The sequence below is a fragment of the Rhipicephalus microplus genome, chromosome X, assembly GCF_043290135.1.
Source record: "Rhipicephalus microplus isolate Deutch F79 chromosome X, USDA_Rmic, whole genome shotgun sequence".
Taxonomy (NCBI): Eukaryota; Metazoa; Arthropoda; class Arachnida; order Ixodida; family Ixodidae; genus Rhipicephalus; species Rhipicephalus microplus.
In genome coordinates this window covers 58,222,927-58,295,015 of record NC_134710.1, presented here as the reverse complement: position 1 = coordinate 58,295,015, position 72,089 = coordinate 58,222,927, and the positions used below count along the sequence as shown (strand labels likewise).

General features: G+C 45.0%; 2 protein-coding genes across 2 annotated transcripts; both read right to left on the bottom strand.

Moving 5' to 3' along the window:
• Window positions 1-15,114: 15,114 nt before the first annotated feature.
• LOC142775411 (uncharacterized) lies at window positions 15,115-35,145 on the bottom strand. Its single transcript, XM_075876810.1, has 2 exons — window positions 34,960-35,145; window positions 15,115-32,478 (listed from the first exon to the last, which is right to left on the bottom strand). The coding sequence occupies exon 2, from the start codon at window positions 15,992-15,994 to the stop codon at window positions 15,215-15,217; it is 780 nt and encodes a 259-aa protein (XP_075732925.1). The 5' UTR covers window positions 15,995-32,478; window positions 34,960-35,145; the 3' UTR covers window positions 15,115-15,214.
• A 33,287-nt stretch (window positions 35,146-68,432) lies between these two features.
• On the bottom strand, window positions 68,433-70,027 carry LOC142776857 (dual specificity tyrosine-phosphorylation-regulated kinase 2-like). Its single transcript, XM_075881199.1, has 2 exons — window positions 69,696-70,027; window positions 68,433-69,663 (listed from the first exon to the last, which is right to left on the bottom strand). Exons 1-2 carry the CDS (start codon window positions 69,968-69,970, stop codon window positions 68,445-68,447), a joined length of 1,494 nt encoding a protein of 497 aa, XP_075737314.1. The 5' UTR covers window positions 69,971-70,027; the 3' UTR covers window positions 68,433-68,444.
• Between the last annotated feature and the right edge of the window lie 2,062 nt (window positions 70,028-72,089).

Below are 72,089 nucleotides of genomic sequence, written 5' to 3'. Positions count from 1 at the left end.
AAACCTCACTGACGAAGAACTTTTGGACGGTTGGAAAGATGAGAATGTCATACATGTGCAGCGCGTTAAAATTAGGCGGAATAATGCAGAACTCCCCACAAAACACATCGTACTGACGTTTGAAGCAAACACACTCCCAGAAACAGTCGCTACAGGCTACCTCATGCTCCGTGTTCGACCATATATACCAAACCCGAGACGTTGTTTCAAGCGCCAACGATTTGGTCATGCTTCCCAAAGCTGTCGAGGGCAGCTCATGGGCGCAAGGTGCGCCACCACAGGGCACTCTGCTGATGACTGTAAGTCTGAGGCTGAAGCCCATTGCGCGAACTGTGATGGTGACAATTCCGCTTATTCTCGCTCATGCCCAGCCTGGAAGAGAGTAAAAGAAATCCCCACAATTAAATTCTAAGAAAATGTCAGTTTCAGAGAAGCTCGACAGCGCGCAACGCACGCTTTTCTACAGAAGTAATTTGCCGAAGTGGTATAAGGGGGGTCAGCACCACTACGGTTTTTGGCGAAACCCCGGACGACGCCTGGCGTACCGAGGCAACCGTCAGCAGACCCCACTGAAGAAGCAGCTCTGGCTGCTCCGCCCTCTTTGAGCATGGCCTTACCAAACGCCCCTGTGAACCCTGGCAGCAGCCAGGACAGTACACAAACTAAAGAGGTCCCCTTGACCTCTGGTTCGGTGGGGTCGAAGGCTTTGTCCGCCAAGACAAAGCCTACCCCATGTACACGACTGCCTGGCGCCTCTCCAGGCGCGATGGGCACCACTGATCCACCGGCGCAGACTGCGCCGAAGGAGCGGCGAGAGCCCCTTGACCACTCCAAGAAAGAAAAAAAAACACCAATTACAGGGCCCCCTACAGGCTCTGTAAAGTAAGTCGCTCCCAATCCGTATACACAGCACTACTTTAAACCCAATATGAAAACACGCATTATACAATGGAACGTCAGAGGACTGTTTAGAAACCTCGACGATGTCCAACAACATTTACACAAACGCCCACCAAAAGTGCTGTGTGTACAAGAAACACACTTGAAACCAAAACACGCGAATTTCCTTAGAGACCACATCATCTTGCGCAAAGATCGAGATGGTGCAATTACATCATCAGGTGGCGTTGCTGTTATATTAGACAAATGCATAGTGTGTCAAGATTTGCAGATACAAACGGCCCTCGAAGCAGTGGCCATTCGTGCTGTTGTCTTAGGGAAACTTGTTACCATTTGCTCAGCGTACATTTCTCCTCATTACCAGCTGCAGAAACGAGAATTTCAGTCTTTTATGGATCAACTACCTGAACCATATATAGTCCTTGGCGATTTTAATGCCCACAGCCCTTTGTGAGGTGACTCGAGGAGTGATGCGCGAGGCCACTTGATTGAGAACTTTATTCTTTCCACAGATGGATGCATTTTAAATAAGAAAGAACCAACATTTTCTGCCTGGTGAAGAAAACGTATTCGTGCATTGATCTTAGCATGGTTTCTCCTACCCTTTTAGCTGATTTTAATTGGGATGTTATTAAAAACCCCTATGGTAATGATCACTTTCCCTTATTACTGAAGACGGCAAAATAAAATGAATTTCTACCTCAGGCTCCAACTTGGAAGGTAGACAGAGCTGATTGGGAGAAATACCAGAGCTTAGTACTGTATCGTGGGCCGAGATTTCCTCTCTAGGAATCGACTATGCCGCTATGTATTTCACCGCTTTTATTATTGACACTGCTTCAAAATGTATCACCCAGACAAGTTGTGGTCCCTGCACACGTCGTGTCCCGTAGTGGAACGTCGACTGCAGGAATGCTCGCAAAAAGCAGAATAAAGCGTGGGGTCTGTTGCGTGACTATCCAACTGCAGAGAATCTGATCAATTTCAAACAAGTAAAGTCCCAAGGGCGAAGGGCACACCGACAGACTTGGACGGACAGCTGGCAGAAGTTTTTGTCAGGCAATAATTTCTATACAGATGAAGTTAAGGTCTAGAACAGAGTGAATAGGACAAGGGGCCGACAGACAAACTCACTCCCTTTAGTAGACACAGAGGGTTACAACCTTGAGGATCAAGCAGACTGCCTGGGAGCATACTTTGAACAGGTGTCCAGCTCATCGCATTATTCTGATACATTCAAACGATACAAAGAGAGAGTAGAAAGGCAAAAACTTGAGCGTAAATGTGGAAAAAATGAGCCATACAACAGACCATTCCGCTTGGCTGAGTTGCAGGAAGCGCTAAACTGCTGCAGCAAATCAGCCCCAGGCTCTGATCATGTTAAATCAGATGCTGAAACACTTACCTCAAGAAACACATAAAACTCTCCTCTGTCTGTATAACTCTATATGGGCTTCTGTCGAGATTCACTCTGCGTAGAAATAGGCCATATATACCTATTCTTAAACAGGGCAAGGATCCATCTTTCGAATCGAGTTACAGACATATTGCTCTGACTAGCTGCCCCTGCAAATTATTTGAAAAAATGATAAACTATCAATTATTACATTTCCTGGCATCAAACGAACTCCTCGACCATTATCAGTGCGGATTTCGAGAGGGTCGGTCCACCACAGATTATCTCATCCGCATAGAGGTGCAAATACGTGAAGCTTTCATTCATAAGCAGTTTTTACTATCTCTTTTCCTTGACATGGACAAGGCATACGATACAACGTGGCGTTTTGGAATATTCAGAGACCTCTCACATTTAGGTATACGAGGTAATATGGTTAGTGTATTCGAAAATTATCTGTTCAATCGTACATTTCGTGTGAGTGGGCAATGCGTTGACACGACCGTTCGTGCAAGAAACGGGAGTACCCCAGAGCGATGTCCTCAGTTGTACTCTCTTTGTAGTCAAAATGAACTCCCTGCGATCGTGCATCCCGCGTAACATCTTTTGTTCAGCATACGCTGATGATCTACAGATAGGTTTTGAATCCTGTAATCTCTCGGCATGCGAGCGACAGGTTCATCTCTGTGTTAACAAGGTCTGTAAATGGGCAGATGAGAACGGTTTCAGTCGGAATCCACTAAAGAGCTCCTGTGTTCTGTTCTCTAGGAAGGGAGGCTTTTACCCGAATCCCCATATAGAGTTGCAGGGTGAGCGCGTAGCTGTCAAGAGTGAACAAAAATTTTTAGGCTTAATTCTAGACACGAAGCTCACATTTATACCACACATTAGGTACATTAGGGAGAAATGCATGAAAACAATGAACATCCTAAAGGTGCTGTCCCGCACAAGTTGAGGCAGCGACAGAAAATGTCTGATGAGCCTTTAAAAAATCCTTATCCGCACGCGTCTAGACTATGGGGCGATAGTGTACCAGTCCGCAACACCAACGGCATTGAAAATGCTGGACACTGTCCACCATCTAGGCATTCGCCTTTCTATATACGGGAGCTTTTCGTACAAGCCCCGTGGAAAGCCTTCACGCAGACTCAGATGAATGGTCGCTACATATACAAAGATTGTACCTGTCTTTTACATATTTTTAGAAGATAACCGCAAGGACCGACCATCCTACATACCCTGCTTTAAACAACACATCTAGCTCCCAGCTCTTTCAAAACCGACTCACATTGAAACATCCCTTCTCGCTGCGTGTTCGAGCATTAGCTGTGGACACAGGCGTCCCATTGCTTGAACACCGCGCAATGGCACCTACTACATGCGCCCCGCCATGGCAATGACATGTTATAAATTGTGACACATCTTGCATGATTGTGACGAAGCATGCCCCACCCCTACACATTCAGATGTACTTCTGCGAATTGGCACACAAATATACCTATCCTGAACTGATGCATCAAAGACTCGCGCGGGCGTGTCGTACAAAGTGGTGGGCCCATCTTTTTTGAATGTCAGTATTCTCCACCCTCACACAAGCATTTTTACAGCTGAAGCTTACGCAATACTGGTGGCAGCAAAGCGCATTAAAGAATGAGAAATAAGTAACGCAGTCATATACACGGATTCATAAAGCGTTGTAAAAACTTTAAAAACCTTCAGAAAGTACAAAAATCCTGTCATTATTTCGCTATACTCTCTCCTCTGTGCCATTTACGCATCGAAACCGCATGTAGTAGTACGCTGGGTGCCAGGACACCGTGAATTTGAGGGAAACGTACAAGCGGATAAGCTCTGAATATCAGTCCATGCGAACACTCCGCAGTCATCTGTAGCTGTCCCCGTAATGGAGTTGAAACCCTTTTTGAGAAAAAAGCTGAGGGATTACTGGCAGCGTACATGGGACGGACAAGTACATAACAAATTACATTTAATCAAGCCTTACCTTGGTGACTGCCCACCAACATCACAAACACGCCGTACAGAAGTAGCACTCTGTCAGTTACGTGCCAGACACACATATAGTACACACTCACACCTTCTGACCGGTGGTGATCCACCAATGTGTGGGAAATGTGGCGAACCATTTGAGTGTCCTACATATTCTGATTCAGTGCAGTGAAATAGATCCTATTCGAAAAAAGCATTTTCCAACATCCTACCGAGAGCAAAATGCCTCTTCACCCAGCGATGTTCATCCGTAGAGATCCTCTTTTCAAACATCATTCATTATTCGCATTTTAAAAGATGTTCGCAACTTCTACGTGATCTACCCAGGTAATCTGTCGAACAACCGATCACAAGAGGTTGTTGCTGCCGTACATACATTACAAAGTCCATGTCTCGCGGCCCTTGGAGACAAGGACGCCGGAGAGACATTCGTGCTCTATAATCTCTTCATAGCTTTATCATCAGAACCATTGACCACTAGTTTTCCCTCTACACATTTCATGTCACTCTCATAGCTTTATTCCCTATATGTTTACCTGCCTTTAGAGTGAGGAATATTAGGCCCTTTTACAGCCACTCGTCATATCTATAGCCCAAATCTTTTGTCGCATGTACTGGCACTCTTTGGCCATAACGTCGCCCTTGCGCCAAGAAACACTATATATCAAGGATATGAGCTGATGGAAAGGGTGTTACTTGACTAGACGAAAGAGATGCCGACATGTCTCCACATTTGTAACTACTATAAAGTTGGGTTCTCTTGCCTCTGCCAGTGTCAGAGAACTTGATGTTGCCTGTGGAACCCCCAGACATATGCGTAAGCTTCGTGCTTGTAACAGCTGAAGTCGGTGTAGCGACGTCTGAAAGATGTTGTGGAGAACTGGCGCAGAGTGGGCAATTTTCTGTCGGATTAGTGCACAATGGACGTGGAGTAGAGACGCTGATATAGCGCCCCATTTTGTTCCCGTGATGCGACGTATAACATTTATGGTGCAGTTCACTTGGTTTTCTAGATCAGCAGTATGCTGACTCCATCTGAGTTGGCTATATAAGGTAACGCCAAGGAAGCGATGCTTTCATGCGATTTCGATTTTCCGGCCATCCACAAAAAGCTTCAACTTTTTCACTCTTTCTCTCGTGAATGGCAGAACTACAGATTTGGCGTGAGAAATCTGCATGCCTCGCTCTTTGAGGTAATCACTTATTGCGTCTAGTCCTTGTTGAAGCCGATGTTCGATCACTTCCAGTGATTTGTGAGACGTCCTTAGGCATATGTCGATTGCATACAGGGATGTGTTCAAGGCTTCCGGCAGTACTTCTGGAAGACCGGCCATTGCAGCATTGAAAAGAAGCGGACTTAGAACGCTTCCTTGGGGTACACCTCTGCTCATGTTAAAGCGATCGCTGTCTCCGTTAGTAGTTGAAATATATATTTGTCTGATACATAGGAAGTTGGCGATCCATTGAAGGATACGACCCTGAACCCCTAGTGAGGTAAGCCCGTGCAGTACAGAAATGTGGCTCACAGAGTCGAACGCCTCCTTAATATCTATGAACGCCATGTTTCCACAGCTCGTTTCATGATCTACAAATGTAACAAGGTCGACAAATGTAACAAGGTGTAACAAGTGAGGCTGACTGGTCGCTCAAGAGAAAGCGGTGATTTACCGGGCTTCAGTAGTGGGAGGATTCTTGCGACCTTCCAACACATTGGAACGTACGCCTTCGTCCACATGTCGTTATATATCCGTAGAAGAACTGGCATGCCGTTGGGTCCTAGATTTTTCAGAACACTGTACGATACGTTGTCGGGACCGGTTGCCGTTCTTACGCGGGTTAGTGATAGAGCAGTACGCAACTGTAAGAGAGAATACGTGTTATCCAGTTGAGCATATGATAAAGCGTATGCATCTTGGATTTGCTGCTCTACAGAACTAGCCAGTGCAGTAGTGTTGTAAACCAATTGCCCAGTTCCACTCAGCATTGTGCAAAACTTATGAGAAACATCACATTCGGATAATCCAAAAGATATGGTCAATGCTCTGAATTGGTTTCGCTGGGATACTGGATGACTTAGAGCAGTGATTGTTTGCCAGATTTTCGGAAGTGGAGTAATGGGGCCAATGAATTGCAGAAATCAAGCCCTTTTTTCCGACCTTACTTTTGCATGTGTCGGTTAGATTGTATTTTTATTTATTTGTTTATTTCTTTATCTATTGATACTGTTAGTTAAAGGCTGTTACAGGGGGGAGGGGGTAAAAATACACTTCACTTGTTGACACAAGCACTACAAAATGAAATCGAGAAAGACAACACAACGGGCAGTTTGGACAGAGGACTGATCCAACAGGTAAGTTAATTAAGGTTTATACAGTAGTGACCCACAATTGGCATGGTAGCATAACGTCATACAACACACTTGACGAAGGCTATACCATATACATCACAAACTTCAGCGTCGTAGGAACTTTTTTTACTAACGTCACGTACAGGTATAAAAAAGTATACAAAAAAGAGTACATCTCCGGGTACAAGAGATGAGGTAACAACGCCTAGATATGGTTACCTAGAGGAGTAATATGCCATTACCGTCTTTTCAAATTCTTCTGTAGAATTAATTTGAGTTATGATATAGGGTAGTGCGTTCCATTCTTCAATCTTTTTTGGGAAGAGGGAATATTTAAAGGTGTTAACCTTTGTAGGCATAGGCACAAACTGGTCCTAATGGCTAGATCTAACAACCTGTGAAATACGTGACGTTCTGTTTTCTATGAATCTGTAGGGGTCTAAGTTAAAGCAGTTGTGTTTCATTAAGTATATGAATTTTAATCTAGCCACTTTTCGTCGCAATGAACGCTCAGGCAATTTTAGTTGAGTCAGCATTTCGGTCGCTGAGTCTATGTACCTGTATTTCGACATAATAAACCTTGCTGCACGCCTCTGTATTTTTTCAAGTTTCTTTACTTCGTTTTTTATATGTGGATCCCATATTATGCTTCATTATTCTAGTGCGGGACGTATCAAAGTCAGGTATGCTGTTAGTTTGACATCTCTGGAAGCAAATTTCAACTTACGTCTAAGTGACGAGAGTTTAACCTGAGCGGCATTACATAAGTTAGTAATACGCTTTTTCCAAGATAAGTCATCTGATATCGTAATGCCTAAATACTTAAAGTGCCTAACTTGTGTCAATGGCTTTCCGTATAATATGTAATTAAAAACTGACACATTTTATGTTTTCCTAGTTGTGCGTGCGTATACCGTTTTCTCTTGGTTTATATTCATTTTCCGTCGTGTGCACCAATCAGCAATGGATTTCAGTGATGAGGCTAACTCAAGGTGATCTTCATGAGATGATAGTTTAGAATATATTAGGAAACCGTCTGCCGACGAACAGACGAACAGTATTTTGCTACTAAGGCCACTTGTAATATCGTTTAAATAACATAGGAATAAAACAGGTCCTAATACTGATCCCTGGGTGTGGGAGGCCTGACTCTTCTTGTAATCTTCTAGCCTCCCAGTATGGCGATATCGACGTTCTGCTTGTCTTCTGATTGCTCGTAGTCGCTCCTATATACTCTGCATCTACACTGGAGCGGCCTGCTGGGACAGCTGTAAACCTTGTCGCACAGGAGTAACTCCTTTTAATGCAGGACATTAATGTATCCAGTTCCTTTGCCCCACTGCGGTGGTCTAGTGGCTAAGGTACTCGGCTGCTGACCCGCAGGTCGCGGGTTCGAATCCCGGCTGCGGCGGCTGCATTTCCGATGGAGGCGGAAATTTTGTAGGCCCGTGTGCTCAGATTTGGGTGCACGTTAAAGAACCCCAGGTGGTCGAAATTTCCGGAGCCCTCCACTACGGCGTCTCTCATAATCATATGGTGGTTTTGGGACGTTAAACCCCACATATCAATCAATCCAGTTCCTTAACTCCCATCAAGTCACGTCCAGTATGTTCACCAAATGGTTTTCAGTCAGTTAACTTTGAAATTTGGCCGCCATCACCGCACGCAATTTCGGATTTTTTGCGTGCGGTCCGCGAACGCAAACGCCGACTCGCGTTACGACGCATGCGCAGTGGCAGCGACCACACCGCAAGGGCTTGCGGTGCGCTATTCTAAAGCTCCCTAATATGGCACCCGCTATGCTGGCAACGCCCGCAGCGCCAGAAAATCTTATTCTAAAACTCCCTATTCACAGACAAATAACACCTGCGTCGAGAATTTTATCGTGCCTCTTGGTGCCCATCCGACTTCCCTTTCATTCGTCCAACGTTTTTTTTTTATTAATGACGTTTTTTTACTATTGTCGTAAGTTTCTTTTCTTATTATTGCCACACACTTCCGCTTTCTCATCCTCCATTGTCAGTGAACATAAAGGTGGAGGAAGTAAGGATGGACATCAGATTTATAAAATGCAATTCCTTTTTATTAGCAGTGGCGGAGGGACAACACGCCGAAAACGTTGCGTCGGCAGATATAAAGGGAACAGCTTGCTCAGGACATTTTGCTGCATGTTAAAGGACCCTCCCTAGAGGTCGCTACATCTGAAGCTCTTCTTTCGCAATCATCCGCAATCTTGCGCAAAGCTTCCAAAATATGCACAAGGAGGACGACATGCATGTCACCGTCGATAAGGATGGCGGCAGCGATAAATACAATGGTGGCAAAGGTGGCACGACGAATAAGCAAGATAACGACCCGTAATTTCCGACGACACGATGCTACAACGATAACATAATGACACACACCGCAACGTAATGAAATCTATGTTTCGTAGCGAGCTCCAAACTGCTGGCTAAGTGTCACCCATGTCATCCCTTATGACATATTATACATACATTATTTCATGATATTATGAATGTTGCGGTTATCAGCTGCTTAACTGCGTACCAAAACTTGCTGGCACTTTGCCTATCCATCGTAATATAGCTGCACCGCTATTGTGCGTCGGCGTTATCGTTCGAAATCTTATAAAGTCAGTATCGCGTATAGCAATGAGCAAAGCTGGAGACATTTCTATCGCCAAGGGTAGTACGGCGTATGCATGGTCTTCCGTGCCTTTCGGATAAATAAATATTCAACAGGCATGCCAAAACGCTATGACGTGTACGGCATCGTAGTAGGGGGTTTTCGAATAGCGTACCGCAAGCCTTTGCGGTGCGGTAGCAGTTACTGCGCATGTGTCGTGACGCAAACCACCGCTGGCGTTTGTGGTCCGCCCGCAAAAAATCCGAAATGGCGTGCGGCCCGCAAAGCCCTTTTACAGTGGTGGGGGACAAACGCTACTCGAAAACTCAAATGGCACCCATATATAGGCGTATGTCACGGAGCGCCAAGGGAGACGCTTGCCCCCCCCCCCTCCTTCCCCCTAACAAAAGTAAAGGAAGCTGAGCCCCACACCCCTCCCTTTCGACAGTAGGGATGGTCGGCTGACCACTGAGATACGAACTGAGGCAAAACTTTGATTCAGCACAGCAGTCAGTTATTTATGTATAATGCGATTTCCTAGCAACTATTTTCTAAACTTTTGCAGAGAATTTTTTTTTTTTGTCTCGCGACCATGAACACTCTAGGGCTTTCTGCGATGCAGGCCGCTCATGCAACGCTTTCACGCCTTGCGCTCGAACATTGCAGAGGAAGCTACCGCTCAGCAGGGGCTCTAGAACGTTAGACGAATCTGTCATGCCTTTATTGTGGTTTGCCTAACCTGAAATTTACATCACAAACGATGTAGGTTCAGGCGGAAACCAAATAAGCAATGTTGTGTGGGCCAGTCACGTGCTCTTCCCGCCTGAAGATCATTATACTTCTTAGAAAAGGAATTGAATCGCTGCTGCTCTATAACCCAGCTGCCGTGAGTCGACGAGGGCGTAATGAAGTGTGTTTGAGGGGGCCGAGTTGGCAGAGCTCTTACGCTTAAAATTAGCACATGGTTTATTCTTTACTTAGCTTTGTCATCTACTTTATTAGTTCATAAAGTGCAAATATAAAGTAATATACAGTGTGTAGTCATCCTATTTATAATCTTGAAATCCGACTAAGTCTAGAGCTGTAATCTGGCAGGCCTCGAGGAAGCATTTTGAGAACTTTTCTTTTTATGAATTAAATTGGTGGTGTCGAAGCATTGATAACACCGCTAAACTAACAATTCATGTAGATTTTACCATCTTATCATTGTGGAGAAATCAAATACAAACTTTACAACAGTAGCTAATGCGAAGCAAGTTGGTATAATTTGTGTAAAGGAAAACCAGCTAAAATACCGTGCCAAAACTTAGGCGCGTTGTTCCGTCTCACATTGACTTGTGTAGTGTGAAATACTACTCGGATGGCAAAGATGCACACGTAGTGCGTAAACTTTCCACTATTGAGCCCAATAATAACGTGGTCGCATACGCGTTAGCAATTATGTGGTCTACCACATAATTGCGAACGCAAATAAATGATATAATTATTATAACTGTCACCACCATTTATATCAGATGAACTGGAAGGTGCGCAAATGTGACATCATGGAAGCGCCACAGAAAATACGAGCGTAATGACCAATTATGAAACCTGGAAGCACACTGCACAAAGAATCAGCAGAAGCAAGTGTTTCATAATTGTTCCGGTACCCCAATTATGGAAATCCATCGTTGAACTCTTTTGAACGATGTTTTCACAAACGAAACAACTTCTTCTGAACTCCAATACTCTGCTGTACGACGGAGTGAGGTCGTTTCCAATATTTATATATATATATATATATATATATATATATATATATATATATATATATATATATATATATATATATATATATATATATATATATATACATATATATATATATATATATATATATATATATATATATATATATATATATATATATATATATATATATATGGCCGATGGAGTAGAAAAGCTTAGCCCCCCACCCCCTCACGACGCTACGCCCGCACCACTCTCTAGGGTCAGGCAAACACCGGGGAGCGAAATGATACCGTTTTTTTTTCTTATTTTTTTCAGCTCAAGCAACCACATTTCTTACTGTCATCACCGCTAATGAAGCGGCAGCTGCACTGGTGACAGTTATGAGAAAAGTTGGGGGTAGTTTTTCGCGCTCTTTTTTCTTTTCTTTCAGTATATTTATGCAGAGCACCGAAATTAAATAGCTTTTTTCACAATTCGTGAGTATAAAATTAATATTTGTGGCTTATTTGCGGCTGTTGTGACCTGCCATCTGCTGTCGACTAATCTAGACTTGCATGTCAAAGTTTGAGGTGACCAGCACTAGGTAACGCTAGTGTGCAGGAAGTGTGTAGCTGGGTTCGTTTTTGGAGGCATTTCGACAGATAGTCACCAAATTACGACGGAACAGGTGAAAATGATCCGTACAATGACACTGTTGCGAATTCTGTAGTCACCTTCTTTGCGCAAGTTCCCTAAGGAGGAAACCGCGAGCTGTGGCTGCATCTCTTTTGTTGTCTTTTGTACACTTATTCCAGGGCGCACGTTTTTTTATTAATAATTTCATTTATTTGCACTCGGGGTAATGAAAACAGCGGGAAAGCTTACTTTTGTGTTTTTGACTTCAATATTACAAAAAGAGCTGCAGGTTAGGCGGCAAGCCAAAAGCAATAACAAATGCCGTTTAAGACAATGATGCCACTTTGAAACTCTGCCACCACTTGCACATTTGAAAGCTTCATTAAAATCATCTCCCCTAGCTCAAGATAACTCACCCTATAGTTAATGTACGTCGCATTTTTGGGTCGTTTTCCCGTCTTCCTTTTTATTTATGATTTTTTCTGTTTCTCTTTGTCTTTCTTTTATGTTTATGTACTTCTTTTTCAACAGTTGGTGGTTGCTTGTTATTTCCCGCAAATCGCTTTTCCGAACACACGGGTTTATGTCGAACCCTGCATTTTACGGGTTTTTCTGCATCACATTTGACATTGCATTTTATTGCTTTGTACATTGTCTTATAATCGACACTGCACAATCACCCCACCGTGATGGTCTAGTGGCGAAGTACTCATCTGCTGACCCGCATGTCGCGGGATCGAATCCTGGCCGCGCCGGTAAATATATCGCTTAAAATTGCTTTTACACTATGAAGTGATTCCGTTCTATCCCATTGCATACTCCTTACTTTTCTGTGGCACCTTCCACAGTGCCGACATGCACGCTTCGCGGATACGAAAGGTGTGAACGGCAACGCAACAACCTATGTTTGCATGTAACAATTCTCATAATTTGTGGGTAATATTAGCGGCATATAATATGTCATGTAACGTACAGGATAATCATCGTGTCAAATGAAAAGTACAATCAACAGTATTACGATGTGTCATGTGTGTGTTTGCTGCGTGAAACATTGCTTGCACAGACATTGTTTCATTTCTTATAAATATTGATTTCTTATAAAATAGATGTCACGGGGTCGTGACGCGGCCGAAGACAGGAAACTTCGTGTTGGGATTTAACTGTTTATTTGGGCGAACCTGTGCCCGGTAAAGGGAAAGTCTAATTACAGCAGCAGTCTTGCGCAGATAGCAGTCTCGGACTGATACAAAGAGAAGTTTATTAACTTCAAACTCAAAAAAAACTCTTTACATCTCGGACTGATAGCGGCGAGCGCAGCGTCGGCCTTCGATCAACAACTGACAAGCGGCGAAGCGCGTCGGCATTTATACTCTTGCCGTCGAATGTTCTAGCGTTATCGCTGGCGGTGGCGTAGCTTCCAGAACAATCTGTACCGTTCGCACAGTGGGCGTGATCTTATCGAAATGATCTACTACAGTCCGGAACCTTCTAGAAAACTGCAGGCGCGGTTTGCGCTGAGAATCGTGCGGTGTTTTCGGACGATAACAAAAACTTGGGAAATGGAACGTGGCATTGCCCCCCTCTGAAAAAAAGGCATCGTCCCGATGCTTTAACTAAAGATGAAGGTACAATAATAATGCTAGAAAGTACAATGAATAAATTACGATACAACTATAATACAAAAAAAACACTGTTTCAGTTTGTTAACGCGCATGAAACGGCTTGAGGCGCGCGACATGTACGACTTCAGGTCGCGATCGGCGTCGTTGAGAGTTCGTGATGCCGTCGGGGGCAACCTCGTAATCAAGTGGGCCGAGACGTCGAACCACCCTGTACGGTCCGAAGTACCGTCGCAGAAGCTTTTCGCTTAGTCCACGTCGGCGTATCGGCGTCCACACCCAAACACGTTCACCGGGCTGGTATTCCACGAAGCGTCATCGAAGGTTGTAACGGTGGCTGTCGGTCGTCTGTTGATTCTTGATACGGAGACGCGCAAGTTGTCGGGCTTCTTCGGCGCGTTGAAGGTACTCGCTCACATCGAGGTTTTCTTCGTCGGTGACGTTGGGTAACATGGCATCGAGCGTCGTTGCCGGGCTTCTTCCGTAGACCAATTTGTATGGAGATATCTGCGTCGTCTCCTGCACCGCCGTGTTGTATGCGAAGGTCACATACGGAAGAATGGCGTCCCACGTCTTGTGTTCGACATCGACGTACATTGACAGCATGTCGGCGATCGTCTTGTTAAGCCGCTCGGTGAGGCCGTTGGTCTGTGGGTGGTACGCTGTCGTCCGGCGGTGGTTTGTTTGGCTGTATGCCAAGATCGCTTGAGTTAAGTCGGCAGTGAATGCCGTTCCTCTGTCGGTGATAAGGACCTCTGGGGCGCCGTGACGTAGGACGATATTTTCGACGAAGAACTTAGCTACCTCGGATGCACTGCCTTTTGGCAGGGCTTTTGTCTCGGCGTAGCGGGTGAGGTAGTCGGTAGCTACCACGATCCACTTGTTTCCGAAAGTCGACGTCGGGAACGGCCCCAGTAGGTCCATACCAATCTGCTGGAAAGGTCGGCAAGGTGGATCAATTGGCTGCAGAAGTCCCGCTGGCCTTGTCGGCGGTGTCTTCCGTCGCTGACAGTACCGGCATGTCCTCACATAACGAGTGACGTCGGTGGTAAGACGTGGCCAGTAGTACCTTTCTTGTATCCTCGCGAGCGTGCGAGAAACACCGAGGTGCCCTGCCGTCGGATCGTCGTGCAGGGCCTGCAGGAGCTCTGGTCGCAGAGCTGAAGGCACCACAAGGAGGTACTTAGCTCGAAGCGGTGAAAAGTTTTTCTTTTGTAGAAGACCGTTTCGTAGAAAGAACGACGCAAGTGCGCGCTTGAATACCTTCGGGACTTCGGCGGTCCCGCCTTCGAGGTATTCTATTAGGGCCTTAAGTTCCGGGTCGGCCCGCTGTCGTTCAGCGAAGTCGTCGGTAGTTATCGTTCCCAAGAAGTACTCGTCATCCGGGTCGTCGGGTAGCGGTTGGTCGACAGGCGCACGAGAGAGACAGTCGGCGTGATCTTATCGAAATGATCTACTACAGTCCGGAACCTTCTAGAAAACTGCAGGCGCGGTTTGCGCTGAAAATCATGCGGTGTTTTCGGACGATAACAAAAACTTGGGAAATGGAACGTGGAAATGGAACGTATCGCTGGCGGTGGCGTAGCTTCCAGAACAATCTGTACCGTTCGCACAGTGGGCGTGATCTTATCGAAATGATCTACTACAGTCCCACGTTCCATTTCCCAAGTTTTTGTTATCGTCCGAAAACACCGCACGATTCTCAGCGCAAACCGCGCCTGCAGTTTTCTAGAAGGTTCCGGACTGTAGTAGATCATTTCGATAAGATCACGCCCACTGTGCGAACGGTACAGATTGTTCTGGAAGCTACGCCACCGCCAGCGATAACGCTAGAACATTCGTCGGCATTTATACTCTTGCCGTCGAATGTTCTAGCGTTATCGCTGGCGGTGGTGGTGGCACAATGTCGGCAATTGAATCCACTTGAGGCTGGGCCGAAGGCAACAGCTTGCGCAGCTCTTCCCGCACGATCGCTCAGATCGTTTCACGCAGGTCTCCGGAGTTACTGGCTTGAGCAGCAGCGCAGTCTGCAGTCAGGCGACGATTATACTGTCTAGTGCGCATGTCCAGGGTCTTTTCGATAGTGGTCGCTTCTGCTACAAATTCTTGGACGGTTATCGGTGGGTTTCTCATCAGTCCCGCGAAGAGCTCCTGTTTGACCCCTCGCATGAGGAAACGAACTTTTTTTTCCTCAGGCATGTCTGGATCAGCGTGACGGAATAGTCGAGTCATTTCTTCTGTGAAAATGGCGACATTTTCATTTGGTAGCTGAACCCGGGTCTCGAGTAGAGCAGCGGCCCTCTCTTTGTGAGCGACGCTCGCGAACGTTTGCAGAAATGCGCCGCAGAAGACATCCCACGTTCGGAGCGTGGACTCCCGATTCTCTAGCCAGGTCCTTGCGGTGTCTTCCAGGTAGAAGTACACACGACGGAGCTTTTCTTCGTTGTCCCAGTGGTTGAGGGCGGCCACACGGTCGTATGTTTCTAGCCAGGTTTCCGGGTCTTCAAACGGTGAGCCATGGAACGTTGGCGGTTCCCTGGGTTGATGAATGACGATCGCGGGCTGGGACGCTCCGGTTGTCATTGTCGCTTCCGTCGAGGTCATGGTCTTGGTCTTCCGCACCTTGCCTGGTAGAAGGCCGTACTCCGGTGGGAGACCTTGCTGTCGGCGGCTCGTTCGCTGCTCTTGGTTGGCGTCGGTATCTTCTTCGCGACGGGGGCTGGGTTCACGGCTTGACGGGGGCGTCCGGTACATGAACGAAGCAGCACCTCCACCAGATGTCACGGGGTCGTGACGCGGCCGAAGACAGGAAACTTCGTGTTGGGATTTAACTGCTTATTTGGGCGAACCTGTGCCCGGTAAAGGGAAAGTCTAATTACAGCAGCAGTCTTGCGCAGATAGCAGTCTCGGACTGATAGCGGCGAGCGCAGCGTCGGCCTTCGATCAACAACTGACAAGCGGCGAAGCGCGTCGGCATTTATACTCTTGCCGTCGAATGTTCTAGCGTTATCGCTGGCGGTGGCGTAGCTTCCAGAACAATCTGTACCGTTCGCACAGTGGGCGTGATCTTATCGAAATGATCTACTACAGTCCGGAACCTTCTAGAAAACTGCAGGCGCGGTTTGCGCTGAGAATCGTGCGGTGTTTTCGTACGATAACAAAAACTTGGGAAATGGAACGTGGCAATATAACGGCTATTATATATATTGTTCTTAATTTTGTATGATAACATGTCCACTCTTGTTTCTTCATTCTGTGCGTTTCTTGTTGTCGTTATGTCATTAGTTTCAGAAAACACTCAATGAGCCCTTCATGTCACGAGAATGAGGAGGGACGAACATATGAAGCTAATAAAATACATATTAATTTGTCGTATATTTTTCACAGCTTTATGTTTTTTTATTCTTGCGCTGTTTATCACACGGATAAAGAATAAACCTCCTGCACGTTACAGCTGCCCGCACTGCATATCTCATTATGCTGCTTTCGGTTTGACGACCAGGTATTTATTTATCAGCCTAAGTTACATGATGAGTATTTTAGTAGGCCTTTCTAAGGCTGTGATTGGCCTGCACGCTTGCCTGTGTTGCACCTTCGACACTAGACAACAGTTCCGAGTGCCCTTCCCATTAGAGCATAGCAAAAATATGTATCAATATATTGTACACCAGCATACGAGCGAAGTTCGGTGGATGAACCGAATATTCTGTCGAGTGCGTGAGTGCGTGTGTGTGTGTGTGCTTAGATGTTAGCAGAACGTGCGAAGGTTCGGTACAAATGTTAGTCTCGGGCTTGAGTATATCGTAGCACACATCCGAAGAGTCACACTGTAGTATGCTTGAACTTGATTTATCATACCTTGGAACTGTGTCTGGCTTTTACCGTTAAAACGAACCTCTGCCTAGTGAATATTATCGCAGTTATCGACTCCGGCGAGATCTATTCCGGTGGTACAAGTATGACCACCGCTTCGGCATTAGTTCCATCGTCGAGGCAACTGAAAACGCTTGCGGCCGATATTCCTGTTCAAAATCTAACAGAGTAACAAAGCCTTGACAAACACCACGAGACGTTTTTCCGTATGCAGACATTATTCACTGTAAAAGTGCTCAGGAATTTTTGAGACAGTATAGAATCTTTTAGTTTCTAAATCACGTCAGCGAGAAGCCACGATATAAAATTAAGAAAAGGTGGGTAAGTGGTGGGAATGGGCTGTTGGGCGAAACCTTTCGGGTTCACACGGAGCTGTGTGAAACTTTTTACAACTGATTACGGTATTGTTCTTTTTTTATAGAGATGTCCAAAATGGAAAGAAATACGCTTGGATGCATGTATTGAAACGCCAACCATGCGGGGTGAGGTGTCTCATGGAGAGAGGTGACGCTAGACGAAATAGCGAAGTGCATTAGACGTCCGATTTATCGAGAGATAATTTACATCACAGGCATCTATCTATATTGGAACACTTGGAAGCTCTCATCGTAAAAAGTTCGAAAATGTACCGAGAGAAGTGTTGACTCGTGTCTCACGAAAAAAAAATTAAAGAATGCTTCACCGCATGACACGAGCAGTGCAGAAGAAACTGGGTTATGATTTTCCTTGTCTGTATGAATGGAAAAATTTTGTACAACGTTTATTATTTTTATATGGTTCCTGGGTCATTTAAATTCAAAATGTTTCAAAATGTATATTCCAAATTTTGTTTTATAGAATGTTTTGCATATATAAATTTTTTTGCACTTTCTACAAGCTGGAAACCCAAAATTACATATTGTTAACCTTTTTATTTATTCCTGAATACTCTTGTTGCTTCACAAGATATATTTTTTGGAAATAGCATTTCGTTGTCCAAAATTTGGTATGCAGCAATGCGTGCTGGAGTACTTTTCAAACTGACAAAAGTTACCTTCCGGAGACATATGAGAAATAATTATTTTCGCCCTTAAAACAAAAGAGTTAACATGTTCGGTGACGATTTTTTGGCAAACTATCAATTTTTACGAGATATATGAATTATTGTTTTCCCATGGCTTCAATACTGAAATCTTACTTCATTAGATTGCCAATTTATTTATTTATTTATTTAACTATTTATTTGTTTATTTATTAACACTATCAGTCCATATTGGGAAATGTTGCATCACGTCTGGGAGAGGCGGAAAGCACTGGTTTTGCTTGGGTGAGGGCTAGCGCTGGTGTGGCTTGAGTGGAGGCAGTGCTCCTTTCGCACTCCCACGGCCGACGCCCATGGTTCCACTGCTTGTAAAATACTAGCTGCAGTCAGGAAACCAGACGGAAAAGCTCTAGGTTTCTGGCTACAGCTAGCAAATCAATGCTTCGGCAATTTTTGTATGGTCTGACCAGGCACCCTGTCACCAGCAGCCGCCAGGCCATCGAATTGCCGAAGAACAATCATTCGGAACTTGCTGCTCCCGTAAACAGGACAAATAAAGACGTCGCGCAGTGAAAAAAAGAAGACAGATTTAAAGAAAAGAAAAAAAAAGAACGCGAAGTTGGTAAGAAATTTTTACGTCAGCTCTCGGCTTTTTTATATGAGAAAAGGCAATCGAAGAAATCGCTTCCGCACGCTAAATAACGGGAGAAAGCCTTTAAACTAAAAAATAATTCAGGTGGTGGCGGTTTCGGTCTCACTGATCAGACACAGAAAAAAAAACTCAGAACAAAACAATATACGAGTGGTATTTTTTAATATTTAGTACTTTTCGTTTTATAAACTCGCTTTGTGATTCAATCTTATGCCATACACCATTTAAATTACCACACAGGTGCCCTATGACCTGAGTGATGACCCACACCATAAAGAAAGAAATGAGCCTTTACCTGAAATCAAGATTTGGACAGAATCACGTGAAACAAGGTCTCTCATTTAAGTGAACGTCGTTGAACTTGTCACAAGCACTGCGCATTTATGGGAGAAGATCGCCAGTGCTCTAGTAGAGGGTCTGAATGGTAAACCTAATAATTAAATGGGTGAACTTTAACAACAAGGCTGCCCCGCAAAGCCAAATTGTCTTCGAAAGTTCTACCTAGTTGGCGCTGTGTTTTTTTTCCCTTCTCCAGCTCGAACGGTCACCGAAAAGAAGATATGTGCATGCTAATAAATAATAATGCGCGGAGTTTTCCATGCCAAATGCACGATGTGATTTCGAGGCAAGCCGTTGTGAAGGGCTTCGTAATTTTCGACTACCTGGTGTTTTTTTATCGTGCACTGACATCGCACAGTTCACGGGCCTCTAAAGTATATGTTTTGTAAGTAGGATGAACCAAAACACACGTCACTTGGGACATCGGGCGCTATTTCTAATGCTTTCCACATTCTTTTGTCCGCCTATGACACATAGAGTTAGAATTGACACGTACTTTACGAATTTAACACCTAACGCGTACTAGTGATATATATTATTGAAATTCATCAGGAAAATTGCACTATCACGACAGCCGTGTGAACGGTTTCATAGCGAGCGCCCCTTTTCAAGCTGCTCTTAAAGTCCAACAGATGGTGGCACTTTCGCCTGCGCCACCACTTGCTGGATTTTCTTTCGTTCTGTGCTATCCAGATTGATGCGATGTCCTTCCATTCCATTAAAAAAGGGAACTAAATTACTGCTATATGGGCAAATACGCGACTCATTGAATAAGGCGAGAATGCCGACGGGAGTTCTAAATAGCCTACCATGCACCAGCTCATTCATTTCATTTTTTATAATGACATGATACCTTCAAAATTTATGTCATTAAATGAAGATCATGAAGAGCAACTCATTGTTAGAAAGTTGCAATTACCTATTAGTAACACAGTCTCCACCATTCATTTACAAGATGAAATGAAATAAATTATCTGGGATTAGAGTCAAGTTGGCATCGTTGGGTGTCCAATCGTTATCTATATATGCTTCGAAAAATTGAATAATTTGGAGCCCTTGCCCTATTGGTAAAAGGTTGACAAGCGAAGCTTAGTGTGTGCGTGCGTGGTTGATTAACACAGCTATCACTCATACACTTGTCGCCTTCACGATCAATAGAATAGGTTTGAAGAAGTTTCTGAGCAGCTAATGTAATTAACTAAATCACAGCTAACATATATGATCATCGTTCCCAGTTTGTAACACTTATCTTTGTGTATGATTGTGGTGCCGAGAGTCGTCGGGTCTAGCAATTCGAGCTGATGTTTAGTGGTGAGTGATGCAAACACGTCATTATTTTCTTACGAAGTTTCGTACCTTTCGCCTTCTTTTCTAGGCTTGAGAAATAGAAATAATTCGGTCCTTACCTTTTCATTTAACGTTAATAGGCTAACCGTAGATGTCATTACTAGTTCGTACATTTGACTCCAAACTGAGGATCACTGTGGACTTCTATATCTGTTTACCAGAGCTTTAATTAATACTCCCAAATGCCAATGAAATAGGATACAGTCTTAAAGGCAGCGCCTGTGTTAGCAGTTACAAACTTTTCGCCTTTAATTTTCATGCACTCAAACCACCCGCGACGTGTACGCTCAACGTAACAATCACATAGATTTGTCGATTAGTTCGCAAAACAGGTGCGCGAAACTCGTCAGTTGTCAGCAAAAGTCAAGAAGAAGTATACGACCACTCGAAATCAGCAAAATCCCGACATTGCGGACACTTTGAAGCCAACGATGTCGAAATAGAGTGATCGAGACCGGAAGACGTTAGGAGAGAATAATCGAGTGAAAAGGAGGCTGATCCAGAGACTAACCCCCGCATTCACAAACGCCCCTCGACTCGACTTCCACCCTTTACTTGACAGAGTTGAGCACTGCGCCACCGCTCGACTGAAAATGACGCTGCGTTACTCAAGAATCGCAGCAGATTATCGCTGATATGCAGTGACTTGCCGTGCCTAGAGACGGCGCTTTCATCGGCTTTCTCAAGTGAAGGTGAAGTGTTGAGTGAAGGGACGTTCTAGAATACGGGGGTAAGCCGGCCTAAGCTCTCTTAGTCCGAGGTTCGAAGCCACGCCTTCTTACAACGAAAGCTGGTATAAAATCACAACTCGAGTCTCGCACAGCGCCGTACTTGTCCGCCGCTGCCGCCTCCGCCACCAGTGTCCGTAACCACAGAGAACGAAATTAGAAAAAGAACACCTAGCACCAATGACACAGTGGGGCTCGACTCCAGATCCGCTGGGTGACAGCCCAGTATCCTACAACTGAGCCACGCTGGTGCGTGAAACCCGTTGGCAAACTTGCCTTACGCAGGCTTGATATCGGGAAAGCAATCGCGTTAATACGACTTGTAAAGCGTTATAAAACAGCAAAACAACAACCATTCGCCGTACGATGCGAATAGCGTAATGAGTGTGTTGTCCAAAGTTCCAACACATTACAAAAGCTTGTTCTTGTTCCATTATTAACTGTGGCGCATGCCCACTTCAGGCCTAATTCCTCATCGTCGTCACCCACTGCGTAAACCATTGGCACAAAATCCTTTGCAAGTGTTTAGCGGATACCACGCTTCTCAGAAGAATGACGAAAAATAGCACAGCGAACGCTGGCCTACTACCCAAAATTTTTATTATTAATAATGCCGTAGTGGGTATCAAGCAAGTGTCCTTGCAGCAGTTACCCATTGAGTGTTTAGAAAAGGCTCTGCAAGGCCGCTCTTCTAGCTTTCGCTGCGACTGTGCTGCGCCTACTGCGCAGGCCTGGCGTTTTTTTTATATGAACTTTCAAACAGCTTGGAAAAGAAAGCCAGACGAGCTACGAGTCAGGTTACCTTGAGAGCTCATATGCGGTCAGGTGGTATTCTACAATGCTAATCAAGTGCACCAACACCTTCTACTTAGCCCCTTGAAACATGAATCATGATGCTATAATCAGAAACACGTCAAATTAATGTGGCATAATTCTAAGGCACTCATTCATACATAACCTGAAAAAAAAAAGGAATCAGAATCATGCATTTCGAAATAAACAAAGGATTAAGTACATCGTAAGAATAAACAGAAGGAGGTCCCGTAGACACAGACTGAAATGAGACCTCCTGTGCATGATAACATGGTGAATATATATACGAAATGGCAATATGAAGGCTTAATACTGACATTAGGTAATATAGTAAAAAAACAAATCGACGAACAGCCTTAACAAAAATCATTGAAAAAAAGAAGAAAAGGAATGTGGTAAAGTTATTAAGAGTAAGAAGAGTAGGTCGCGAAACATATTGAAAAAATAAAATGAAAACGCAGTGCACTAGATAATAAAACGCAGAGAATAAAAAGTACAATAGGTACATAATTTAGATCATAGAAATGGAATAAAAAGATGCAGGAAGATAAATATAAAAAAAATATCGGAGAAAAAACTAGACCAGTAAAAACCGGAGTTATATGAATAAAAAAAGAAAGTATTTGAGTTCAGAACGAAAGCTATGGACATTTAGTAATTTTAAAGTGGATGGTAGCGTGTTCAAGAAAGCGAGGGCTGAGAAATGTAACGACCGTTTTTCGTAGTTGGTGTGGACGATGGGTAAGATGAAGTTATGTTTGCCAGTGAATCTAGTAGTATTAGGGTTAACAAGATAATTCTTCGGTATTATGAGTGCAGGAATATTGTTCTGTAGTGCCCTATAAACAAAAATGGCGAGATTATATCTATTGAGATTCGACACATTTAGAATATTATGTGGATGTTATGAATATTTTATAATATTATGGGGACTAACTGGCATGAACACAATCGTTAGAAAACGTTATCAGACGAATGACTTGGTTTTAAAGGGCTTGCAGGGACGTAAGGTGGCTATTGTATGTGTTGCCCCATGATTTAATGTTGTAGTTAAGATAAGAATGAACGAAAACATAATAAAGGGATATGATGGTAGAAAAGGAGAAATGCAGCCGAGTTTTGATGAGAACGCGTATATCGTAGGCCATTTTCTTTTTAACGTTAGAGACGTGTAAATGAACTTTAAGGTGGCTTTCAAGTTCGACACCTAAAAGCGTAAAATGGTTAGCTGAAGAGATAGTGTGATAGTTGATTGAAATGTTTTGAGTAAGACTGAATGAATACTGTTGCGAGAAAAAGATGACATAATTGGTCTTATTATGATTAATTTGCAATTATTTTCACAACGCGTACACATTTTCAAAAAATTTTCATTTAGCTTATTTTTAGTGTAGATACGCAGTGATTAGAAATAATTATCATCGGGTTATCAGCATATAAAATACAACTAAATTCAGGCACGTAGGCAAGTATTTAATATAAATTAAGAAGAGTAGGAGACCTAATATAGTCCCGGTGGTACACGTGTGTTAGTAACTGCTTAATTAGAATAAATATTGGCGGTTAAGTTTGTTTGATCCTGTAAATGACTGTGGTTAAGGAGCAAAGGTGGACCGGTTATTCCAAAAGCTTCGAGTTTTCCTAAAATAATTGGGTGATTTTTAATGTAAGATGCTTTGGAGTGGTCTATGAATATGAATGCTCCAAATTCACTTAGATCAATTGCCTTTGTGAGGTAATCGGTAGGTGTTATGAGAGGTAGATTAGTTAAAAAGCCGGAGCGAAAGCCGAACTGATCGGCAGAAACAATATAGATTTTATTTAAGTAACTTTTGATTCGCTTTTCGATTAAATTTTTGAATATTTTGCTCATAAATGGAAGAACGCAAATGGGTCTATAATTTTGTAATAGTGTACTATCACTTTTTTTCGAAAACAGGTATGACGCGACCGCGTTTTAGTTGACGAGCAAAAACACCCAAACTTAAAAACGAGGTTGATCACAGATGAAAGAACGTGAGCAATGTGTTCTGCAATCATTTTATTATGGTGAGCTTTCATATTATCAAGGCCAGCACTCGTGGCGTTAAGAGCCATGATTGTCGAACTAAAAATTTCATCAGTAGTGGTCGGGAAAAGGAAAAGAAGAATGAGGAAGAAGAATCAATGGCAACAATAAAGAAGGCATGTCGAAATGCAATACAGATATCTACAAGATTACTATGTACTATGTTGTCAGCTACAATTCTCGATATGCCACTCTGGTTGCTGCGGCTAAGGTACGTGTTGATAATTTCCGATTTTTTTAGCATTATTACTACACTCCGCAATATTTACATTGTTATAATTCTTTTTCGCACTTCTCAACTGAGGTGAAAGCATCTTAGAAAATTTATTATAACCAGCAAATAACTTGCTATTGAAGGGTTGTTTTTTGTGTTTTATACATGTTTTCTCGAGACCGCGTAGCTTTCAGAAAGCTGTCTGTAAGCCAAGTGTTCTGTGGTGAACCTATCTTTCTTTCTGCATTTTGTGTGTGAGTGTGGGAATCGAAATACGATGAAAGTATTGTTAAAAATTCTGAGAAAGCTTTCTGGGGGTCATTACATGATATAACTTCCGACTAGTCAGTACTAGAGACGGTAATATTGAGCATTTGCTTATCAAGTATAAATCAGTAATAAATAGTGTTTCTTAAATGACGGATCACAGAAGCGCAAGGCAATAAGGTAGTGATCGGTAATATCAGTAATAACAATTCCAGTATCCGGCTGATCAAGTAACTTCAATAAGGCACGATCGAACAAGGGGCCATCATGAAAAGTTGGACATCACGCAGGGAGAGTAATCAAACATTCATACCCATAGCTATAAAAAATACTAGAATAACTGGTAGAATTAGGTGAAGTAGTATCCAAAATGTAATATTGCTATCTTTTTACATTATCACGTTACATTTGGAATGCGCTATTTTATCCACGGCGTAATCAGGAGTACAACGAAATAGGAATAGATGAAGAGGGAGAGCAGTAAACACCACAGAACAATAAGTTCTTGCTGTTCACATTGACAAAGAAAAAGAATCGCATTCAATAAAAACCGATTCACAGTTGGAAATGTTTATTCCAAGGTCATGGCTACGTTTGTACGGAAAGGTATATCAAACAAAAATAGCCGCATCACCGTTAGTACACATCATTCTGTAAGAGTATTCAGAATCATACGAGCTAAAACAATATAGGTCTTTATCGTCATAACCAGGCCATGTTTTGGAGACATATAATAGGAAACACGTTGTTAAGTGTAGGAAAAAGAGTTGTGGAAGTCGTCCAAATGCTCGTGAAGGCTTCTGTCGTTAAAGTAAATGACTGAGTCATAGTCACACAACATGAACTGATTCGGGGCAGATGGTGTCAAATGAGAAGCCATGGTAGATGTAGACAAATTTATGTGTCATGGGAGAAGCTACTAGGTATACTTGTCAGCGATGTGACAAACACGGCTCTTGTTAGTTTTTCTGGCCTTATTCTGACAGTTGTCAGTGCGTAGGTGCTTCGAGTTGTTAGCCTTTTTTGATGTCAGTGCCTTGGAAAGGAGTGCTTTATTCTGAGGGTTCAAATGGTCATAGACAAAAACAGGAAAGTTGCCGTCGGAAATGCCAATGTCATTCAGGCAGAGCCTTGCTTTTCGTGCCTTGCTGATGAAATTAGTTTTCATTGCTCGCGAACAAAATCTCGCGATTATGTTTTTTTTCCTTTTATCTTTAGTAGAGACTCGATGAACAACGTGAAGATCACAGGGGTGACTGTACGTCCAATTTTCTTTGCAACTGTTTCCAATGCGGCGTCGCAAGTCTTCACCCTGAGTGCTGGGGATAACCCTTATCTCGACGTTGTTCATGCGGAAATACTGTTCGAGCTCTGAAACCTTTCGTCACCTGTAGTTTTTTGGTTGTATTTGTATAGAATAAATGCGTTTGTGTGAGTTTCACTAATTAAAGTAATGAGTGCGCAACCAACTGCATAATTATTGGGCTACCACACAGTAAATTTTTTTACACCCTTAAGGGTGTAAACTGGCTTGTCGCCAGAGGAACACCCTATGGGTGTTTTCAGATACACCCTACTTAGAAGGGTGTTGAACACCCTAACATTTTGCTGAACACCCTTCGTGTAGGGTGTTCAGCTAACACCCTTTAAGAGGGTGTTGAAAGGGTGTGCGACCTTCCAGTAACGCGTTATTCAAAGGTCGCAGGTTCGGTTCCTGTCCATGGCAAGTTATCTTTTCACCCACATTTCTTCACATTTACATTACAATTCGGTCTAATAACTTCCCCTATACTTTCCTTGGCAATATTGTCTGTTTGATCTCATTATATATATATATATATATATTAATGAGATCTAACAGACAGTAATGCCAAGGAATGTACAGGGGAAGTTATTAGAACCTATAGAATGTAAATAAGAAAAAAGAATAAAGAAAAGTGGATGAAAAAATGTGTGTGTGTGTGTGTGTGTGCGCGTGTATAAGCAAGCCTACTGAAATGCAACGATATTCCTCAAAGCCTTCTTTGTAAAGCCGACTATAGAAATTTAGACTGCCTTCTATAGTTATACAATTAAATACAAATATTTAGTGTTAAATAGCATAAACATCTGGGGTATATCAATTGGTGGCTCAGTGAGTCGATACAGCAAAGGTGCTTGGTATGCATACGTTTGTGTAGACACACGAACACATTATATTAAAAAAACATTATTACCCGTAACAGTGCACACTTCCCATCCAGGATGCAGACATATACATATTTCAGCAACTTAATTTGCAGTTACACTTGGTATCGCGAAACCATGCGAGTTCAGCCTCACCAAGTTCATTTCAAACTTTCTGATTATACAAAAATAACAGAGCTGCTTTGGCAGACATCGTTTCCACTTATTGATAAATATCTTTTCCCACTTCCTAAAAGTAGACATATATTGGCGTAAGATAAATGTCAAGTACATGTACCACAACACAGGTTTTCTCTCAACTGGAAGCAAACACATTTATTATATTTCATACATACTACAGTTAGAGCATTTTACCGCCAATATTCGAACAGGTAAGGTGAGTGGCTGAAGAAAAATGATTAACAGATCAGCCCGCACCCCATGAAGCTTCACCACATATTAAAATTGCAAGTTTTATTTTTCAGCATCTTTCTAGGTAATAGAGACAGCATCCATTTCTCAAAAACACACTCTTCATAACAAAATCAAAATGAGAGCCGACAGGTGGAAAAGCCTCAGATAGGCTGACCAAAGTTTCGATAGGAGAACCTATCTTCGTCAAAGGTGCCTAGCCTTCTCATCCTTGGCATATTAGTTTCAAGGGGGTTAGTAAAGACGTCATCTCCTGGTGGTGGCATGTGTCCCTGTTCGCAATCGTAGCCTGAAAAAAAAAAAACAATAAAGCAGAGGAGTGCAGTCCTTGCTTCATTTCAAGTTGGGTGGTAGTGATTCAGAATGTTCTCAGAGGGTGGAGAAAAAAAAAGAAAAAAAAGGAAACACCCAAAGTAGGAGCAGTGTGCTGCCAATGGGTGGCCGCTACAGACACGAAAAAAGCAAAGAGCTTGAAAGTTCGAAGCCAGCAGACAGTCCCCGCGTTTGGCCATCACGAAGGGTTGCTGACGATATTGGCCTATGCTGTTCTCGAACATCTATGAATGGGACTCATAAAAAAGAGGTTACAAAAAGGCGCAAGAGAGAAGCAGGTGGCTACTTTTAAATGCCAAGATTTCAAAGGTAAGCGACAGCAGATGTGTTTGGAAGACCACGTGTTTATTGGGGAAGGTCATTGGTTAAAAATATGCTTTCACTATCCCCATAGGTGTCCCGCTCAACAGAATTGCCTCAAGAATTTGGCGGCATGTTGGCAGAGAAATAGGCAAGTTCGGAATGCAAAGGGAATAAGCAACTACAAGAGAAACACAAAAGAAAAGAAAAAATGAAAAAAAAGGCGGATTGGTGGTAGGCGACACGCTAGCGTTAACAAACGAGGAAAGGAAAAAGAGACGCAGAGAAATTTGTGGCTTGGCAATGACTTAATGGTGCACAGTAGGAGTGTTTCTTGAAGCGACAAAAGAGGAAAGAAAGCTGTGGTTGAAAGGTTTTGGAAAATAAAAACTTCGTAGTTGTGTGTATATAGACACATGTATATCTATAATTAATGTTTTAAAAATTTAGAGTGAATATTATTATTACAATATGTAGGTTAGGAGTGATTCCATGTAATACCAGTTGTGTCTATTTTAAGGTTGATTATTTCTAGTCCCTAAATATGGCCGCAATTATGCAATGGCTTTCAGCGATTCCAAATTACCACGTGCACCAATGATTCCTGATGGGTGTAGGGACATAAGTTTGTGTATAAATTATGATTTCATGTATTTATTCTCTCGTGATGACCGGCAATTATTTTGTAGAACATAAAGCTTTGCTTTTTAGAAAGTGTGGTCCTGTTGGTAGAAGTGACCGGCTACTACTTTCGGTTAATTGTGCTTTGTGTCTGCACGGTGGCCGTTCAGTCTTACGTGAATTGGCGGCCCACTTTCGCCTATATATTGTTTTCTACAACTGGCACACTCAGAAAAGTATATTAGGTTGTATAAAAGTGCAGGTGAAGCTCTATGTGACCTTGTGAATGTAGTCAGATGCTGTGCTTTTTATGTTGGTAGCTGGCTGTATATATTTGCAGGGTGAGCACTTGGGCCGGCCACAGGGATCAGACGTCCTAGTCTAAGTTTGCATGAACAAGCATGTCTTTAAGTTAGCGTTGCAAATGCCACGTGCCACGCATTCCTATTCCCGCAAAACTTAAAGCAAACACTAGGACGTCTGGTCCCTGTGGCCGGCCCAGATGCTCCACCAGTAAAAATATATAGCTGGCTAACAACTTAAAAAGCACAGAATTTGACTACATTCACAAGGTCCCATCGATCTTCATCTGCACTTCGAACAACCTAATATACTGTCTTAAGTGCGCCACCTGCAGACAATATATAGGCGAAACTGGGCAGCCAATTCACGTAAGACTGAACGGCCACTGTGCAGACACAAAACACAATTTACCAAAAGCAGTAGCCAGTCACTTCAACCAACAGGGCCACAATTTCGACCAAGCAAAGCTTTATGTTCTACAAATTTCTGCTCACCATGAGAGAGGAAATACATGGAATGATAATTGATACACAAATGTAAGCCCCTACACCGATCACGAATCAATGTAGCACGACGCCATTCGGAATCGCTGAAAGCCATAGCATAATTACGACAGCATTTAGAAATTAGAAAGGTTCAACCTTCAAATAGACATAACCGGTATTACACGGAATTGCTCCTAGATTACAAGTTGCACTATTGATGTTCTCTCAAAAATTTTTTAAATTATAAATATAGATATACATGTGTCTATATACACACAACTACGAAGTTTTTATTTGCCAGAACTTTTCAACTACAGCTTTCTTTCTTCTTTTGTCGCTTCAAAAAAAACTAGTACCGTGCACCATTAAGTCATTGCCAAGCCACAAATTTCTCTGCGTCTTTTTTCCTTTCCTCGTCTGTTAACGCTAGCGTGTCATCTACCTCCAACCCGCCTTTTTAAATTTTTTCCTTTCTTTCTGCGTTTCTCTCGTTAATGCTTATTTCCTTTGCATTCTGAATTTCTCTCTTTCTCTGCCAACATGCCGCCAAATTCTTGAGGCAATTCTGTTGAGCGGGCCACCTACGGGGATAGTGAAAGCATATTTTAACCAATGACTTTCCCTATTAAACACATTCTCTTCCGAACACATCTGGTGTCGCTTACCTTTGAAATCTTAGCATTTAAAGGTAGCCGCCTGCTTCTCTCTCGCGCCTTTTCGTAACCGCTTTCTTACGAGTCCCATTCATAGATGTTCGAGAACAGCATAGGCCTTTATCGTTGGCAACCCTTTGTGATGGCCTAACGCGGGGACCCCGTCTGCTGGCTTCGAACTTTCAAGCTCTTTGCTTTTTTCGCGTCTGTAGCGGCAGCACACCGCTCCTACTTTGCGTGTTTCCTCTTTTTTGCTTCCATTTTTTTCTCTACCCTCCGAGAACATTGTGAATTGCTACCAGTCAACTTGAAATTAGGTGAGGGCTGCACTTGTTTGCTTTCTAGTTTTTTGTTTTTTTTTCCGGGGGCAATTGCCAACAAAGACACGCACCACCACCAGGAGATGACGTCCCTACTAACCCCCTTAAAGCTAACATGCCAAGGATGAGAAGAAAAGGCACTTTTGACGAACATAAGTCCTCCTATCGAAACATCAGCCAGCCTATCCGAGGAACTTCCACTGTTCACCCAGACTATCCCACTCTTCACAACAGTTTTTTCTGATCCTAAGGCAGTTTTCAAGGCATTCGAAACACTATGGGCTGTTTATATAAGCTCTGCACACACAATTTAGCCATCTGATGTACAATGTGCAAAGTATATTAGAGTGACTTGTTGGGCTTTACACTCTTACAGAGTATAAAAGAAGGAAAATTCGTAAGTTCATATCTAACTCAGAATACATGCAACAATCATTACTTCTTGCAAAAGATAAGGAATGTAATAAGCACCAGCACACAATTCGCAGAGCTGCTCAGAAATGCATCTTGATAAAATAGTTAAATATTGCAGTAAATTATGAATGCAAAAAAAACACCAGTGCACTAGTAGAGATGCCTGGTTGGCACCAAACTGCTGTACTTAAGATGCATCATGGAAGCAAGACCACAGCCCACAACTAATATACGCTTCAAGTAACCCTTGACTGCTAAACTGAAGGCCACAAAATCAAACCATGGCTGTGGTGGCTGCAATTTCGATTAAGGAGGAAATGCATGACACCTGTCTGCTTAGACATGGATGCATTTAAAGAACCCCAGGTGGTCAAAATATATGAAACCCTCTACTCCAGTGTCCCTGATAATTATATCGTGGTTTTAACACGTTAACCTCGGTAAATATTATTCTCATCACACTTGACATGAAATAAAGCAAGCAGATATTACTATGTAGTTGAAAAAATTCACCATTCAACCCCCCGATCCAAGGACTCGCGTTACAATATTCTAGTATGCCTTCTATCAGTTATCATTAACAATGTTAAACATGAGTATGTATCACTGTAATATATCCGACATGGTTTGGTATTGGCAAAGTTAGGTACGATGAAGTATGACGGTGGGAAAACACTTGATTGTACTTATGAATTGAACTTCCCAAAGGCAATGAAATAACTACAGTGACAAAAATATATTAAAATAGAATATTCAGTGAAGGTTACACTGAAGATAAAATCATTAATGTGCTACTTTTTATCACAACACAAAAAGTGTTTTTAAATGGCCGATTGCACATAAGGCATCAATTAACATCACATGCAAGTCTGGCGAGCAACACACTCAGTAGATCTTGGAAAAAACAAAATATCCAATAAAGAGCTCAGTAAGCAGCACTGACACATTCTTAAATGCACTGCGTAGTTACATTGAATTTTAGCCTTAAGAACAGAAAAACACCTTGGCAGATTGTGTCCAGGGGGACACAAAGTAATAAAATAATGCTGTCATCTGGCCTATCAACCAAAAATATTGAAATTTTAGTAACGCAAATAAGCAGGTATGTTTGCATTAAAAAGTTGGAGGCAGTCGTGTTTCTACACAGTCCCACTTGGAAAACTTTTTTGATTATGTTTATGCTCCTAGATATCCCGTTTGAAAGTTTAATTTTGCTTTTCATGATTACGCATGCAAGGCAGTGAGGTTCAGCAAAATATCACTCCATAGCGGAACGAGCAGTCGGTTCTTGCTATCGCCAGCGAATAGCAAGAGTAACCATTTTAATGTTTGCCCATGCCTTCCACCGACGGTCAGATTAAATGCATGAAATCAGAGTCTGTGCTAGTGCTCACTGTCCTGTACACATAATAATGCAAGCCGTAACTAAATTTCTAGCAGGATATCTGAGCACAGGCACGCTAGAATTCTTACAAGTGATAATATGCAGAAATGTGACTGGCTCAAATATTTAACACATACATGATCTCCTGCTGTGGTCACTATTAAGTTGATTAATAAAACTTAATGGCACCGCTGACAGCGATAATTATTGTCTCACATTACATCCTCCTGGATACATAGCTATCAGCAGAGGTGGCTTTACATACATAACTTACAGTGCTGACTTCTCTTTTAAGGAAAAACAAAAGGGTTAACATTGAACACCCTGAACCTTTGTGCTCCTTGAATACAGCTACCAGGTGGCTTTCTGCAGCTCGCTTTTCAGAAGAAACAGAAGCCATGCGCCAATGATGTGCACCAGCAGTCAAATTTTCCACGAGCCAGCCTTGATGATGGGCTAGTCCAGACGTCTCCCACACTCTCTTCCTACGACGAGCATGTATAGACTGCGAGAGAAACAAAAAACAATTTACTGATGTGTCTGTTAGCGAAGCAGAATTTGAAACTCAATTTAGAATGATCTGGAACGTTGTGTTTTAAAAGAGTAGGATGTACGAAAACTAGACATGCTACAACAAAAACATCCTCAATGTTTCTGGCGAACATAGCTGCAACCTTACGAAAGAATATGAATTTTTCACATGACAGATGTGTCTCAAAACATACTTGAATAGCGCTCTGGCATAGTGCGTATAGATGCCAATTCATTAATAGGGCAGCGCGTTCATGACCGTATGCGCTTTGATCAAGTATCCATTGGAGGTAACACATAAAGTTATATTACGAATTTTAGTTTGAACACAACTAATGTAACTTTCTTTCGGCTGCCTACATTAGGACGATTATGCCGATAACATATAAAATCGGTTTCACTAAATTACTATTGTCAACTGCTAAATTATGGCTGTTAATTCAATGATTCCAGGTGGCTAAAAAGGCAGTGCCCCTCACTCATCCCTAACATACCCCTCATTACAGGCTGTCTAATAAATAATGGGAAAGAATGTGGAAATGCTAATACAACGCACCCATCTTGAGCTAAATACCATCCCAATAAAGCATGCAAGCTTCTGCAACGATCTCTAGTAACAAGAATACTGGAAGGCATGGGTCACGATTTAGCAATACACAATAAACGTTTGACGAGACTGATTTCTGAAGTTGTGCAATTGCGTCAATGCCAACAGCTTGGAAACATGCAGTCTATATTCACGATTGTCAGATGAACATACTGTCCAATTTTCCATTTTCACAGCAACACGTGCATGCCTTATGCATGCATACTATGATGTATAACATTATTGCAAGTTTTGAGCGTTAAATGATATATTTGTTTCTCCAAACACCACAGACCCCTTCTATAAGTGTAGCGCATGCCTATAGAATTTACTGAAGCTTGTCATCTGATGTGAAGACAAAACAACATGCTGACCCTAATTGAAAGCATGACGTTTTGCCCCCCCCCCTCCACACACACAAAAAGCCTATTCACAAGTGACAAAGACTGTGCTTTTTTTCGTGGCCAGTGTGTGGTTTTTTCAATGTTTTCATGTGTGTTTCTGACCAGATCGGCATAAGCTTGTAATCTGTTATTAAATGCCATTGGAGGTGATGGTCTAAACTGTTCTTACTGTTCGTACAAGTAAAATTGCTTAGCCCCGCCGCGGTGGTCTAGTGGCTAAGGTACTCGGCTGCTAACCCGCAGGTCGCGGGTTCGAATTCCGGCTGCGGCGGCTGCATTTCCGATGGAGGCGGAAATGTTGTAGGCCCGTGTGCTCAGATTTGGGTGCACGTTAAAGAACCCCAGGTGGTCGAAATTTCCGGAGCCCTCCACTACGGCGTCTCTCATAATCATATGGTGGTTTTGGGACGTTAAACCCCACATATCAATCAGTAAAATTGCTTAGCAAAGTTTGAACACAAAGTTTGGGCGAGGCACATACAATATTTAATAAACCACCACAAAATAATGAAATCTAAGCATGGCGAAAACAAGCTGAATAAAATAAAATGTGCTCTACCGCATGAACTACTGATCGAATTAGGGCTCGCACAGTTAAGCTACAGTTATTCGGCCCCAATAAGCCATGAAAATTTTGTTCGGAGATACAGTTCAAGTTTAACGAACGGCTCAAAATTCATGGGTTTCGAACGCATCAGACAACCTATGTTGCGAATGTATAACGTAAGCTCCGATTTGACTAAACGGGCTGCATAAACACCTAAGCGTACATACGTGCAAGCCTTGCGAGCCGTACCTAAGACGAGGCAGCATGCTGCACGCGAACTCGAATAACACGGTAGTTCAAAGATGCGTGCCGGCGTGGATGCATACACCGGCATACGTACGGCTACCCGCAGCAATTTCTGATAGCAGTTTAAAAAAAGGGCGTACAACATATGAAACTTTTCAAACTGCTTTGGACGTACAACATATGAACCCGTTGACTCCTGTAGCACACAATATCAACAGGCATGCAAAAAAAAAAAAAAATCCTCAAGTTAAGAGATCCAAACATACGTGCCCTTGGCGTAATCAACGCTTACAGCTAACAAACGCCGTCTTCGCCCAACAATTATTTAACCAAAATATTGGTCCATCGCGAGCAGGGCTCCCTGCCAACACCACTGCCGACAGAGGCGAGCGCCGTCACAACTCGCACAAACCTGCCGCCAAATTCCCAATGCGCACGCACGCGCCATGTGCTTCACACACCGAAGCATGCTTGAATCGAAAGAAAAAGCTCGCCCACGCTTGACTTCCCCCCAAAACGCCTTCATCCTGATGAAACGACACACACAAACAGGCTCGCTACGTTAAAAAACTTCACTTATCGCCCACATGTAACGAAAAAACGTAGCGTGGCGTCGTTATCACGCTCTTCTCGGTGTTGACAAAGCGCCGACAGCAGGAATGTGGTACGTACCTGGGGAGTGTTCCAAAATGCGACGCCACACGTCCTCGCTTGAGTAGAGTTCATCTTCGTAATAGGCAGCACCGGTAGAACACAAAACACGAACGCAGCGCGCAAGCACACCTCAAAAAAACGAGAAAAAACGATGCAGAACCGACAAGCTGCAGGCCCGACCAGCACGCCCAAACATGTATTACAGCTCCGGTTACAGCTCCGCAGACGTACAATGGTACAATAAAATGCTTTAGTAATGCGTTTAAGTATGAAAAATGAACGGAAATATGTATAACATAAAAACTAAAGAGGCAAAATATTTTTATCTTTACAAAAAAACAAAGTTGACGTATGACTTTAGCGCGCGCGAGCGAAGTTTGAAACGCTTGCAGGTACAATGCATTTTTAACAAATGAACAACAGCGGTAATAATCACCTAAAACACTCATGTTCTTGAATTCGAAATGTACTATTGTTGACGCACACATTTACACACAAAACTTTATTGCAATGATTGATGGTGCCTATGCATAGGCATGCCCACCACGGGGGAAGGGGGGTGGGGGCGGCCCTTGGTCACTTAGGGGGCAATGTAAATCCCTATAGGTACATAGAGAAATAGAGAGGTGGCACTGTAACTCGACGTAAGTTTTTTTACTCGACGGGGGTTGCAGTGCCCCCTGCTGATCACCTCATACACCCCCCACCCCCCCCGATGGGATGTCAAACAGAGTAGATAGCAAATACAAATTTTACAACGTGGGTCGCTGTGTCCCACAACATATATATATATATATATATATATATATATATATATATATATATATATATATATATATATATATATATATATATATATATATATATATATATATATATATATATATAGATATATGTGTGTGTGTGTGTGTGCGGGGGCGAGAGGCGTGTCTCTCCCTCCTCTCGTACCCTTCTCCCCTTCTCTTCGCAAAGGCGCTGCGTGCACTGACCGCGCCATTCTCTGACCTTTATTTCTTCACCTAAAGAACCACTTCCCGTGCTCCCGCATTGTTGCAGAAGGTAGTGCATTGTTTTCTTTTTCGACCAAGCACGTCTCGTCTTCGATAATCTTGCGAAAACAACTTGCACTCGAACGGCTTTTCACCGAGCAAGGGTTTTTGTAATAAATTCAAGCTTTTCTTCTAAATTGCTTCTACACATGAATATGTGCTGTCCGTAGATCGTGACAGTAGCCCATTAATTTATTCACATATAATGTGGACAATATAAAGCGGCAAAGCATGTCGAATCATACAGTGCGAGGAGAAGTTAGTCTCTTTTACATTTTCTCAATTATTCTTAGTGTTCTGTAAAATTTGTCAATGCCTCAATCAATTCCTTGATTTTTTTCATCCCTAGTACGACATTGTTATCTTAGGAAAGGCATGCATTCCTTGCGCTATGCGTGGTATTTTATTTGCAAGCATGGATGCAGCTCGATTCTTGCACGTGCACTCCAGCGCCGGTGGTCTGGTGCTTATGGTGCTGAACTGTTGACCCGCAAGTCGCAGGATCGAATCCCGGCAGTTCACGGCGGCCACATTTTTAATGGACGAGAAAGAGTGCGAGACCTGTGTAGTTAGACTTAGGTGCACCTTAAGTAACCCCAGGTGGTTCAAATTTTCGGAGCCATTCGGTACAGCGTCTCTAATGATTATATGACAACTTTGGGACGTTACACGGAACAATTTTTATTCCAACAATTATATAGGTGTACACCCTTCTGTTCTTCAACACCCTCACGAACGGCATAATAACACCCTTTTGCCAGTTACACCCTTCACTGAGGGTGTACCAGCAAAGAAAAGGGTGTTACATTTAATCAAAAAGGGTGTAAATCTGCAAAACACCCTTTTTACACCCATAAGGGTGTGAAAAATTTTACTGTGCAGATAGCTTCAGTACTTACATAAAAAAATCAACTATTAGGCCCAAAATGCAGGCACAGTTAACTTTATTGTCGTAATCGTTTCGAACAGGACAAAGAAAAAATTTTTCACGTTGGCCCTATAACCGCGGCACGTCGAACGAGCGCCTAATATGGCAGTGTCTTTAGCAAGGTGATCCTCTGAAGCAAAACGGAGCACAATGTAATTATATAACCGCTAGGTGTCCACTGAGGAAGCCTTCAGGAATATGAAAACTCAGGCCCCGCCGCGGTGGTCTAGTGGCTAAGGTACTCGGCTGCTGACCCGCAGGTCGCGGGTTCGATTCCCGGCTGCGGCGGCTGCATTTCCGATGGAGGCGGAAATGTTGCAGGCCCGTGTACTCAGATTTGGGTGCACGTTAAAGAACCCCAGGTGGTCAAAATTTCCGGAGCCCTCCACTACGGCGTCTCTCATAATCAAATGGTGGTTTTGGGACGTTAAACCCCACAAATCAATCAATATGAAAACTCAGTTTAGAGCTGTTTAAAGAAACAGACGGCGTGTTACACGCCTTTGAAGTTCGCGTCCACAAATGTGAACGCTGTGACTGAAAGGGTTACTGATAGCGCAGCAACCTAGCATGAAATGACAAAATTCGGTTAGAATGCAGATACCGGAACAATCCCAATCTTATAGTGGTGAAATAATCGTTCAAAAACAAAAGGAGGAGGTCAGGAGTGCCGCCTCACTGGCAACCAGCTGCCGGTAATGTACTCCCTCACCAGAGCAGGATTCGTCACCCTGGTGCAGTATCTGGCCACAACCTTCCATGAATACAGCAATTAACCATTGACCCTCAGTCCCCAGCGGTTGCGGAGCAACTGTCCAAGGCGGTGGTCAAACCTTCGACGCAGCGGAGGGTGCTGAGAATCTTTGCGTCCGGACAGGCCGCCGCCATTGGAGTCTGAACGTGGCTATACCTTCAAAGCTATAGAACGCTATCTTCATGATGAATTAAGCACTAAAAATACACACACTCAGAGAGGACACAGACAAGCGCTTACTAGCAACTGAAAATTTTATTTCGAAGCGAACACTAATAAGTACATCACACGCATGTACGTCATTCCCGACTTCCCCCTGTCATCATCACGAACGTGATATAACAAAATATGCACTCCCGTAATCGATGGCACACAACCGGAAACAAACACGTGTCAAGAACTAAGAAAAGGAAACGTAAAACAGAAAAAAAACAGAAAAAACTTAAAACAGAAAAAAACACTGGGTTATGTGACGTGCAAAAAAGCAAATTCCGCATCTGTTAGTAGAACTGACGCTTGACTGACGCAACTGTCCCCTGCTTTCCTTATTCTATACGCTTCCATTATTTCTGTCGTTGTCCGCTTGTTGTGCCTGTCAATTATTCGTATCTCGGAAAATTTTGGTTGGCAGGTGCACTCCTTGCAGCGCGTCGCTAAGTGTGAGTAAGGGGCCTATGTGGTGAACTCTCATGTTCACGAAGGCGCACATTTATGCACTAACCCGTCTGACCAACGTATCCTTTTCCACATGTGAAATGAGTTCCGTTTAAAATAAAACATCTTTTTTTTTTTCCACTCGACGTACCTCCTGCCATGTTTTATGCTACATCTGTTCGATTCTCCAGTTACCCTCTTCTGGACTAGCCTTTCTACGGCTGGACAAATGTTTGATAATTTGTTTTCAGCTGAAAAAACTACCCGCACGCCATACCTTAATGCAACTTTTTTCAACCTATGTGAAATATTGTGCAGATACGGGATGACCACTGTCCGCTTTTTTTCACTCTCAACTTTTCTCCTCTCTTCGCGTTGCCAATTATTGCATTTTTCACTTCCCGACGATTCTTCTCACAGGCCAAAAGGATACAATCATCTTAGTAACCAGCTCCCCTCAAGCGCTTGATGTGCGCTGAAACACTCTCAGTCATTGAGTGTATGCACAATTTTATGAGGGCAGCTTTTATGCAAGCAGTTGCTATCCCATTCTTTACTGTCTTCGAATGTGCCGAATGATAGCTCAGCAATGGTTTTTCCGATCTAGGGTGATACATCCAACACGTGTGAAAAGGAGACAAATTAAGTTTTAGGTCCAGAAACTGAATGCGTCGTTCCTTTGGCAGCTCAAAGGTAAACTGTAAGCCGTGCCCATTTTCCCTAAAAGCTTTCAAAACAGTCACTAACGTGCTCATACCCGGATCGTTTTTTACCAAAAAAGATAGTCATCTACAAATCTGAACAGCTTCAGATCCATACCATCTAGCTCCTTACCTACCACTGTGTCAAGTTTGCTCAAAAAACATTGCATATGATCGGGGCGACACTAGACCCAATGCAAATCCCATCCTTCTGGTCGTACAATTCTTCATTCCACCCCACTAGCTTGGAGCTCAGATACATGGCCAAAATCTCCATAAAACGTGCTACAGACACACCACAGGCGTTACTAAAAGCCACTTCATCATTCTTGTCTGTGATGCAGTCTTGTACGCTCTGTAGTAACGGACCATGCATCACAGAATAGTACAGATCAACGAAATCAAAACTAAAGGCATCAGAGACCCTTACGTCTTCTCCCTTCAGGTATTCTACTACTTCTATGGAGTTGGAAACCAAAAACGGGTCACAAAACTGGAGCGTTTTCAAATGTATATCAAAAACTCGGACGCGAGACGTAGCCAGGTACCCCTTTCTGAGACAATGGTTCGGAACGGAAGGATTTCTTCGCGTGTTTTTACCGTAAACAACGCTTCCAGCAGCAAGCCTTTTTCGCCTTTTATCGCTGAAGACAGCCTGCTCAGGTTGAAGTCAGCTAGCTTCCTAACCACCCGATGTTTACAAGGCTGACCTTCTCATCAACTTTCCGGAAATTCTTTTTTATACCAGCCTGGGCCTTTTGCAAATAAAGCTTTTCTGGCAAAATCACAAAGTAATCCTCTTTATCCGAAACCACGATACGGCTACCGCTATCAGACAGGAACTTAATCAAAGGTCCCATTTTCTTTGCTATGTGTGGTGTTACATTGCAAGACGAAAACACATTCACGCAACCAGTACTGCTCCTCAGTTTTTCCTCGTCCTTCACACGGCTTGCCACGGACCTGGCCACTTCCACCATCTCGGCACGGGAGAGAACTGGTTCCACGCAGAGCTTGGGTCCGTGTTGAAGCAGCTTTTTATGATGGTCGGGCAAGGCCAGATTTTCTAGGATCATGACCTTTCCTTCCGTACTTGTGCGTCTTTGCTTCTTGGGTAAACTTTTACGTGCCTGATTCCACAAGGCCTCTGTGGCACTCTCCGCAGCCGTAGCCACTCTCGGTAGTAACGGTGTCCATTTCCACTCTGAGTGCGACAGGCCACTGGCAATCAGTCTTTGAAGTACCGAACCTGATGGCTCCATTCTGAGGACAGTTTTTTGCACAAACGTCTGCTGTTTCCACGAGTAGTAGCCAGTAACCCGCTCAAAAGTTGCATATCCGGGGGGCACAGCGACGCTCGGTTGTGCCATGAGGCAATGCGAATCTTGCAAACGTAGAGAGCGATTAACGAGGTGATGGTGGCAGGGTTCGAAAGTCGGGAATGACGTACATGCGTGTGATGTATTTATTAGTGTTCGCTTCGAAATAAAATTTTCAGTTGCTAGTAAGCGCTTGTCTGTGTCCACTCGGAGTGTGTGTATTTTTAGCGCTTGTTTCATCATGAACCTTTACCAACATGCCCAACTGGCAGTCATCCAGAACGCTATCTTGTGAAGCTAGCTAGCTGTACTATTCAAGGATTTAGACAGTGTTAAATGGGAAGTAATAGAGCTCAGCGAAGTTAGGAGGACACGTGAGGTTCTTACAGTGGATATACAGAACGGAGACGTCCTATGCTAACATTGATTAGTTGACAGAAAAGAACTACAGTGCTGAAGAACGGAGACGTGCTATGCTACCGTAGATTAGTTAAGAGAAAAGAACAAGGGGGGGGGGTATCTTATACACAAGAGTATTGCTGGCAACATAGAGGAATACTATAGCATCAGTGAGAAGATGGCAATTCTCATAATTAAGTTTAACAAAAGGTACAAGATGAAGGTGGTACAGGCCTACGCACCTACATCGAGCCATGATGATAATTTGGTTGAACGCTTCTATGAAGACGTGTATATAGAGAAGGTCATAATTAAAGTAAAGTCACTGTATACTATTCTGATGGGCGACTTTAATGCAAAAACAGGCAAGAAACAAGCCGGAGGTCATGCATGGGGATATATGGAATCGGCTCTTGAAATGCCAGAGGGGAGGTACGAGTAGGGTTCTCAGAACGTAATAATTTACTAATCTTGAATACCTTCTTCACAAAACGGGATAACCGTAAGTGAATGTGACGAAGTCCTTATGGCAAAACTAAAAAAATAAATTCGACTTCAATATGTGTGCACACTTAGGCATTGTACAGAATGTAGAAGTAGTTGGCGCCCCACCACGTTGGTCTAGTGGCTAAACTACTCGGCTGTTGACATGCAGGTCACGTGATCGAATCCCCGCCGCGGTGGCCACATTTCCGATGGAAGCGAAAATGCTTGAGAAATTCAAAAAATTTAAATATATGTCGACGACGTTTAACTTCGCGAAGGTTATTGTACCTATAACTAGTGCGTATTAAACCGGAGTGACTGAAGCCGTGCTTACCAAAGTTATATGCATTGATTCTAAATAAGCAAAACTTCTGCGATCGGCAATCATGCTTTTGTGATATTGTTAACTGTATTTTTTATAATAAATCCGCCGTTAATATGGTGTTCATTGCATAAATACTGTAATTTTCATTGATAAATAGTCACGCTGGTTGTTGTCCTTAACCCATCCGCATGAGAACGTACAATCCTGCATACGGTCATCTGCAAACATATTCAGGATGCTGCCAAGTGGACGAGGACGTTTATGAATTTTGAGGAAAAGCATGGGATGTCGACTGTTGTCTGGGCTAAGACAAAACGATTCTTCGCCAATCCCCCAGAGTGGGTGTATGCCACCAATTCCACGCTCGCTCGACTTCTACTTCGTCTCATCCCTTCTCGCGCTGTGTTTTTTCTCCCATGTGCGATTGTGGATGCCCAGCGCTCGCTTATTCCTGGCCCGTCAACTTCGAGCGAGTGGCTGCTGACAGCGATTCAGCTGACCTGCGTGCGTGTCCCACTGCCTCGACTACTATGCCGTTGTTCTTCGCTTGTGTAAGAGGCGGCACCCCCGTTCCAAACGGCGGACGGTGAGTCCCTGAAGACCGCCGAGACTACGCGACCGGCAGTGAGGAACGTCGCCGCTACGGACGCGTATATTCGACTACTCGGTCGACGCCTTCGCATCTGCCTCCGCTGCCATTCGATGCGGCCCGTCCTCGAGGCCTGGGCGGCAGCCGAAGCACCACGTCTTCGTGGCGCAAGAAGATACGCGCTTCAAGTGTAACCGCGCAGGACCAACGCATCTGTCTCCGCTGCTACTCGATGCGACCAGCGCCCGAGGCCTCCTCTACAGCCTACACGCCGTGTGTTCGTGGTCATAGATGTGCGTGTGACCGCAACTTGGACGGCGGTCCGTCGCCGAGCAAAGCCGTCGGAGGCGAGAATCCGCTGAATCTGGGCGGGGATCTTTGCGCAAGTCCTCCGCCTCCACTAAAGAAAAGCCCTTCAAGATCTGGTCTTTCCGCCACGGTGATAGCGGCAGCGGCTCCAAAACCAAAGCATGTGGCACCAGGCGTCAACAACATGAGCATATGCTTGCGCATGTTCCGTTTTGGCAAAGACAAGTTCACCGGGAACCAGAAGGAGACGCATGCATGTCGGATGTTTCGTTGACTGCGGCGCCACGCGAAAACGGTCGCAGTAGTCATCAATGCCCCTGAACGTTAGCGATTCGTCCGAAGAAAAATGTCGGCAGGAGGCTGCACTTGTGATGGTGCGCATACTTCGACGCGCTCTCTGGAAGCTGTACATCACTGACGGCGAATGTCGAGGCGTCGCCGATCAGGGGCCACATCTACTGCACTCCTAAGGTGTAGAGGTGAACGGTGACCTTATTAGACCACCTCGCAACAATCCCTAGGAACCACGAGTCACGCATCGGCAAGATCATTTCCGACGCGGTGCTTCCCCACTCCCTGTCCGCCCCTCACGACCTCCGTGGCGCTGATACCGAGCAAGAAGACGAGAAGCGGGCACTAAAGAAGCTGTTGAATGGACCTGCCTGGCAGCGGACGAACGGTACTGAGCGAAGACGCCGACTGTGGTAGCTCCGGTGCAAACATTAGGTTCTCGATATTTCCCCATTGGAACACTGAATGGGAGGAAGTGCCGAATGTAGTGAACCATGCGAACATGAAATCTTGCTCTCGGAACAAGGCTGCAAATTTGTGTCGACCCATAAAGAAGTATAGGCCACTTTAAACAGCTGGTAATGTTACTCTTGAACGTACGTGTGCGTGCAATATTTGTAAATATATTGTTAGCGTCATTTCATAAATTTTTTGCTAAAAATTTATGCCGCAGTATCCTTCCCACCCCAAGCTTCGCCCAACATCAATTCCCATGATATACGAGGTCAGTCGAACTTTTTTTTTTATTCTAACGGCGCTGAGATGGGATTAGGTAAGCTTTGTGTGCCTGCAGTTGGGTGCTCGCGCACCTCGACGGGGGCCTACGTCGTCTTCGGTGTTTCCGTTATTCGGCGCGGGTCTCCGCTTGCCGTTGCCGGCTCACTGGGTCCCCTCGAGCACCCCGAGGACCTGCTGGACGGCCTGGAGCTGTAGTTCCTGGTCGTAGTGCAGAGACTGCTACAGCCACTAGATGGCCACTTTTTTTCCGAAGGCCATAAGTTACAGCGTTTAAAGCGGTGAGAAATCGGACAAATTTAAATATATGTCAAGGAATTTTAACTTCACGAGGCTTATTGTACTCCTAATTAGTGCATTTTAAACGACCGGAATAAACAGGAATTGCGTACCAAAGTCATGTATTCATTAGGAATAAGGCACGGCATATGCGATTGGCCATCATGATTTTGTGATTTCGCTAGATGTATTTTTGATAATGAACACCCTGCAGCAGGGGCGTAACTAGCAATTTCTTCGGGGGGGGGGGGGTGTCACACCAACACGACTCGCGGGGCGAGGGGGGGGCACAGGAGTCAGCTTACCCTTCGGACGTGACTATCAGTGGTAGTTAGTGCAGATTGCGTCCATGTATATGTCACGGGGTCGTGACAAGGTTGAAGTCAGGAGACGGAATGGTCGGATCAAACTGTTTATTTGGCTGAGCCTGTGCCCGTTAAACGGATAATCGGGTTACGGTAGCGCACTTGCACTGATAGTGGTGTATGCAGCATCGGCCTTCGATAAACTGACAAGCGACGAAGCGCGTCGGCATTTATACACTTGCCATCGAATGTTCTAGCGTTGTCGCTGTCGGTGACGTAGGTTCCAGAATGATCTGTACAGTTCGCGGAGTTGGCGTGATCTCATCGAAATTATCTACAATAGTCCAGAAGCTTTTCGAAAACTGCAGGCGTGGTTTGCGCTGAGAATTGTGTAATGTATTGGGGCGGTAAGAAAACTTGAGTAAAAGAACGTGGCATTGCCCCCTTCTGAAAAAGGCATCGTCCCGATGCTTTAACGGATGAATAAAGTGCAACAAGGAATAAATTACGACACAGCAATAATACAAAAAACAATGTTTCAGTTCGCTCAACGCGCATTAAACGGCTTGAGGCGCGCAACATGGACGAATTCAGGTCGCGATCCGTGTCGTTGAGAGTTCGTGATGCCGTCGGGAACAACCTCGTATTCGACTGGGCCGAGACGTCGAACCACCCTGTACGGTCCAAAGTACCGTCGCAGAAGCTTTTCACTGAGTCCACGTCGGCGTATCGACGTCCACACGAAAACACGTTCACCGGGCTGGTATTCCATGAACCGTCGTTGAAGATTGTAACGGCGGCTGTCGGTCGTCTGTTGGTTCCTGATACGGAGGCGCGCGAGTTGTCGGGCTTCTTCGGTGCGCTGAAGGTACTCACTCACATCGAGGTTTTCTTCGTCGGTGACGTTGGGTAACATGGCATCGAGCGTCATTGCCGGGCGCCTTCCGTAGACGAATTTGTATGAAGATAACTACGTCGTCTCCTGCACCATCGAATTGTATGTGAAGGTCAGGCATGGAAGAATGGCATCCCACGTCTTGGGTTGGACATCGGCGTACATTGCCAGCATGTCGGCGATCATCTTGTTTAGCCGCTCAGTGAGGCCGTTTGTCTGTGGGTGGTACGCTGTTGTCCTGTGGTGGTTTGTCTGGCTTTATGCCAAGATCGTTTGAATTAGGTTAGCAGTAAATGCCATTCCTCTGTCGGTGATGAGTACCTCTGGGGCACCGTGACGTAGGATGATATTTTCGACGAAGAACATAGCTACCTCGGATGCACTGCCTTATGGCAGGACTTTAGTCTTGGCGTAGCGGGTGAGGTAGTCGGTAGCTACCACGATCCACATGTTTCCCAAAGCCGACGTCCGGAATGACACCAGTAGGTCCATACCAATGTGCTGGAATGGTCGGCGAGGTGGTTCAGTTGCTGCAGAAGTCCTGCTGGCCTTGTAGGCGGTGTTTTGCCTTGCTGAAAATCCCGGCATGTCCTCGCATAGCGAGTGACGTCGGCGGTGATAGGGCAGTAGTACCTTTCTTGTATCCTCGCGAGCGTGCGGGAAACACCGAGGTGCCCTCCCGTCGGAACGTCGTGCAGGGTCTGCAGGAGTTCTAGTCGCAGAGCTGAAGGCACCACAAAGAGGTACTTAGCTCGAAGCGGTCAGAAGTTTTTCTTTTGGAGAAGACCATTTTGCAGAAAGAACGACTCAAGTGTGCGCTTGAGTACCTTCGGAACTTCGGCGGTACTGCCTTCGAGGTATTCTATTAGGTCTTTAAGTTCCGGGTCGGCCCGTTGTCTTTCAGCGAAGTTGTCGGCAGTTATCGTTCCCAAGAAGTAGTCGCCATCCGCGTCGCCGGGTGGTGTTTGGTCGACAGGCGCACGAGAGAGACAGTCAGCGTCGGAGTGTTTCTTGCCGAACTTGTAAACAACGGTAATGTCATATTCTTGAAGTCTAAGGCTCCATCGAGAGAGGCGACCTGAAGGGTCCTTCATGGTAGCTAGCCAACACAAGGCGTGGTAATCGCTCACAACTTTGAAGGGCGTGCCGTAGAGGTAGGGCGAAATTTCGACGTAGCCCAGGTGATGGCGAGGTACTCCTTTTTGGTTGTGGGATAATTCGCTTCTGCTTTGGATAGCGATCGACTGGCGTAACTAATAACCCTATCGAGTCCGTCAACCCTCTCCACAATAATGGCGACGAGACCGACGCTGCTTGCGTCAGTGTGTATATCTGTCTCGGCGAATTCGTCGAAATGGGAGAGTGACGGAGGCGTCTGGAGGCGATGTTTAAGCTCCTAGAAAGCGTGTTCCTGTGGTGTTTTCCACTTGAAATCTACGTTGGCCTTGGTAAGGTTAGTGAGTGGATCAGCGATGCGGGCGAAGTTTCTCACGAACCGCCTATAATAGGAGCACAGGCCCAGAAATCGGCGCACTGTCTTCTTGTCAGTGGGCGGCGGGAAATCGGCGATGGCGGCTGTTTGCTGTGGATCGGGATGAACTCCAGACTTGCTAATCACGTGCCCCAGGAACAAGAGCTTCTCGTACGCAAATCTGCACATTTATGGCTTCAGTGTGAGTCCGGACGTCTTGAAGTACAGTTCAAGACACCGAAGATGCTCGTCGAGATTCGAGGAAAACACGACGACGTCGTCCAAGTACACAAGGCACGTCTGCCACTTAAATCCTGCCAGTACTGTATCCATAACGCATTGAAAAGTGGCAGGCGTTGAGAAAAGACTGAAGGGCGTCACCTTAAACTCGAAGAGGCTCTCCGTTGTTATAAACACCGTTTTCTCTCGGTCTCCTTCGTCGACTTTGATTTGCCAATAGCCAGTCTTGAGGTCCATTGACTAAATGTACTTGGCGTTATGAAGCCAATCAAGTGCGTCGTCTATTCGTGAGAGAGGATACACGTCCTTTCTTGTGATTTTGTTCAGGCAGCGATAATTGACGCAGAAACGTACGGTTCCATCCTTTTTATTCACTAACACCACGGGGGACGCCCATGGACTCTTGCACGGCTGGATGATGTCATCCCGCAGCACTTCATCAACTTGTCTCTTCATGGCTTGGCGTTCTGGCGTCGAAACCCTGTACGGACTCTGACGGAGTGCTCTGGCATTTTCCTCGGTTATGATGCGATGTTTCGCGATTGGGGTCTACCGAATTTTTGATGACGACGAAAAGTAATCTTCGTATTGCAGAAGCAGGGTTTTTAGCTGTTCATGCTTATGGTTGGAACCGCTGGGATTGACGTCAAAAGCTGAGGGACGGGCTTGGCTCCTCTGAGCAGGTTCCGCAGACTCGGAGAGGGTGAAAGCACTGGTGGCTTCTACAATTTCTTCGATGTATGCGACCGTCGTTCCTTTGTTCATGTGTTTGTACTCATTGCTGAAATTCGTGAGCATAACCGTTGCTTTGCCTCCCCGCAGCTCTGCTATTCTTCTTGTGACACAAATATTGCGGGTGACCAACAGATGCTGACTGCCTTCAACGGCGCCTTCCAAGTCAGGCGAATTAGGAGCGCCGACTGAAAAAGTGACGCTGGAGCGCGGCGGAATATTGACTTGTTCTTCCAGCACATTCAAGGCGTGGTTTCCTTATGGCGTGCGCGGCGGTAGTGCTTCTTCTGTGGATAATGTTATCGACTGTGTTCTTAGGTTGATGACTGCACCATGGAGGCATAAGAAGCCCATGCAAGGGATGACATCTCTCGAGCAACGCTGTAGGACTACGAGATCTTCAGTATTAATACGGCCGTTAATGGTGACTTTCGCTGTGTAGATTCCTGCCGGCGTTACGAAATTACCCCCGGCTGTGCGGATTTCGGGGCCTTCCCAAGCTCTCCTAACTTTCTTCAACTTCGCAGCGAACGACCCACTGATGACGGAATATTCGGCTCCAGTATCGACAATGGCGGTTACACTGTGACCGTCGATTAGAACGTCGAGGTTGCTAGTTCGCCATCTCGCGTTGCAGTTAGGCCGTGGCGTCGGGTCTAGGCTTCGTCGGCTTGTTCCATTGCTTCCATGTTGCGTCGTCAGGTCCGCTTCGGTAAGTGACGTTTCGTCGTCAGAACTTTGCCTGGTTGGTGTCGTGTTCGGAAAGCTGCGACGTCGGCGTCGTCGGAAGATCTTCGGTAGCTCGTCGCACAGCAACCGCACCTCCATCGGTTGCTGCCCTTTGTGTCCCGGATACAGGGAAGGAGACCGGTCCCGCGTTGGGCCAGAGTACTGCCGGTGGTGTGTTGACATGCGGCGGCTGGGCGATGGCGATCGGGAATGACTTTGTGGTGTCGATTTAGTTCCTGTCAGGTAGTCGGCGATGTCACGCGGCCATTCCGCTGGCTGTGGAAGTGGTTCACTGACGGCGATGGTACGCAGTCCCATCTTTCGGTACTGGTAACGGCGGTATGTGTGCCCGGCCTCGCCGCAGTGGTAGCAGAGCTGGCGGTTGTCAGGTGCACGCCAAACGTCGGTTTTCCTCGGCGCACTGCGCTGGCCCGCTGGCGAACGGTAGGACGTCGGTGGGGGTGGTGGTGTCTGGCGACGGAAGCGTGACGGGGTCGAGTTTTGGCGTGGACGGGGAGGAGCGTTGTGGCGCACTGCAGCGGCGTAGCTCATAGATTCCGTCTCGGGCAGCGGTGCTTGGGGAACTAGAAGTGATTGCCGAACTTCTTCTCGCACAAAGTCGACGACCGAATCCAAGTGAAGGTGCGCCGAAGGCAACAGCTTGCGCAGCTCTTCCCGCATGATCAGTCGGATCGTTTCACGCAGGTGTTCGGAGTCAATGGCTTGAGCAGCAGCGCATTCGGGAGTGCGCGACGATTATACTGTCTGGTGCGCATGTGCAGGGTCTTTTCGATAGTGGTCACCTCCGATACAAATTTTTTGATGGTGTACTATGGATTCCTCATCAGTCTCGCGAAGAGCTCCTGTTCGACCCCTCGAACGAGGAAACGAACTTTCTTCTTCTCAGACGTGTCCGGGTCAGCGGAATGAAATAGGCGGGTCATTTCTTGTGTGAAAAGGGGAACATTTTCATTTGACAGCTGAACTCGGGTCTCTAGTAAAACAGCGGCCCTCTCCTTGCGAGCGACGCTCGCGAACGTTTGCAGAAATGCGCCGCAGAAGACATAACACGTTTGATTCGCAGACTCCCGATTTTCTAGCCAGGTCCTTGAAATGTATTCCAGGTAGAAGTACACATGACGGAGCTTTCCTTCAGTGTCCCAATGGGTCAGGGCGGCCACGCGGTCGTGTCTCTAGCCAGGTCTCGAGGTCTTCGAACGATGACCCACGGAAAGTTGGTTGTTTCGTGGGTTGATGCATGACGATCGCGGGCTGGGATGCAGCGGTTGTCATTGTCACCGCAGTAGAGATCATGGCCTTGGTCTTCCACGCGTTGTTTTGTAGAGGCCCGTGCTCCGGTGGTAGACCTTGCTGTCGGCGGCTTGTTCGCAGCTCCTGGTTGGTGTCGGTGTCTTCTCCACGACGTGGGCTGGGTTTACGGCTTCACGGCGGCGTCCTGTACATGAACGAAGCTGCACCTCCATCACATGTCTCGGGGTCGTGACGTGGTGGAAGGCAGGAGACGGAATGGTCAGATCAAACTGTTTATTTGGGCAAACCTGTGCCCACTACATGGAAAGTCGGGTTACGGTAGCACACTTGAGTTTAGGAGAATTTTATTTCCGAATGTATCTTACACAGCCTATGTGCACACATAAAAATGGACAATGGTGAACAATGCGTATGTACAATGCAAGCTTTTCTATACAGCAGAAGAATTTATAGCGTATGCAGTGACGTACAAGCAAAAATTGTACAACAAAGACAGCACATTCATGACATCGAGATGATTAAATTTAATAAACAGTAAGGCTATATGAACTAACAAGGGGAGGTCATTCACAATGTAGCGTGATATTTTGCATTCACCTGTGAGTACAATTCGCTCTCGCGCTCAAGAACAATATTGCACAAAAGGACATGTTTCTAAAGAAGAAAAGAAAAAATACACACTAATGTCACAGTGGTACAAGCTCAAGCCCACCTCCTCAGTAGGGGAGAAAAGGCATGGACGCTGTTGTTTCTTACGATAATAAATAGCATAGACCACCGTCGGAGGAAAGCCTCCTCTCCCAGCATGACTAGTTCTGCGTTAAGATGCATAAGCATTATGTTTCTTAGCTGATGTAGTAGGGGAAACATGGCTCTCCGGGGGCGTCCCCTCTGGCAGGCCAGTCCCCTTCGTTTCTGTAAGACGAAGGCTCCGATAGCCATTAAGAGTACGACTAAGTTTTCCCTGTGGCTAGACTTCCACTGCATACTTGTTTGGAACATCCTGGTAACCATGCGCGAAAAGGTGCGCGCTACTATACATTCATGGAAGACATGGTTTAGTGTTTCGACGTGACCGCATTGCGGGCATGCGGCGGAGGGCGCCACGCCCCACACCGCAAGGCGGTCGGCCGTTGGTAAAGCCCCCCATTCCCTGAGCCAGTTTAGGTAACGGACCTCGGAGGGGAGAGACGTGTTTGTAAGAGTCCAGCCTCTTTTCGTTCGGCATTTCCGGCGTTGTTTGTCTATTAATTCGCTCATGTCGGTGGGGGACATTTTCATAAGTTCTTGAACTGTAAAATCGCTTCGCCATTGTTGCAAAGATTTTATAACATGTGTGTAATGCGCTGGTGGCTGCTCAGCAGCTGGTCCCGTGTCGTTTGCTAAACCAAAAAGTCCTCTAGAGGTTCCTATCAGATACACTACAAGTCACCTGCCTCGATACGATGAGTTCTCTAAGAGTGCCCAGGTGTTTATGAGAGCCAACATGCGGCAAATTACATCAAGGTTGGGTACACTGAGCCCTCCCCATTTTACTGGTAGGCGGACAAAGGCCCTGGCAAGAGCTTCGGCGTGGCCATCCCAGAAAAAGGAGCCGCACGCAGTAGCCACCCTCAGCAAAACCCGTCAAGGTGGTTGAGCAATTCTGGCTGCATAAAGCAGTGGCGCTGTTATGCTGGATTTAATTAGGCGAGCTCTTTCAGTAAAAGGTAGTTGAAACGTTCTGGCGACTTCAATGCGTCTGTCCACTTTGTGTTGGATTTCTTTCCATGTGGTGCGGGCTATATCACCAGTCGAAAGGAAAGTTACGCCTAAGACTTTACTGCCTTGGACGCCATCAGGGAACTCTTCACTGTGCATCCCAAAGCACAATGCCTTGCTTTTTCCGGGATTAAGACGTGCCCCCGACAGGTAACTATACGTGTGGAATATTCGCAGAAAGGCTCTGTAGCTACCTATGTTCCGAATAAACAACGAGATGTCATCGGCGTATGCCGCTACTTTCACTTCGCCCAAGCCTGGAAGAGGGAAACCACGTATCGAAATGCATTTCTGGATTTGTTTCAATAATGGATCTATGCATAATGTAAAGAGAATTGTGGAGAGCGGATAGCCTTGTCGATTGCCCCTACTTACTGCAATAGGTTCAGATGTATAGCCATTCACTACTAATGACATTTCTAAGTCTTTGTATAGTAAGCGGAGGGTGTCGGTTAAATGTGCTGGGAAGCCTTAACATTCAAGCACAGCAAAGAGATAGTTCCATTCTACGCGATCAAAAGCTTTTTCCTGATCCAAGGAAACAAAAATGCCAGATATTTGTGTTCTTGTAGCGTACGTGAATAAATCACGAGTCAGCGCAAGCGAGGAATAGATCGTACAACCTGGGACACAGCATGTTTCTATGTCGCTTACTATTTCCGGTAGAATGGTTGTTATGCCGTTTGCTAGGATGGCTGTCAATATCTTATAATCCGAGTTAAGTAGGGAAATGGGCCTCCACGCCCTTGGATCCGACGGCTCTCCCTCGCTTTTAAGCAAGAGTATAACTCTGCTCTCACGAAACGTATTCGGTCTGATTCTGTCAGCAAGAAGCCCATTTAGCATTGTCAAAAGGTGGTCTTGTATTGTTTCAAGAGAGGTTTTGTAGAAACTCAAAGGTATCCCGTCAGGGCCGGTGGTGGCGGTTGTGTTTATGCGCCGAAGCACGATGCGTAATTCATGCAGCGTCACTGGGCTGCACAGACCATCGCGGAGCTCCTCCGGTACGCGGGAAATTCCCTCCCAAAACTCATTAACTATGGTGGTATAGTTCACGTCGTTTGCGTTCTCCGCCCTGAAAAGATTCAAAAAATGTGTTTCAAAGACCCTCATTATGTCTTCTGCTCGTGTAGACTGTTCGCCGTTCGGCAACTGAAGGAAAGGGACATGCATTTGTTCACACAAGGAGTCGTTGCGAACACTTCGAAGAACAGCTCGATCTGAAACCGGTCGTCCGTTGATAAAAGACTGCGCAGCGGTGCGCGAGCTAAGACGTAGCAAAAGTTCATACCGCGCCTTTAACTGATCGAGATAGTCGTGCATTGCGAACGTGAGCGTCTCACCTCTGCGTACAATGCGCGCTTTTCGTAGCGTGTCGTTTATCTCTGTCGTCAGGCACGCTTTCCTTTCGCGCCCCACTTTGATAAGCTGGGCGTGCCATCTGTGTTTCAATGCGTCCTAGTTACGGGGTTTAGGCGGCCTTTTGCATGCTTCCTCTAGTGCATTGCGCAGTAATGCTACGCTTTCCGGATAGTGTACGAGTGTGGTGTCCATTTTTCAATGGTTTCTAAATGTAGTGGATTATTCAAAGAAAAGTTTTACAGACACTGGAAAGTGGTCTGTAATGCATAGAACGTCCGGTGGGAAATGTAGGACCTCGCAACTAATGATACATGTGTGGCTAGCACTTCTGGAAAATAGTAGCAGTCTAGCCTGGTCATGTTGGGACCCCGTTCTCAGGCTCCCGTGAAGTCGTTCCCGTGAACGAAGTCGTTCCCGTGAGTGTCGACCCATGCATCCCTGAGCTTGAAATGGCGGATGAGTTGTCGCAATGCGCTAACTACGCTATATTGTCTGCTTTGTCTGCGTCCGCGCGCATCTCTGTCGGTGTCCTCAACACAGTTGAAATCCCCCACTAAGAAAGTGGGGTAACTGTCAAACATAAATGAGTCAAGTGAATTGGAAAAGTCGGCCGTGCCCCCCCCCCCCCCCCTGAGCTGTGGCATATATTACGAGCGCCCTTACTCGTCTGCCGTGAAGGTCAAAGGCTACTGCTAGTGTGCGGCCATCAAAACTATAAACACCGTGTGCTCTTCGACGTAACGCTGGTGTCAAAAAAACAATTCCGACTCCGCACATGTTGGAATCAGTCAGCGAAAAAAGGCTTCGACTCCAAAATGTGAACAAAAGGATTGCACATAAAAAGGGGTTCTAAAATTACATTCCTGTAAGAAGAGAATATCGACATGATGTGACCTTGCGAAGTGCATGACTTCTCTCTGCTTATGTCGGCGTCTGAAACCCCTGACGTTTAAGGAGAGAAAATGCACCGTAGCCATTTTGAAAATAGGGATAGTGCGCGTAAACTTCAGAGAAACCCCTTGCAGAGGGTAGAGCGAGCGCTCAACGAGTGAACATAACTAAAGAGAGGAATGCTCTGACGTCGTCAGAGCATTTGCAAATTTTTGGGGCTTGCTACTGACCGTAGAGCCCTCAGAGTTCGTGGTCAGTGGGTGGGCACGTTTCGTGGCTGGACGGCCAACTTCCATGGCGCTGGCACCGACACTCGCACCAGCGGCCGCACCTGTAATCTGGTAAATGGGGTTAGACAGGCTTAGTTTGCGGGTCTGAGCAGAGTATTTGCCAGAGCGGGCGCTCGGCGTTGTCGGTGGCATAATCACCGTTGTGGTCTTGTCTGGGCTGATGACCGAAGTGCCTGCACGTCCCGTTGTTCGGATGCCACGTCCCATCGAAGCTCTCGGCGCCTCGGAGCTACTGGTGGTGCCAACTGTGTCAGAGCTCGTAGTTTCTGCTAAGTACGGGCACTCGGGCTTCGGCTTTGGATGAGCTGTGTTCTTCATAGGCGTCCGGCGAGAAGTCGCTGGTCTCGGACGGGGCGTGAAGGGTTGACGAGGCTTTCTCAGACAGGGGAGGCAGATCTCCTGCGTCTTGTGGTTCAGCATAAGCGTCAATGTCGTTTGTGTCAGTGTCGCTCGCATGCTCGAGCGCCGGATAATCTTCTTGCAATGCGAGCGTGAGGTCGGTGCACGCTTGGCCTTCGGTTGCCGCTGCTGCAGCCGCTGCGAAGGTCTTCAGACGTACGCAGTCAGCTGTTGCATGGCTGTCCGAGCACTTGCGGCACGGTTCTGTGCATCCCTCCGTGGCATGTCCAAACACGTTGCAGCACGTGCAACGTACGGGGCATGGCACAATCTTCGGCTATGTGGCCAGTATTCCTGCACTTAGAGCACACTTTTTTGACAAACCGGTAGTCGTACATGACATTGTAGCCTTGAACTGTCAAAAAGTTCGGTATTTGGCTTTTCATTTCCACTCGCGCCACACGGACACCTGTGCCGACCGCTTGGGCGGTCCTTGAACACAGGCTCGTGGATATGTTGCACGTTGCCGTAGGCGGAGAGAACAGTCGCTAGGGCGGCGTTGCCTATCCACAGCGGTTCCCGGAAGACTGTGACGTGGACTATTTCAGGACCTACGCTGACTAGTGGAACTGATTCGCCGTTCAAGAGAATGGCGCCCCGGCTCTTCAGCTTGGTGGCTGCATGGACGTTTGCGGCTGCGGCGCCGAACTTTGCACCTCCCATGTGCTGGAGGGACTTGATACCGGCTGGGCCGGTTACTGCTTCGAGGGCATCTATGATGTCGACGGTGCTCCCCTCTGGAGCACTGAAGTTAAAGCAATGAGCTTTCGGCGGTGGCCCTGCCAAAGCCATCACACTTCCGTCCTGGCCCTGGCTCCCACAGCTTGCGCTGTGGTGCCCGGGCGTTGGCTCACGATGAAGACCTGCACAGAGCCGGGGGGTTGTCCAGGGGTTCGCTTGATGCTCGATGAGATGGGGTCGACGACTGGCAGCGTGCCCGGTCGCGGGAATCCCGGCACCAGGTAAGCTGTGAACGCAGCGTCGGCCGTCGATCAACTGACAAGCGGTGAAGTGCGTCGGCATTTATACCCTTGTCATCGAATGTTCTAGCGTTATCGCTATCTGCTCCGTAGTTTCCAGAATAATCTGTACAGTACGCGGAGTTGGAGTGATCTTATCTAAATTATCTACTACAGTACTGAAGCTTTTCGAAAACTGCAGGCGTGGTTTGCGCTGAGAATCGTGTAGTGTATAGGGGCGATAACAAAACTTGAGAAAAGGAACGTGGCGATATAAAAGTCATAACCCCCTCCGCATGCGTGTGCTTGTGAAAAAAGTAAATAAATGTGAAATAATCGTAGTAAAATACAGTGAACGACAGGTGCAGAGGCCGTTTGGAGCGACGGCCTCTCGTCGCACCGTTGAATGGACCAGTCATCGAAAACGCATCATTGCGATGACCCGCCCAATCGGAGAAGACACCGTTAATCGTTTATCTCTGTTAAGCGTAGATTGCGTAGTCCTCTTTGGGGCGAAGTGCGTTGCTTAAGTCAAGGACGGCTGTGCTAACAACGTGGAATGAGACACATACGCAGCATAGTTTTGTACATTCATAATTAAATTTTGGACTTGCTTACTTTGCTGAGCGAATTTCTCATTCTCGATGTTTGTGACTGCATGTATATGGAATGATTTTTATCATAGGCTCTATATGTCGAGCTGCCCTGACGCAGAGATAGCTTTTAGTCAACAGATCTTTACTTTATTGCGCGCATACAAGCTGGCTTGCGATACCCAATGAGTAAGTTTTTGTAAGCTATGCTGCACGTTGGCAACATGATTTCGCACGCGTTATTTTGTGGACAGACTTTCTCGCAACCTTGGTTGGCATTACAGTGGCACTGTGACTTTTTATAGCAATGAAGTACTCCAACCTTAGAGAATTGATCGTGCAATATGCAAGGGCAAAGTAATCGTTGTTGAGAAATGTTCAATCGGTCTCAATCGAAAATGCACCTGAGAAGAAATTATACCTTTAAAATAGAAAGAGCTTGTTTGCTGCGTATATAGGTCCTAGAAAACATAAATAAGCACAAAAACGTGTAATGTTCTCGTTTTTTTTCTTTTTGTTGTTTTGGTCACTCTGCTCCCTGAAATGATAGCATTGCTGCACGGTGCTTTGCACTGTTTCCATATTTGCAGCCGTCCTTTTCCCCTACGTCAAAATATTCAGAACTGTACAGAATATTTCACCACGCAGCATAGATATGCTATGTACACCCTGTTTTAACTAGTACGTCAATTCTTGTTTGCTGCACTTACGCCGGTGCGAACAGGAGCAGTCTCGTACCACATACAATATCAGGTGGTCAGAGCACTAGTAACGAGAAATTGAGCTCCAGCCCCGCTGCGATGGTCTAGTGGGTAAGGTACTCGGCTGCTGACCCGCAGGTCACGGGATCGAGTCCCAGCTGCAGCGGCTTCGTTTCCGACGGAGGCGGAGATGTTGTAGGCCCATGTACTCAGATTAGGGTGCACGTTAGAGAACTCCAGGTGGTCGAATTATCCGGAGCCCCGTACTACAGCGTCTCTCATAATTATATGGTGGTTTTGGGACGTTAAACCGCATATATCAATCTATCAATATATCAAATTGAGCTGCAGTCTTGCTCAGAGCATAGTGCACCATAATGGATTTCTCAGAACGCGTGAACTCGAACGAGAAGTGTCAGCGCATGCCACACGGCTTTACTTACGCTATACTGTGCCCCATCCATGCCCTGCGGTTGTCTGTTTCGGGCATTCCGATGCAAGACACTGTAATTTCACTGCGGCGTTCATTTTTTTGAATTCATTCACATTCCTGGTATGGGATTACAATTCAACAGAAACTACCAGCTTTCCGTAGAGGTGCAATCACAAACGGGAGACGTTTCGCGCGCAGAGTAAGATATGAACCAGCGCGACCTTACCGGTACCTGAAGGAAAGCAGGAGAAATGTATACGCGCGAAGCTTTCCGCCAGGGGAGAAACTAGTGCTAGTATTTAATGCTTAACCTGCGCTACTATTTAATATGTATACGAGCGCAAATACTAGCAGAAAGAGTGCAAGTATTTAAGGCGGAACCAGCCGACGTGTGCCGCTGCTGAAGTTTGCATCTCTCACATTCAGTGTCACTGCTTGAACTTCACTGAGTGCTTTGCTTTCTAAAATGGGAGGTCACCCCCCTGAAAAACGCTTCCTTCACGTATTGCGTGTTCTGTGTCAATCAGTGCCCTTGTGTGAGACTCGATGGCTGCGTCGGAAAGCCGTGAAGTAACACTTGATTATTTTTCGAAAGGCGACGCTTCTTTCAGTGCACATCGACAACTGGCGAAAAAGCTAAAGCAGCCAAACAAATGGTTCCCAGCTGCATTTTTACGCATCCTGAATATGACTCGAGTGCCGTAATAACTCCTGAAAACCGATTTGAGCATGATGCATGCACGGAAACATTGATCCCTAACTAAGACCTTGGTATTTACGTGTTTAACGGACCAAGAAACCAGGAGTTGCAGGACGACGAGACTAGACGACGGTTGCTAATGACGCCACAGAAACCAGACGCTAACTACAGCTTTCCTTCAGTGAGTAAGCGCAAACTTAAATTCCAGTCTCACTGGCAAGAGATGTTTTCCTGGCTGGTATGTATTTCGAATATCAGAAAGAGCTCTCAGCAAGACATGTGCGCTTTTTGGAAAAGAAAGTTCAGGCTACGGGACTCAACAAGCTCTTGGTGCCTTGGTCCTCCCTCCGTTCACACGCTAGAAGAACGACCTCAAAAATTTCAGAAGGCACAACGAGTGTGACAACCACAAGACGACTGCTCTATAGAAGACAAATTTTCTAGAAGCACTTAAAAGGGAGTCCATCGCTGAAAAGATAAAGTCATCAGTGCAAGCACAAAAGGAATTAAACAGAAAAGACTGACCTCCATCATAGACACTGTGATCTTTTCTGGGATTAAATTATTATGAGAGATGATTATGAGAACCACAATATCCTTATAAGTGACGCTGTAGTGGGGCGCTCCGGAAATTTCACCACTTTGGGTTCTTCACGTGCACATAAATCGAAGTGCGCGGGCATTGAGCGTTTTCGCCTACATTGAAAATATGACAGGGATAAGATCCCGAAACCTGCGCGTCAGCAATGGAGCTCCATAACCACTGAAACACCACGGCAGGTAGTAAAAACGGCGGTCTTTGTAAAATTACTATGCGCTAGCTTCGTCCAGCTGTAAAGGTGCAAATAATATTAAAGCATTGTAAATGCGCAAATATTGCTTAAAATTGCTTTTACACCGTGACAGAGTGATTTCGTTCTATCCCATTGCCTACCCCTAACATTTCGGTGGCACCTTTCACTTGCAGACGTGTTTCGCGGATACGAAAGGTGCGGACGGCAACGGAACACCCCATGTTTGCATGTAACAATTCACGAAGTTTGTGGGTAACATAGGTGGCATATATTATGACATGTAACGTACAGGATAATCTCCATGCCAATCAAAAAATATAAACAGCAGCATTTTATGTGTCATGTGTTTGTGTGCTGCCTGAAACATTGCTTGCACAGACATTGTTTCATTTCTTATAAATATAACGGCTATTATATACATTTTTCTTAGCTTTGTATGATAACATGTCCACTCTTGTTTCTTCATTCTGTGCATTTCTTGTTGTCATTATGTCATTAGTTTCAGAAATCGCTCAATGAGCCCTTCATATCACGTCAGTGTAAAGAGAAGGGGCGAACATATGAAGCTAATAAAATATATATTAATTTGTCGTATGTTTTTCACAGCTTTATGTTTTTTTATTCTTGCGCTGTTTATTACACTGCTAAAGAATAAACCTTCAGCACGTTACAGCTGCCCACACTGCACATCTCATTACGCTGGTTTTGGATTGACGACCAGGTATTTAATCATCAGCCTAAGTTACATGATGAGTATTTTAGCAGACCTTTCTAAGGCTGTGATCCGCCTGCACGCTTGCCTGTGTTGCTCCTTCGACACTAGACAGCAGTTCGGAGTGCCCTTTTCATTAGGACATAGCAAAAATATGTATCAATATTCTGTACTCCAGCATCAAGCGAAGTTCGGTGGATGAGCCGAATATTCTGTCGACCGCGTGAGTGCGTGTGTGTGTGCTTAGATATTAGCAGAACATGCGAAGGTTCGGTAGAAATGTTAGCGTCGGGCTTGAGTATATCTTAGCACACATCCGAAGAGTCACAATGTAGTATGCTTGAACGTGATTTATCATACCTTGGAACTGTGTCTGGTTTTTACCGTTAAAACAAACCTCTGCCTAGTGAATATGATCGTAGTTATCGACTTCGGCGAGATCTATTCTGGTTGTACAAGTATGACCACCGCTGCGGCATTAGTTTCATCGTCGAGGCAAATTAAAACGCTTGCGGCCGATATTCCTGCCCAAAATCTAACAAAGTACCAAAGCCTTGACAAACACCATGACACGTTTTTCCGTATGCAGACATAATTCACTGTAAAAGTGCTCATGAATTATATTGCGACAGTGTAGTATCTTAGTTTCTAAATCATGTCAGCGATAAGCGACGATAAAAAAATAAGAAAAGCTGGGTAAGTGGTGGGCGGGGGGTTTTGCGCGAAGCCTTTCGGGGGGGGGGGGGGTGTTCACACGAAGTAATGTGAAACGTTTTAGATCTGCGTAGGATACTGCTCTTTTTTTAAGGAGATGTCCAAAGCGCAAATAAATACGCTTGAATGCACATATCGAAACGCACACTATGCGGAGTGAGGTGTATCATGGAGAGAGGTGACGCTAGACGAATTAGCAAAGTGCATTAGACATCTCATTTACCGAGAGATTATTCACATCACGGGGATCTATCTATATTTGAACACTTGGAGGCTCTCATCGTAAAAAAGTACGAAAATGTACCTGGAGAAATGTTGACTTGTCTCCAAAAAATATAAACAATGCTTCTTCGCATGACACGAACAATGCAATAGAACCAGCGTTTTGATTTTCCTTGTCTGTATGAATGGAAAAATTTCGTACAACATTTATTATTTTTGTAGATTGTTCCTAGGTCATTTATATTCAAAATTATTCAAAATGTATATTCCAAAATTTTTTGTATTGAATGTTTTGCACATATAGTGTTAATTATTGCAATTTCTACCAGCTTGAATCCAAAAATTACACATCTTTCACATTATCATTTATTTCAGAATACTCTTGTTGCTTTACAACATATATTTTTTGGAAAGAACATTTCATTGTGCGAAATTCGGTATGCTGCAGTGCGTGCTGGAGTGTTTTTCAAACTGGCGAAAGTGACCTTCCCGAGACATATGAGAAATAATCGTTTTCGCGCTTAAACGAAAGAGTTAACATGTTCAGTGACGATTTCTGGCTATCAATTTTCACGGAATAAATAAATAAATGAATTCTCCTGCGGCTTCAATATCGAAATCTCGCTTCAGCGGATATTCAATTTATTTATTTAGTTATTTATTTATTTACCTATTTATTAACACTATCAGTCCATATTGCGAAGTCGAGGGCCTGCACTGCAACCTAATCATCAAATGGGCGAACTTTTCGCCTCCGCTACTTTTTTGAACAAGGCTGCTCCGCAAAAACATTAACGTCTTCGAAATTTCTACCTGGTTGGCGCTGTGTTTTTTTCTTTTTTCTCCCTTCTCTAGCTCGAATGGTAACCGAAAAGAATATATGTGCATGCTAATAAGTAATAATGCGCGGAGTTTTATATGCCAAAAGCACGATGTGATTTTGAGGCAAGTCGTTCTTAAGGGCTTCGAAAATTTTGACCACCTGGCGTTTTTATATCATGCACTGACATCGCACAGTTCACGGGGCTCTAAAGTACATGTTTTGTAAGAAGGATGAACCAAAACACATGTCACTTGGGACATCGTGCGCTATTTCTAATGCTTTTCACATTCTTTTGTCCGTCTAGGACACACAGAGTTTGATTAGACACGTACTTTACGAATTTAACACCTAACGCGTATAAGTGAAATATATTCGTGAGATTCATCAGGAAAATAGCACTATCATCACAGCCATGTGAACAATTTCATAGCGAGCACCGCTTTTCAAGCTGCTCTTAAAGTCCAAAAGATGGCGACACTTTCACATGCGACACCACTTGCTGGATTTTCTTTCGTTCTGTGCACTCCAGGTTGATGCGATGTCCTTCCATTCCATTTGCAAATGGAACAAAATTACTGCTATATGAACAAATACGCGAGTCATTGAATAAGACGAAAATGCCGACAGGAATTCTAAACAGCTTACCATGCACCAGCTGTTTATTTCATTTATTTAAAATGACATGCTACCTTCAAAATTTGTGTCATTAAATGAAGATCATGAAGAGCAACTCATTGTTAGAAAGTTGCAATTACCTATTAGTAACACAGTCTCCACGATTCATTTACAAGATAAAATGAAATAAATTATCTGGGATTAGAGTCAAGTTGGCATCGTTGGGTGTCCAATCGTTATATATATATGCTTCGAAAAATTGAATAATTTGGAGCCCTTGCCCTATTGGTAAAAGGTTGACAAGCGAAGCTTAGTGCGTGCGTGCGTGGTTGATTAACACAGCTATCACTCATACACTTGTCGCCTTCACGATCAATAGAATAGGTTTGAAGAAGTTTCTGAGCAGCTAATGTAATTAACTAAATGACAGCTAACATATATGATCAGCGTTCCCAGTCTGTAACACTTATCTTTGTGTATGATTGTGGTGTTGAGAGTCGTCGGGTCTAGCAATTCGAGCTGATGTTTAGTGGTGAGTGATGCAAACACCTCATTATTTTACGAAGTTTCTTGCTATGCGCCGCTTTCTAGAACTACAAATAATTCGGTCCTTACCTTTTTCTCCAATGTTATTAGGATGACCGTTGATTTAGTTACTAGTATGTACATCTGACTCCCAACTGAGGACCACTGGCTACTTACTACCATATCTATTTAACAGTTTTAATTACTACTCAAAATGCCAACAAAATAGGATACATCCATAAAGGCAGCGTCTGTCTTAGCACTTAGAAACTTTCGCGTTCCATTTTCATGCCCTTCAACCACCCGCGACGTATTCACTCAACGTAACCATCACAGAGAAGTGATTCGCAAAACAGGTGCGTGCAATTCGTCAGTTGACAGGAAACGTCTGATTAGGAGCATACGACCTCTCGATATCGGCTAAATCCACACATTGCAGACACTTTGAAGCCAACAATGTCGAAATTGAGTGAGATAGGGAGAAGTAGGGAGAGAATAATCGGGTGAAAAGGAGGGTCATATAGAGACTTATAAGCTGGCCTAAGCTCGCAAGGACCGAGGTTCGAAGCCGCGCCTTCTTACAACGAAAGCTGTGATGAAATCACAACTCGGGTCTCGCGCAGCGCCGTAGTTTTCCGCCGCTGCCGCCTCCACCACCGGTGTCCGTAACCACATAGAACGAAATTAGAAATAAGAAAACCCAGCACCAATCACACCGTGGAGCTCGAACCCAGGTCCGCTGGGTGACAGCCCAGTATTCTGCCACTGAGCCACGCTGGTTTTTTTTTACCATGGTATTTATTAAAGTACTTGGGCAATCATGACAAAATCAAGCGAACAAAAGTACAATCAAATCGCGAAAGTAAGCGTTCAAGTGTTACTCATAAACACTAAATGCCTAACACAGCGTGAGCTCCTCACATGGAGAGTTCTTCACATCGTGTTATACAAACAAAAAAGGGGTGAGGTCAAACAGTTCTCTAAGACGGAGTACCAGTCCGGTCTAAAGTCTAGCTCGTAGTAAATGTTTTTCAGGTGGATAGCCATTTGAACGAAGTGTGCGCTTGAAGAGGTGGTGGGTTCTGCATTGCGGTCTTGCATTCGTGTCTTCCACAAGCTGTGCATACCCATGAGGAAAAACATATCATATGGTACTTCATCAAGCACTGCTGGCAGAAGATAACATATTGTGTGAGAATTAATGACGAAACGTTTTTTCAGTACTCGCTGAAGGACATCCCAAAACAGTATGGCATCTTTGCAGCTAACAAAGCAATGTTCAATCGTTTCCGGCGCATCACATAGACGGCAGTTAACAGACAGAATGAAAATACCTTTTCTTTCTAACCATGTGTTTACCGCCAATGTTTCAGAGTGCAGTTTATAGAAGAATGTTTTTGAATTCGGTGGAATGTACATTTTGCGCACTCGCTTCAACACATCGTGACCTGAAAGATTGGCGTAGAGTGAACGGTACAATGGAGGTGGGAAGAGTGTACTCAGTAGGTCCTTATACAGCACCTTGCGCGATACTGTGTACAGGTATTCTACAGAGAAGCGAGCTTTGAGGAACTGAGAGAGAGAGAGAGAGATAAAGGTACAAGGAAAGGCAGGGAGGTTAACCAGACGCACATCCGGTTTGCTACCCTGCACTGGGGAAGGGATAAAGGGGAGAAAAGAGGTTGCACAAAACTGAACTGCGAGGTAAACCTCCTGCATGAATCCCCACAAGCATGGGCGTTCGTAAAAGTCGGATGAAACAATTAAATCTGGTAAGCAATCAACAAGTGTAACCTGCAAGAAGGAATGGATTACAGGATGGGAATTGGCTCGAAAAAAGAAGAATCGGGACACTATTTGCCATAGATAAAGGTGTTTTGGTCCTAACCCACCCTCACTAACTGGCTTGAATATATTATCACGACGCATGGGCTCAAAAGTCGAAGACCATATGAAAGTAGCGAAAATTCGATGAAAGCGTTGTATATAGAATCTTGCGCAATGAATAAGTTGCAATACATAGTAAAGTTTTGTTGCTAAGAAAGTATTGCAAGCTTCAGCTCTCCCAAAAATCGAAAGTCGATAGGGCACAAATGTCTGCGCCTGTCGTTCAAGCTTAGGGACGCGTTCCTTCCAGTAATGCGCACTGAATCTATATGCATGCAATGGTATACCGAGGTATGTTGGAGGAGTTCTTGTCCAATTAATCCCTGCAAAGTGGTTCGGTGTGCTACCCCACAAGCCAAACCACAGTCCTAAACTTTTAGAGGCACTTAAACGAGCTCCTGATACTACGCCGAACTTTTCAATAGTATATACCACATTTTCGACACTTGGTTTATCTGTGCAAAAGAATGCGACATCGTCTGCATAAGCCAATACTTTAACCTCACTGCCTAATATTCTAAAGCCACGAATGCAACTCGACTGTGTTATGCTTAAGCACAGTGGTTCTAGATAAAGTGCAAATAAAAGAGGTGACATCGGGCATCCCTGTTTTACAGAAGAGCGAATAGAAACTGGCTTAGAGAGTTGACCATTAACTATCAGACGAGTTGAGCATTCATTAGAGCATAATTTAACGCCTTTAGGAACAACTTTGCCAACATTAGCTTGTAGGAGAAGAGAAAAAAGGATGACAAACACGATCAAAAGCTTTTGCAAAGTCTACCTGTAGCATTGCGATATGTTTTTGAGAACCATGACAGTATTAAAGCACTGTTCGAGCGACATGTATATCGGTTTGTATGGATCGACCTGTAATCCCACATGTCTGATGAGACCCAATGAGGATCAATATAGCAAATTGCAACCTGTTTGCTAATACTTTTGCGAAAATTTTGTAGTCAACGTTTGACAGCGATATTGGTCTGTAGCCCTCGACGAAGCGAAGTTTTTCCTTGTCAGTTGTTTTCGGTATTAACACAGTGTGACTTTTGCAAAAAGATTGTGGGAGTGTATCCATGGCATAACTCATCTGAAAAATATTCAGCAATATATGAGCAAGCGTTTTCTTGAAAGCTTTGTAAAATTCGCCGGAGATGCCATCAGGCCCCGGTGTTTTCAATAAAGGCAAGTTGTCGATTGCTTGCTCAATTTCCTGTATAGTAATGGGCCCATTAATGACTGCACAATCATCGTCCTTCAAGGGGCTCACAAGAGAAACAAAACTAGCCTTGAGGTGAGCGTCAAGATCATCAGAAAAAGAGCTAAATAAGCTGTTATAGTACGTTTCGAACGCCAAAGTAATGTCTCCGTTATCTTTTATGAGCACATCGTTAAAGTACAAGTCTGGAAAAACTTTAGAAATCGCATGGCGTTGCTCATCAAGTAAAGCTTGGCGCGTCGGTTGCTCAGAATTTCAAGTGCGCTGGTTCCGAGATCTAATATGTGCCCCGTGGTAGCGAGCAGCATCATATCTCTGTAGTTGGCACTTAATATTCTCGGTATCTTTGATGTACTTTCCCGGCATTTCGCATTCCATCTCATAAAGATTGCAAAGACTTTTAAAAAGTATCTTTTCATCATTCTTTCTATAGAAAGACTTAAAAGCCCCAATTTCTAAAGCTATAGCACGAACTTCTTGTTTAAAAAGCTCTCAAGCAGCGAAGATATGAAAACCAATCGAAAAAATTGCCCGCAGCTTCCCTCGGGGGAACACTGAGGAGGATGCGGAGCATATAATTGGTTAACGGGGTGTTAAAGTGTGACTTACTTGGGTGGATGGCTAAATTGGTTAACGTGGTTGTAAAATGGGGTGTTAAATTGCGACTTACTTGGGTCGATGGCTAAATTGGTTAACGTGGTTGTAGGAGGGGGTGTTAAATGAGTGAACACGTACACACGTATGCGAAAGGGCGGTGCTGGTCGAAGGGACGTCGATCATTGTGTTTGTGGATTCGTTGGAATTCAATTCACCGCGACCTTGGACGTCGACGCGCCGTACAAACCAACCGACGAGCGGCAACTGAGCGAGCGAGCGCCGACCTTGAGTATATATACAGCGCGACGGTGCATCCACTGTCAGCTGTTGAATGTTCTCGAAGCGCGACGCCACATGCGCGTCCACTGGAGAATCAGGAGAATTGTAGATATCGAACGCGGTGTGTAGAGGAGGAAGGGTGCACAGATGGTGGAGGAGTGAAGCGCGCGCGGTGTGTAGAGGAGGAAGGGATGCACAGATGGTGGAAGAGTGGGCAACGGCGCGACGGCGCATGCGCGCGCGTCAGCTGTCGAATGTTCGAGAAGCGGTGCGGACGGCGCACTACAAGGCGCGAGTATAAGATGCTTCCGCATCTAAAAGATTGCCTCAATGCCGCGCTAGTGCGTGAAACACATTGGCAAACTTGCCTTGGCACGCTTGATGTCGGGAAAGCAATCGCGTTAATACGACTTGTAAAACCTTAAAACAGCAAAACAACAAGCAGTCGTCGTATGATGCGAATAGCGTAATGAGTGTGTCGTCCAAAGCTCCGACTCATACAAAGGTTTGTTCTTGTTCTACTATTAACTGTGGCGCATGCCCACTTCAGGCTTAATTCCTCATCGTCGTCACCCACTGCGTAAACCATTGGCACAAAATCCCTTGCAAGTGTTTAGCGGATACCACGCTTCTCAGAAGAATGACAAAAAATAGCACAGCGAACGCTGGCCTACTACCCAAAATTTTTATTATTAATGCCGTAGTGGGTATCAAGCAAGTGTGCTTGCAGCAGTTACCCATTGAGTGTTTAGAAAAGGCTCTGAAAGGCCGCTCTTACAGCTTTTTCTGTGACATTGCTGCGCCTACCACGCAGACCTGATGTTTTTTTTTTTTTCTAAACTTTCAAACAGTTTGGAAAAGAAAGCCAGATGAGCTACGAGTCAGGGGACCTTGAGAGCTCATAGGCGGTCAGGTGGTATTCTACAGTGCTAATAAAGTGCCACACAACCCTCTACTTAGCTCCTTGAGATACGAATTACGATGCTATTGTCAGAAACGCGTCAAGTTCGTGTGGCATAATTCTAAGACAATCAGTATTACATACCAAGAAAAAAACAGGAATCAGAAATATGCATTTCGAAATAAACAAAGGATTAGGTACATCGTAAGAATATACAGAAGGAGGTCCTGTAGACTCACAAACTGAAATGGGTCCTCCTGTGCATGATAACATGGTGAATAATATATACAAATTGGCAATATGGAGGCTTATAATGGTATAAGGTTATATAGTACAAAAAAGCAAATCAACGAACAGCATTAACAAAATCATTGAAAAAAAAAGAAGAAAAGTAATGTGGCTAAGGTATTAAGAGTAAGAGGAGCAGGGCGCGAAACATATTCAAAAAATAAAATGAAATTGCAGTGCAAAGGGATATGACGGTAGAAAAGGAGAAATGCAGCCGAGTTTTGATGAGAATGCGTATACCATAGGTCATTTTCTTTTTAACGCTTGAGACTTGTAGATGAAATTTAAGGTGGCTATCAAGATCGATCATTAAAATCGTAAAATCGTTAGCTGAAGAGATAGTTTGATTGTTGATGGAAATGTTTCAGTAAGGGTGAATGAATGCTGATGCGAGGAAAAGATGACATATTTGGCCTTATTATGATTCATTTGAAGTTATTTTCACAACACCTACACAATTTCAAAAAATCTTCATTTAGGTTATTTATTAGCGTAAATACGCAGTGACTAGAAATAAATATCATCGGGTTGTCAGCATATAAAATACAGTAAGATCAAAAAGGGCGAGGCGGCAAGTCAATAATATAAAATAAGAAGAGTAGGGGACCTAATATAGACCCCTTTGGTACACGTGTGTTAGCCACTGCTTATTTAGAATAAAAAACAGCTATATCGACGGTTAGTTCTATCCTGTAAATGACTGCGGATAAGGAGCAAAGGTGGACTGGTTATTCTAATAGCTTCAAGTTTTGCGAAAAGAATAGGGAGAATAATAGTGTAAAATGCTTCGGAGTGGTCTATAAATATGACTGCTCCGAGTTCACTTGGATGAATCGCCTTTTTGAGGTAACCGGTAAGTGTTATGTGAAGTATATTTGTTGAAAGCCGGAGAGAAAGCCGAACTGATTGCCGGAAAGAATATAGTTTTATTTAAATTAATAGTGATTTATTTTTTGATTATTTTGAGTATTTTGCTCGAAAATAGAAGAACGCAAATGGGTCTATTATTCTGTAATAGTGTATCATCACCTTTTTCGAAAACAGGGATGACGCGACCACGTTTTATTTCACGAGGAAAAACACCAGATTTAAAAACGAGGTTGATGACAGCTGAAAGAACGTGAGCAATGTGTTCTACAATCATCTATTATGGTTAGCTTTCATAATATCAAGTCCAGGACTCGTGGTGTTAACTGCATTGATTGTCGAAAAAACTTCATCTGTAGTGGTCGGGAAAAGAAAAAAAAAAGAATGAGGAAGCAGAATCAATGGCACCACTAAAGAAGGCATCACATATTTCATTAGAGATATCTGCCAGAATACTACATACTATGTTGTCAAACACAATTCTTGATGTAGTGCTCTGGTTGCTACGGTTAAGGTACGTGTTTATTACCGATTTTTTTAGCGGCACGCGGTCGCCTACGTCGGAGCCAGGCGTGCCGCAGTGCCGCCGCCGGAGTCATGCGGCTCGCGGGGTCCCACTCCAAGCACCGCTTGAGGAAGTCCACGAACATTGGGTCATCGCAACCTTTGAGGGCGCTTGACCAGTCCTTGGAGCCCGGAGGACCACGCAGCTTTCCGCGTCTAGACCGTCCCGCGCCTAGAAGTACGGCGCCGAAGGGTAGCGTAGTTACGCTGCAGTAGCGCGGGTAGCCCTTGGAGCTGATGAAGTTCTTGGCCCCCTTGGCCTGATCGAGTAACTTTTGAGGCGGCGGGCCTAGCAACTCCATGATGCAGGCCAGCTGATCGGCCTCGTCCTCGCCGGGTAGGAGTGGGTACCCCGTGAGTAGTTCGGTTAGGATGCAGCCAAGACTCCACATGTCGATGGGCATGCCATACTTTGCACCCAGTATCACCTCCGGCGCTCGGTAAAAGCGCGACTGGATGTAGGTGTAGACGCGTTGGTGTTCGAAACACGACGACCCGAAGTCTATGACCTTGATGCCCAATCGACCCTTCTGTTTGAGCACCACGTTCTCGGGTTTCAGGTCGCAGTGTATGATGTGACTGCGGTGCAGCGCGTCCAGGCACTGCAGGAGCGAGTGGGTGAACTTGCGCACCAGCTGCAGGGAGAAGCCCTTGAACTTGTTCTTCTTCATCAGCTCGTACAGGTTGATGGACAACAGCTCGAATGTGATGCACGTGTGGTTGCGGAAGGTGAAGTGTTCCAGCGTGTGGATCAGGTTGAACGTGTTGTCGCGGTCCTGGCGACGCAGGAAATCCAGTATGCGAATCTCCTCCTGCGCCTGCCGGTGTAACCGCTTCTCGTTGCGAACCATCTTGAGGGCCACGTGTTGGTGCTGCTTGTGGTCGTACGCTTTGACGACCTGGCCGAAAGAGCCCTTGCCTATCACCTTGAGCATTTCGAAGCGGTACGCGATGTGGTCGTGCGGAACGAGGAGGTACGAACCTTCATCGTCGTCGTAGCCGCAGTTGTTCGGGGTTCCTGGTGCTCCCTGGCGCTTCTTGGCGTTGGCGCCTATGAAGTACATCTGCGGGTAGTTGATGATCTCGTGGTGCTCGTACGGGCTCAGCTTGTGCATGTACATCTGCATCACCTGCTCCGGCGTGGCCACCAATGTTTCCCCGCGCCGCCGCCGCCGCTTCCGACAACGGCGACCGCTTTGCTGTCGGACGAGTCGCCGTTCTGGTCCACGTCGAAGAGCTTGTGAACGCTCGACTGGAACTTGAAGCCCGCGATGATCTGGCTCTTCATGGGTGGCAGCAGCAGACTGCGCCCGTTGGCCCCGCCGTTTCCACAGAGTGCCGAAGAGTTGTTGTTGTTGGCGGCGTTTTTCTCCATGTAGCCGGCCTCCGACGAAGGCGCCGAGCCATTCATGTTGGCGATCAGGGACCGCGTCCGCGACAGGGGCATCGCTATGCACTCCCGGGAACTCATAACTGCCACTTGCGGCCGCCGCGAACCACCGCCGCCTGCTCCACCACCGCGCCACCGAACAAGAGACCCAGGCCAAGCGCGGACATGGACGCTCGGCCGCTTTGGCTGCGCTACGCTGGGCCACCATTATTGCCCCGGCCGCTGCTGCTGTGGCTGGCCCCTGTTGCTAGGATGGATGGATGGATGGATGGATGGATGGATGGATGGATGGATGGATGGATGGATGGATGGATGGATGGATGGATGGATGGATGGATGGATGGATGGATGGATGGATGGATGGATGGATGGATGGATGGATGGATGGATGGATGGATGGATGGATGGATGGATGGATGGATGGATGGATGGATGGATGGATGGATGGATGGATGGATGGATGGATGGATGGATGGATGGATGGATGGATGGATGGATGGATGGATGGATGGATGGATATGGCTGTACCCTTTAGATCGGGCGGTGGCTAGCGCCACCAAGCCGTAATACCTAATGAACCAAAAGCTAGATTTTTTCCCTTAAATAGTCAGGTTGAGGATTTGTACTTTGCAGCGAAGTGTTCAATTTTCACTCGTGCCTTGACTTTAACCACCAATCAGATAACCTCCTTCTAGTTAATTCTACCCGCTAAGAGTCTATTTTTCCCTCTCTGTCCCTAAACTCCAGTTGTTTGAAAAACTCTGCGCCATCAACCTGAACTACAGGGTGAAGCCCTTTACAGAAAATGATGACGATGATGAACCTTCAGCTTTGCTGGCACTCGCCCACAAAGGGGGATCGGCCAAGAACCGGGAGGCAGGATCATCAAGTGTGCTAAGTTAGGCATTCAGGTAGTCTCGTAGCCGTAAGTAATAACAATAGGCTAACAGGGTAATCTCTTTGTAGCTCTTATGTATTCGCACACAGCAGAGAAATCCTCCCCGTGGCTATAACCTAATGTAATCCCTCCGAAGGATAAAATTAGTTTCACGTTTATTTTTAAACCTAGCTTCTCAATTGGTTTTGGCATTTACGAATTCGTACTCTCGTCTCCTTGGAATGGCGAGCACTTCGGCATGCAACATCTGTGCCTGCGAGGAAACGATTGAGCACATTCCATGTCATTGCCCAGCATACCAGACCGAACGACGTATTATGGAAGGCAAGCTCTGTCAGCTGGATTCACGGCCGATTACAGAAGAGAAGATTCTGGGACCTTGGCCGACGGCTTCCCATACGCGCAAAGCCACGAAAGCCCGCTTGTACTTTTTAAGGACCACCAAACTTCACGACCGCTTGTGAAAGAACTGTGGAAGGCCGTGCTGTGTAGTCTCGAGCTGACTATTTATGCTTCTCTTTCTTACTCCTCTTCTTTTCTGTCTCTTTTCGTTCTATTATTCTCCTTTTCCCCCACCCCAAGTGTAGGGTAGCAAACCGAGCCAAGCTTGTATAGCCTCCCTGCCTTTCCTCTCTATTTATCTCTCTCTCTCTCTCAATTGGTTCGACCAGGTATCTTTTCCTTCGATAAGCATTACGTTGACAGGATAAAAAGAAATGATCTATTGATTCCGATTCCTTGCAAAAGAGACACAACGGAGATGCTGTTAGTCCAGATTCATGTAGGTAGTAATTCAGATGCAGAATTCTGCATCGTAATCTGGTGATTGTAATTTCTAACTGCCGAGATACACACCATTGTGTGATCCAGCAATATCTTAGATGTACGAAGTCTCTGACTTTATCCAATGATAATTTTTTTATTTCTTTGTGCAAACAAGCCTTTCTATATCTGAGTGCTGTTACGTAGGCGAAATCAGGTAAAATAGGTAAGAGTGGTCCACTTAAAGATGCTTTGGCTAACGAGTCTGCCATCTGTCACACCGGTTCCGTTAATTAGGGAGGCGATCGCCGGGCTAATTCCAAGGGCCGAGTTATTGGCCCCCCGAACCGCACCACGAAAGCGTGGACAATTTAGAAGTGGTCCTTTTTGGCGCGCCAGCGGGCGCCGGCTGTGGCCCAAAGAACAAGTCAGAGCCGAGAGTTGATAAACAAAACAAATATTAGATTCTCAAAAATGGCAGATCGAAAACAATACACAAGAATGCACACTCCACAATAGTTACATACAATACGTCACCAA

Bases quoted from the DNA above. Each gene is read 5' to 3' on its own strand.
- LOC142776857 (XM_075881199.1), bottom strand. From the start codon at position 69,970: ATGAGTTCCCGGGAGTGCATAGCGATGCCCCTGTCGCGGACGCGGTCC. The intron at 69,664-69,695 runs AGCGGTCGCCGT...GCGGCGGCGGCG, and splicing joins GGCGACTCGTCCGACAGCAA to GCGCGGGGAAACATTGGTGG.
- LOC142775411 (XM_075876810.1), bottom strand. From the start codon at position 15,994: ATGTACCGGACGCCCCCGTCAAGCCGTGAACCCAGCCCCCGTCGCGAA.